Below are 72,089 nucleotides of genomic sequence, written 5' to 3'. Positions count from 1 at the left end.
ACAATAAAAACATTCACTGGATGAAATACTCTGAGGAAGAACAAATATTCAGGGTTATTTTTGTATAAAGAAATGAAAAGATACCAAACCCTTGGTTAGTCAGAAACATTGAATCCCTGTTGTGTTCCAAGGCTCTGGATTTAGGATGGAAGAAAAATAAAAGAAATAAAGAGCATGATGATTTCAGAACAGTTATGAAACAAAATCAAATACTCGGATTTTATATTTATACTTAATACTCCTATATATGTTATATAGTATTATATATGTTACTCCTCTATATAATGCTCATATATGAACATTATAACATATATTAATATACATACTATATTACTATAATACATATAATTATATATGAAGTACTGTAAATAATATATAATTATAAATCATAATCATTGAGTATTAGATAGGGTGTGTTTGCTGGGGCAGAGGGGGTGGGGAATCATATCTGGGGTGGAGACTGGAGATGTAAGCACAGCTTGGATCATGAAGGACCTGTGAGTCATTAGACTTGACCTTAAAAGCAATAGAAACCATTAAGTTCAGCAGTGATGGAATCAGATATGTCTTTTAAAAGGACAGCTCTGATTGCGGTGTAGAGTCTGCACTAAAAAGAGGAAAGATAAAAAAAATTAAAAATAAATAAATAAATATAAAAAAATAAATAAAAAATAAAATAAATTTTTTAAAAAAGAGGAAAGACACGAGGCAGGGAGGCTAGTTGCTGTTGCAGTCATCAGTGAGAGATACCTACACTAGAATCATGACAGTAAAGACAAGGAAGGGAATGGGGTAAAGAGATTTTTTAACCTGCAATAGTTATATCTATTGGATGGTTGGATGGACGAAGAGAGAAAGAGGATTTTGAGCAGATCATGAAAATGCTTTTCAAAAACAATCATAGCAACCATGTGTAAAGCAAGAGAAACATGTTTGCCAAAGAGGCTTCTGGAGAGAGAGAAAACGTAGGCAAGTTTTCAGTAGGCCGTTTGTCTTCCCTGTCACTGCCCGCTCTGTTAGTGCTTTAGCAGCTGTCTGAGGGCCATTTTTTAGCTGTGGCAATCAGCTGGTGATTACTCTTCTAGTTTTTCCATGAAATCTGAAGTCTTCTGATAGATGTCAACCAAGCGTTGAACAGGTCTTATGGCATTAAAAAATAAGAAAAAGCACTTAGAGCTTCCAATCGGGGCTTTTTTTTTTTTGGTCTAGTGCTTCCAGCTTTGAAAAAGCTGTGGCCATTGGAGAAAATATGAGTAGTTAAGAGTGAGGGAAAGAAACGTGTGATTGTGGTCTTTTATCTTTAAAAAAATAGCCGATATTGGTGCCTGTTTAATTATAAAAGTAATATTTATGCAAAGTGGAAAATCACAAAGAAGAAAATATAGTTATTCATACTATCACTATCCAGAAATAAATGTTTTGATACTTAGCTTTTCAGGTTTCTTCTATGCCTACATAAATTTGTTTTAAAAATGTGAAATCATAATGCATATCTTGGTTTGGGGTTCCTTTTGTACCCTGAGTTTTTAGGGTAGATTGAAACTATTATTACAAAGAGATCCCAAAATACAGTGGTTCCATCAAGATACAAGCTTTCTTGTTTTACATGGATAGCCGCAGAGGTGGACAGGGTTCCCAGGGGGGCTTAGGTAGCTCTGCACCTGTGGTTGCCCAGGGACCCAGGTCTGTGCCCACATCCTCGGAGCATTGCTCTGGTCCACATAACTGAAGCAGGTCCAACAGCACCACATAATGTTGCAACTAAAGGGAAAGAGATACAGTGGAGATGGAAGACAAGCAGCTTCCTCTTTTAAGGACGTGCCTAGGTAGTGGCTTAATTCTTTTCTGCCCACTTGCCATTTGCCAAAATTCAACCCCACGGCTATACTTACTTATATGAGGGAAGCTGGGAAAGGTTAGCGCCCCATTGCCCAGCCATGTGTCTTGCAAAACCCCAGCATGGAAGAGCTTGTTACTAAACGTAAGGAGAAAATGGATACTGGGAACAGTTGCCAGCCTCAAACTTAGGTCCCCCAGTCGCTCATCTGTGCCCTGCTAACCACATATAGAACATACTCCCTCCTTCACCAAGGGGACTGCCTCGAAAACCATCCAATTACTACATCCAACTCAGAGTTCAAGATTTCTGGGTGACATCAACTCTTCTCCATCAGGGCTGGAGGTGCCCAGATCTGGGAAATTTTTTAACTAATGGGCCTGATTTCTGCCACCTTCCCCATACTTAGTGTTCAACAGTGGAGTCAAACAGGATAGCTGCAATAAAAAAATTTTTTTTGGGAAAAGGGTGAATGGGAGAAAAAAATCGTTTTGGTTCTTAAGAATGATGAAATCTTACTGGGCAGGAACTATGACACATCTCCAAGGAAGAAAATTTCTTCATCTACAGACACTAGCTCTCTTCTCTGGGAGACAGTCCTTTTGTCCACTGACCTCTCAGAGACTCTGCTTGTCCATTAAATTCCGCGGCCACAACTAAAGTGAGTGTGGAGGAGCATGCCTTACTTGGGGATGCACAACTCTCCTGGGGGTTGCTCTAGGGACCAGAAAATTACAGCTTTTGCAGGCCAGGTTTGTGGTTTCTTTGATCACATAATTCTTTCAAAGTTCTTAGCAGTTTTCTAGACTATTTGCTACTGGTCATTTCCATGAACATGTAAGGTTAGCCAACAATCTCGTCTGCATCAATCTTAAGTTCATGAACACATTTGTTTACTCATCTCTAAACTTGGGCCAGCTTCTCTCCAGCTCAGTAACAACTTTGAGGCCATTTAAAATAACAGGCGTGGGTGAGACAACAATACGCTTAATTCTACATTTGCCATTGGATTGGCTCCTCTGGTCGCATTAACAACAGGCCCTGGAGAAAGGCTGAGACACAGTTTATCTCTTTCTGTTTACGGTGCTGAAACTTCAAATTTCCAGCTCCATGAGGCCTAAATTACAAGACTGCTGGTCAATTCAGACGGCAGCCCCAAGCACAGGGGACATCCCTATCCGGGCTGTATTTCCTTCTATCTCGACTGGCAAACTGATAAAGCTTGCCAAACTTCATCGCTCTCTACTAAAAGCAGCAAGAAGCAGCCAATAGAAACCAACATTCTGGTTTTGTCTCACTGTTTACCGCAGAGCTTCAGGCCTAGTAAGCATGTAACCTGTCTTCAGAGTTATCATAGGAACCAGTTTTACCAATGTTTTGCCACGGTTTGACAAAGGTCATCAGCCTTTCAGCCTGCAATATCTGTTTCCTTGCTGCCCATCCCACAATTGTTGAAGGATCCATTTTAACACAATTGTTAAAAGATCACACAATTGTGAAAGTGATATAGTGTACATTTTTTTTTACCCCTGCAGGATACTATTTCTGGTCCCAATTTATATATTTTTTATGATTCCCACTAAGCTACTGTTACAAAAGACCCCCAAATACAGTATTGCAAAATAGATTGAATTTTCTCTCACAAAATAAGGAGTATGGGACATGAAAGTGTCTCTGTTTATAACATCATCCAGGGACCCAGGTCTCTTCTGTATTTTGTTCCATCACCTGCTAGACCCCTGCCCTAGACACATGGTCTCTATTTGCTCATGAGCACCACACCTGCACCCCAGCTCAGGGTGAGTAGAGAGCAAGCGATTCCTTTCTTTTGATGAGTGTGACTCTCAAGTTGCTCACATCATTTCTATTCACATCTCAATTGTGAGGCTGGCGGTGAGACAGGCCTGGGACCTGGGACCCTTTGCTGCAGTCCTGCAAAGCTTGCACCTGGACACACCTCTTCTTGAGCTACAAAACACAAAGAAACTATATGGGACTAAAATTAACTGTGTGCAGGCAGTTGGGGAAAATTCTGGACCAAAAGATACAAAAGACTAAAGACAAAACAAAACTGCCACTTCTGAAGAGCCAGGAGCAAAAACAGGGTGTTGGGAGCAAAAGCAGGGTACTGAGCATGACCCCTGCACTCAACACCACCTAAAGGGTGGGCAAAACACCCTCCAATTGGATCCCTGGACACACCCCTACCCTTACCGCATATAAGGAGCAAGCTTGCCCCCCTGAACGAGCCAGCAAGCCTCAGAACCTGTTGTTTGTTCTCATTCCCCCCTGCTGCAGCAGGGGCCCCAATAAAGCCTTGCCTGAATTTCTTGTCTGGCCTTTAGTCAATTTCTATTGATTGAGGAAGGCCAAGAACCATGGTTGGTATCAGTTGGAGACCCACTAGCCTGGGTAAAACTTAGTGTGGTAGGGGTCTGTTGCTAAATGCAAGATGGATACAAGGTTGCAAATAGAGCTATTCCACACCCATGAATGATGAATCATTGAACATTGCTTCCCAATTTGGGCTGTAATACATAATGCTTTGCTGATCATCTTTTTTTTTTTTTTAACATCTTTATTGGAGTATAATTGCTTTATGTTGTTGTGTTGATCATCTTTATTTAACAGTTTTTATATACATCTCTGGATGATTTACTTAAGAGAGGTATACTTATAATGGAAATGTTACATATGAACACTGTAAAGAATTGACTAGTTTCCTACTAGAAAAAGTGTGGCCATTTGTAATTCCAGACTAAGTATATAAATCTGCCTCCCTATATAATCTCCAGTACTTAATATATTTTTTTAAATTACTGACATGTTTTGGCAGCACGTATTTTGTAGAATATTTTCCATTTAAAAAAATATGTATTTATTTATTTGGCTGTGCCAGGTCTTTGTTGTGGCACGCAGGATCTTTAGTTGTGGCATGTGGGATCTAGTTCCCCAACCAGGGATAGAACCTGGGCCTCCTGCATTGGGAGCACAAAGTCCTAACCACTGGACCATGAGGGAAGTCCCCTTAACATTTTTATATTTAAAAAATTCCCCCAGAGGAGCATGATCAAGATAGCAGAATAGGGGCTTCCCTGGTGGCGCAGTGGTTGAGAGTCCGCCTGCCGATGCAGGGGACACGGGTTTGTGCCCCGGTCCGGGAAGATCCCACATGCCACAGAGCGGCTGGGCCCGTGAGCCATGGCCGCTGAGCCTGCACGTCCAGAGCCTGTGCTCCGCAACGGGAGAGGCCACAACAGTGAGAGGCCCGCGTACTGAAAAAAAAAAAAAAAAAAAGCAGAGTAGGAAGATCCTTGCATACCCTCTCCCACAGACACACCAAAACCACAATTACATATAGAACAACTCTCTGAGAACATGAGGACTAGCAGAACAGCTCTTCTACAACTAAGGATATAGAGGAAAAACCACATCAAGATGGGTAGGAGGGGCAGAGGTCCAGTCTAGTCTGGATGCTCACTCCAAGCAGTGGAGGATATTACAAACTCAGAGGTCCTCCCTAAGGAGCAAGGGGTTGGAGTCCCACATTAGCAACCCCACTCCAGGGGACCTGCACAGGGAAGATAAGCTCCCATAACATTTTGCTTAGAAAACCAGCAGGACCAATGTCTGGAAGAGCCAAAGGGCTGTGGGAAACCAAGACTCCACTCTTGAAGGGGCTCATGCACAAAATCATTCACTCCAAGTGCCAGCACAGGGGCAGCATCACTCCAGGTTCCAGTGCAGGGGCAGCAGTTTGAAAAATGCCTGGGCTATAGTGATGGAGATCCATTGGCTAACTTTAGAATGAGTGTGGAGGAGCAGGAATCTGTTGGAACTTTCTCCAGGAACTGAAGCACTAGCAGGCACCATTTTTTAAAATTCTCCCTCGACCTAGTTGGTCTGCTGCTGGCAAGTGCAATTTCTGACGTTTGCCATCTACCTTGCCAGCACTGCTCACCCTGCACTGGCTTTCCCCTGCAGAGCTGCCCCTGCTGGTGCCCCTACATGGTGACTACCACTCACTACACCTGGTGGGAGGTCTCAACCAGTTATGGCACCTCCTTCAAAGTGTCTCCTATTCTGGGGGGCCTGCACTGGTTGTAGCTGGGCCCCACAGCCAGCCACACCCAGGCTAGCCAAGCCCAACAGGGCACCTGCAGCAACAGTGGCCAAGCCAGCCTGCCAGCCTGGGAGCCAGCCCCACCTATCGGTGCACCCACTGATGCCCAACAGTGGCATCTCCACAACAGGAGGGTGTATGCAGCCCATGCAGGGAACACCCCTGGAGTCCTTGCCCCTGATGACCAGAGGAGATTGCTCTTCTGGAGCCCACAGGAAACCTTCTACATAAGGCCACTCCTTCAGGATTGGGAGACTGAGCTGATATATCTAATACATAGAAACAAACACACAGAGTTAGGCAAAATAAGAAGACAGAGGAATATGTTCCAAACAAAATAACCATGGGTGGGGGGGGGGAACTAGATGAAGTGGAGATAAGCAATCTACCTGATAAAGAGTTCAAAGTCATGCTCATAAAGATGCTCATCAAACTCAGGAGAAGAATGAATGAACACACGTGAGAATTTCAAAAAGGGAAGGAAAATATAAGAAAATAATAAATCAGAGGTGAAAAATGTAGTAACTGAAATGAAAAATATGGTAGATAAAGTCAATAGCAGATTAGATGATGCAGAAAAACAGGTCAGCAATCTTGAAGTCAGGGTAGTGGAAATCACCCAATCAGAAGAGCAAAAAGAAAAAAAGAATTTTTAAAGAATGAGGATAGTTTAAGGGATCTCTGGGACAATATCAAGTATAGTAATATTTGCATTATAGGGTCCCAGAAGGAGAAGAGAGAGAGAGAAAAGGACAGAAAGTCTACTTGAGGAAATCATGGCTGAAAAGTTCCCTAACTTAGCAAAGGAAACAGATATCCAAGTCCAAGAAGCACAGAGACCTAAACAAGATAAATTCAAAGAGGTTCACACCAACACACATTATAATTAAAATGTCAAAAGTTAAAGAGAAAGAGAAAAATCTTAAAGGCAGCAAGAGAAAAATAACTAGTTATGTACAAAGGAGCCCCGAAAGGCTGTCAGCTGATTTTTCTGCAGAAACTTTCAAGCCAGAAGGGAGTGGCATTATATATTTAAAATGCTGAAAGGAAAAATCTTACAACCAAAACCTTTCTGCCCAGCAAGGTTATCATTCAGAATTGAAGGAGAGATAAAGAGTTTCCCAGAAAAGCAAAAGCTAAAGGAGTTCATCACCACTGAACAGGCTGTACAAGAAATATTAAATGGACTTCTTAAAGTGGAAAGGAAAAGACTGTAACTAGAAATGAGAAAACATATGAAAGGAAAAAATCTCCCTTGTAAAATAAACCATATAGTAAAGGTAACGGATCAACCACTTACAAAGCTACTATAAAGGTTAAATAACAAAAATAGTAAAATCAATTTCAACTACAATAACTAGTCAAGGGATACTAGTTATAAACAGTATAAAATAAAAAGATGTAAAATATGACATCAAATACATAAAATGTGGAGAGGTGAGTAAAAATATAGTGCTTTTGAAGTGCACTCAAACTTAAGTGACCATCAACTTAAAATAAATGGTTATATACATATTGTTACACTTGAACCTCATGATAACCACAAACCAAAACCTATAATAGATACATGAAAAATAAAGAAAAAGGACTCCAAACATAACACTAAAGTCATCAAATCACAGAGGAAGAGAGCAAGAGAAGAAGAAAGGACAGAAAAGAACTACAAAAACAAGTAGAAAACAATGAATAAATTGGCAATAAGTACACACCGATCAATAATACTTTAAATGTAAATGGACTAAATGTTCCAATCAAGAGACATAGGGTGGCTGAATGTATTAAAAGAAAAAAACAAAAACAAAAAAAAACCCAAGACCTATCTATATGCTCACTTCAGAGCTAAAGACAAGAAGAACAAAACTGAAGGTATCATGCTTCCTGAGTTCAAACTATACTACAAAGCTATAGTATTCAAAACAGTATGGTACTGACACAAAAACAGACACAGAGGTCAGTGGAAAAGAATAGAGAGCCCAGAAATGAATCCACACACATATGGTTAAATAATCTATACAAAGGAGGCAAGAATATACAATGGGGAAAAGACAGTCTCTTCAATAAATGCTGTTGGGAAAACTGGACAGCTACATACAAAAGAATGGATCTGGACCATTATCTTATACCATATGCAAAAATAAACTCAAAATGGATTAAAGACTTGAATGTAAAACTGAAACCATAAAACTCCTAGAAGAAAACATAGGCAGTACGCTCTTGGACATCTGTCTTAGTGATACTTTTTCAGATCTGTCTCTTCAGGCAAGGGCAAGAAAAGCAAAAATAAACAAACAGGATTAAATCAAACGTAAAAGTTTTGCACAGCAAAGGAAACCAGCAACAAAATAAAAAGGCAACGTACTGAATGGGAGAAGATATTTACGAATCATATAACCAATAAGGGGTTAATATCCAAAATATATAAAGAACTCATACAACTTAATATCAAAACCACAATGAGATATCACCTTACACCTGTCAGAATGGCTATTATCAAAAAGACAACAAATAACGAGTGTTGGTGAGGATATGGAGAAAAGGGAACCCTCATGAACTGTTGGTGGGAATGTAAATTGGTGTAGCCACTAAGGAAAACAGGAGATTCCTCAAAAAATTAAAAATCGAACTACCATACAGTCCAGCAATTCCATTTCTGACTATCCCCCCCCCATAAAAAACCAAAAACACTAATTCAAAAAGATATATGCACTCCTTTGTTCATTGCAGCATTATTTACAATAGCCAATATATGAAAGTAACAGGCGTGTTCATTAATAGATGAATGGATAAAGAAGATGCGGTATGTGGACTTCCCTGGTAGTCCAGTGGATAATACTTCACCTTCTAATGCAGGCGGTGTGGGTTCAATCCCTGGTCAGGGATCTAGGACCCCATATGCCTCATGGCCAAAAAACCAAAACATAAAACAGAAGAAATATTGTAATAAATTCAATAAAGACTTTAAAAATGGTCCAAGTCAAAAAAATCTTAAAAAAAAAAGATGTGATATATATATGTGCAATGGAATATTATTCAGCCATAAAAATCAATGAGATCTTGCCATTTGCAACAACATGGATGGACCTAAAGGGTATTACGCTAAATGAAATAACCAGAGAAAGAAAGGCAAATACCATATAATTTCATTTATATGTGGAATCTAAAAAACAAAACAAACAAACAAAACAAAACAGAAACAGCTTCATAAATACATAGAACAAATTCATGGTTGCCAGACAGGAGGGGAGTGGGGGATGGGCGATATAGGTGAAGTGGATTAAGAGGCACAAACTTCCATTTATAAAATAAATAAGTCATGGTGATGTAATACAAAGAATAGGGAACATAATAATATTATAATAAATTTAAATGGTGACAGATGGTAACTAGACTTATCGTGATCATCTCAAAATGTATATAAATGTTGAGTCATTTATTTTGTACACTTGAAATTAATATAATATTATACTTCAATTGAAGTCAATTATAATTCAGTTTAAAAAAAATAACCAAGCTGAAAAAAACCTCCCCCAATTTGATATATTCTTGCCTTTAGAAGTGGTTTTTCCTGCAAGAAATGAAATCATCAACCACAAATATTTACCGACCACCTATAACAATACATTTGCCGAAGAAACAAGGTAAATAGAATGATTTTTTAAAGGTCCCTTTGTATTTTAGCAGAATATTTAGGGAGGAGAGAAGAGTCAGGTTGGAGCACCTTAAACAAGTTTTAAACTATGTGTGTTTGCTTATAAAACTCATTTTCTAATTTAAAAAATACGATCTCATTGGGAGATACTGAGGGAAAAAACAGAAAAATGTAAAGAAAATGAGAGTCACCCCTAATTACACCACAATAGAAAAGCACCTTTTAACAGTTTATTGTATATTTACCTATTCTTTTTCTAACTACTTATATTTCCATTTATCTTTATATTATTTACAAATTTGTTCTCTTAATTTATATATAACTTCACATCTTTTTTTGTTCATTTAAAAACATATTTACACATTTTCCCACGATATTAGAACTCCTTCAAAAATCTAATTTTTAGTGGCTACATTTTATAATGACTATGTTATATGGCTATATTTAATTATATATTATATTGCTATTAGATTATGCTAAGGCTACATAATAGAAGCCAGCATTTATTCAACATACTAAAATAGCAGCAATTGAATTTTTTCTCATGAGGAATTCCTTCTACTAGGATGTTGGGCCTGTGGATGGATCATTTGATTCTGTTTTTTATTTCTATTTTAAAAAATTTATTTTATTGAAGTATAGTTGACTTACAATGTTGTGTTAATTTCTGCTGTACAGCAAAGTGATTCAGTTACATACATATATACGTTATTTTTCATGTTCTTTTCCATTATGGTTTATCACAAGATACTGAATATAGTTCCCTGTGCTATACAGTAGGACCTTGTTGTTTACCCATTCTATATATAATAGTTTGCATCTGCTAGTCCCAAATTCCCAATCCAACCCTCCCCTGCTTCCCCCTTCCCCTTGACAGCCACAAGTCTGTTCTATGTGTCTGTGAATCTGTTTCTGTTTCATAGATAAGTTCATTTGTGTCATATTTTAGATTCCACATATAAGTGATATCACATGGTATTTGTCTTTCTCTTTCTGACTTACTTCACTTAGTATGACAATCTCTAGGTCCATCCATGTTGCTGCAAATGGCATTATTTCATTCTTTTTTATGGCCAAGTAGTATTCCATCTACACATCTTCTTTATCCATTCATCTGTCAGTGGACATTTAGGTAGTTTCCATGTCTTGGCCATTGTGAATAGTGAGCAGCAGTTGAATTTAATCCTCTGAAATCAGTATAAGTTCAATAATATTATAATCCTCACAGGAGCAGATCTCATTACTGTACCTAACTCTTCACCTCTCCCTACAGACTAATGGTTCTCAGCCAGGACCAATTTTGGCCTCTAGGGAACATTTGTTGATGTCTGGAGACATTTTGATTGTCACAATTTTGAAGGGGCTTCTAGTGTGTAGAGGCCAGGGATGCTGCTGAACATTAAATGATTCATAGGACAGCCTCCCACAAGGAAGGATCATCTGATCCCAAAGGCCAAGAGTGCCAAGGTTGAGAATTCCTGCCATGGAGTCATAACCTTCACTGTGTGATTTGTTTTACTACTTGACTTGAGGTTTTGTCTGCGTGACTTGCTTTCGCCAGTAGAACAAGGTGACATTGTCTTACGCCTCTTCGCGTTTTCTTCTTGTGGCTCTTCTAGCACCACGTGAAGAGCGTGCTTGTCAATCCCACTAGGATCAGAGAGAAGGATGTAGGACACATGCAGCAGGGCGTCCACAAGACACATTGACCTGCGGGGAGCTGAGGTGCCCAGCCCAGCCTCCATCAGGCCAACGCCAGCCAACCTGCACATGTGGAAGCTACGATAATTAATGATTGTTGTCTTAAGCCACTGAGCTTGGGGGCAGTTTTTAATTTAGCAGTAGCTAATTAATACATTAGGTGAAAAAACTAATTTGCTCTGGCTCACAAAGTTAGTAAGTCAAAGAGCTGTGTTTCAAACTCAGTCCTGGCCGACTGCAAAGTCCATTCGTAATGTTGAGACTATACTGTTTTTCTGATACCATCATTTATGTAATCATTCTTATGTTAGATAACTAAGTAATTTTCTGTATTTTGCAGTTGTAAAGAATATTTCTTTGGTTAACATCTTTTTACATATATGTGTCCCTCCCATTCTGGTTTCTCTAGGATAAAATTTCTCTGTCAAAGGATATGGACTTTTTAAGGAACTTGATGCATTTTGACTGCATATTTTTAAGAAATTTGAATCATCCAAAGAATAATACTAATTTTAAAAATTCTAGTAATAATTTTGCAATATATACATGTGTGAAATCATTATCTTGTACACTTTAAGCTTACATGTTATGTCAACATCTCAATAAACCTGGAAATAATAAAATAAAATGATGCCTCCTCAAATTCTAATAATTAATTAAGAATTTAACATGTCCCAGAGCCAACATTAATTTTAGATAAAATATACAATGCATAAGGAATGCACTCTTAGGCAATGTTTATAAAATGTAAACTGTATGAGGAATGCTTCTATTACAGACAGCCATGGGGTTTTATGCAAGATGCAATATATCTTTGCTCTTATATTATTATATATCATTGGCTGCATCTTATAGTCAGATATAAGTTGATTCTTATATCTGGAAATATTGCAACCCATTTCTATAGCAATTTATTTTGAGGAGTCATTTTTAACAATGAATCAGTTCCCCCCCAAAAAAGTGGCCCTGTCTAAACAAGGCACTCCCTGAAGGTGAAGTTAGCAACTGTGTGGCAGCAGAGGAGTTAAAGCTAGCTGAAGGGTGATGTTTTACAGCGGTCCTACGTCTAATAAAATGCATGTCGAACTGTGACATGTGAATAATGTTACTTCTCCACTGTAAGCCTTGGTTAAAAAAAAAATAGATGGATGTAAATGGCTCCCTAAAGCCAGCATGTGACCCCAGTGCGGAAGGCAGGATTTATTAGTGTTTATTTTCACTTAGTATAACCGCTTCAGCCCTAGAACATCAGTGTCCAAACCCTCCTCCCAATAGATGGTAGTCAGCAAAAACTAAGGCAAACAAAGACCATCCTTGGTCTCCCTAAAAGGAGGACGGAGGAGGCTGAGCCTGTAGATCTGAGGCAGGGAACCTAATAAAACGACCCTTTGTGTTTTCACACTTGTGATTTGACGTTGCCTTTAGAAGACCTCCAGGCAGAACCGACCCCACCTCCTCCGCCAAGCCCACCTGGCTTTGCTGCAGAGTCTAGCACCCAAGTGCGGCTGCGCAGAGCCCAAGACCAGCGTGGTCTTCGCGGCCCTGCAACCTAGGGGTTTAAGACTCTGCCAGCACTGGCTTAAAGTTCTTAGTAATTTTATCTTTTAATTACTTGCTTTACAACTGAAGTCTGATGGAACAATGGAGCATGAGCTGGGATCTTGGAGTGTCAGCTCGCTGTCAGTCCCACCTGCCACTGCCTCTCCCATCCCTGTTCCCATCCCCTCCCCACTCCCAACTGCTCTCCATCCTCCCCAGAGACAACTGTACCCCCATCCTATGGCGACCAGGTCAGGGGGGTATTGGGAGGAGGAGAAGCTCACTCTCAGCCCTTGGCCTCTGCCCCCAGCAAACACAGGGAAGGGAGAGAGGAGATTAACTTCCCCATTGTCATTGTGTCCTGTGCCCTCGTGCACCTTCTTCTCACGCACTCCACCGCATTGTTTACTAATTCAGTATTGTGCTCAGAGGGGTCTATGTCTGAATGCTGTCTCCCTCTGGCTGGTTGCTGCCACTCTCCGGCCTCTCCCAGCAGTGGGGGTGTGCCTGTTCACTCTTTCTTTCTCTCCTCCAATTCCAGAGTCATGAAGATAATAGTCATCATTTACAGCCTTAGTATCTTCATCTTAGTAATGAGGAAACTTTACACTGAGAGGTCACATGGCTTGTTCAGGGTCACAGAACTAGCAAATGGCAGAGCCTAGACTAGAGCTGGATCTTGTGACTAAATCCAAATTCCAGATCCAGCCTCCCCCCACTGTGGTCACTGGGGGCCTTGATTAGAGGACCTAATAAACGATGGTGAAGCCCAATTCCTGCCCGACCTCCGGTCTAAAGGTAATGGCTGCACTGAGCTCTCAGTAACTGCCGTTGCCTGGTGTTTAGACAGGATGTGGATAGAAAATGGAAGACAGTGTGTACCTGGCCCATTGCATTGTGTATAATACCATGTTGCCTAGTGGCCTGTGGAATATAACTGCCTGGATTTGAAGTTGGGCTCTGCCGCTTACTGTGTGCCCTTGGCCAAGTTGCTGACCTTTCTTGCCTCATTTCCAAATCTATACAGTGAGGATAATAATAGCAATTTTTTTAACATCTTTATTGGAGTATAATTGCTTTACAATGGTCTGTTAGTTTCTGCTTTATAACAAAGTGAATCAGTTATACATATATCCCCATATCCCCTCCCTCTTGAGTCTCCCTCCCACCCTCCCTATCCCACCCCTCTAGGTGGTCACAAAGCACCGAGCTGATCTCCCTGTGCTATGCAGCTGCTTCCCACTAGCTATCTGTTTTATATTTGGTAGTGTGTATATGTCCATGCCGCTCTTTCACTTCGTCCCAGCTTACCCTTCCCCCTCCCCGTATCCTCAAGTCCATTCTCTAGTAGGTCTGCGTCTTTATTCCCGTCTTGCCCCTAGGTTCTTCATGACCAAATTTTGTTTGTTTATTTTTAGATTCCATATATATGTGTTAGCATACAGTATTTGTTTTTCTCTTTCTGACTTACTTCACTCTGTAAGACAGACTCTAGGTCCATCCATCTCACTACAAATAACTCAATTTCGTTTCTTTTTATGGCTGAGCAATATTCCATTGTATATATGTGCCACATCTTCTTTATCCATTCATCTGTTGGTGACAATTATTTTGTGGGGATGTTAGGCTTGACGGTACCTGGTAATCTCTCAATAAATGTTAATTATCATAATGTGATAATATATAATTCTTGTTACAATACAATCTTTCGCTTTTTTTTTGGCAGCTTGGCATGGGGGTGGAAAGAGGTGTGTGCCCATGTGTCCTTACCATCTTTGAACATCAGTATTTTGGATGCTGAAATCTGACCCTGCAGCAATAACCTTCTGACTGTTCTTCCCACACTCTTACCCTCCCACCCCTCGTCCCCATAATCTCTATTTAGCTTCTAAAGTGACACCATGTGGGAGGTTCAACCACCCTGAGGCAGCCGTGGGAGAAGCACCTCTAGCCAACAGCGTCAGCTGCCAGCCACGAGGGAAGACGCCTCTAGATGATTCCAGCCAAATGGCTGCTTTATGCAGCCAGTAAGTTTTCGGGTGGTTTGTTATGTAGCAATAATAATTAGAACAATGACACAAATATTGAAGTTATCAAACATATCAAACACAGATTAATCAGTTTAAAAGTAGATGACAGGGACTTCCCTGGTGGCGCAGTGGTTAAAAATCTGCCTCCCAATGCAGGGAACACAGGTTCGAGCCCTGGTCCGGGAAGATCCCACATGCTGCGGAGCAACTAAGCCCGTGCCACAACTACTGAGCCTGTGCTCTAGAGCCCGCATTCTGCAACTACCGAGCCCACACGCTGCAGTTACTGAGGCCCACTCGCCTTGAGCCCGCACTCTGCGACAAGAGAAGCCACCGCCATCAGAAGCCCACGCACCACAATGAAGAGTAGCCCCCGCTCACAGCAACTAGAGGAAGCCCACACGCAGCAATGAAGACCCAACACAGCGAAAAATAAATAAAATAAAATAAAATAAATTTATATAAAAATAGAAATTCTAGAACTAAAGAATACAATAATTCAAATCTATACATTAAAAGGAATTAGCAGCAATAAGACACAGTAAAGGCTAGGATTAGTGAGCCGGAAAACAGATCAGTAGAAAATACCCAGACTGAAGCATGGAGATCAAAAATGATGGAAAGTGTGCTCGCTTCGGCAGCACATATACTAAAATTGGAACGATACAGAGAAGATTAGCATGGCCCCTGCGTAAGGATGACACGCAAATTCGTGAAGCGTTCCATATTTTAAAAAAAAAATGATGGAAAGTGTAGAAGAGAATGTGGGATGCACATGGAAAGAGTGAAAAGTCTAATATACGTGAAATTGGAGTCGTAGAGAGGAGAGAGAGAATACTGTGAAAAGCAGATTTGCAAAGGAAAGCCCAGAGAAACAAAGAAGAGGCTGATCATCTGAATTCTGCATTCAGGTTCAGTGAGATGTGAAAATAGGGGCATTCTCAAGACCTTGTGCAGTGACATCCAAGGTTTAGAAACAACAGAGAACTAAAGAGCAGGGAACGTTTATGAGGTGAGACAAGAGGGTGATGAAATCTGAGGTACCCAGAAGAGAAGACTGAGATAACTAAATTGTAGACCACTGAAGGCCATGTCTAATTCTTTTCTTTTTTTAATGGCACTTGGCACATGACTGGCACAGAAAAGACTCTCAGCATAACATTTGCCGAGTGAGGAGCATCTGTTCCACAGAGAGAAGGCTGTTGCTCGCGCTGTTTAGGCTGGCTATTGAAGAGCTGCCTGGGGCAGCTAGACATCCTCCAGATGCTACCTTCGGATCTTTTCATTACCTTCAGTCTTCATGTGTATTCTTGGCCAGAGATAAGACTTGAGAGGGGGGTGAGGAGTACTAGGATTTAGGACAGCAGGTTGACCAGCTTCCTTCATTCCTGCTCCCTCCCTTCCTCCCTCCCTCCCTCCCTCTGTCCCTCCCTCCCTTCCTCCCTCCCTCCCTCCCTTCCTTCCTTCCTTCCTTCCTCCCTCCCTCCCTCCCTTCCTCCCTCCCTTCCTCCCTCCCTCCCTCCCTTCCTTCCTCCCTCCCTCCCTCCCTCCCTTACTTCCTCCCTCCCTCCCTCCCTTCCTCCCTCCCTCCCTCCCTTCCTCCCTCCCTCCCTCTCCTCCCTCCCTCCCTCCCTTCCTCCCTCCCTCCCTTCCTTCCTCCCTTCCTCCCCTCCCTTCCTCCCTCCCTCCCTCCCTTCCCCCCTCCCTCCCTTCCTTCCTCCCTCCCTCCCTTCCTTCCTCCCTTCCTCCCTCCCTCCCTCCCTCCCTCCCTCCCTCCTCCCTCCCTCCCTACCTCCCTCCCTCCCTTCCTTCCTCCCTCCCTCCCTCCCTTACTTCCTCTCTCCCTTCCTCCCTCTCTCCCTCCCTCCCTTCCTTCCTTCCTTCCTTCCTCCCTTCCTCCCCTCCCTTCCTCCCTCCCTCCCTCCCTTCCTCCCTCCCTCCCTTCCTTCCTCCCTTCCTCCCCTCCCTTCCTCCCTCTCTCCCTTCCTTCCTCCCTTCCTCCCTCTCTCCCTCCCTCCCTTCCTTCCTTCCTTCCTTCCTCCCTTCCTTTTCTCATTAAATATTCCTTGGGCAGCCCCTAGTTTCTGGTCATCGGGCTGAGTACCATGACAAAGATGAATTAAAAAAAAAAAAAGTCCCTGCTCTAGTGAGGGGAACAAACAGTAAGTAAATAATTACAATTTAACCTTTGAGCACTAAACCAAAGCACCACAGGGGCCCAAAGAAAGGATCAACTGGCTGATGGTCATGAGAATAAAGAAAGTTTCATGCAAAAGATGATGTTGGAGCTGTACATTCAAGGATAAGGGACAGATATGAGGCAGAGAGGGGGAAAGCCCACCCAGAGCAGCGGGCACAGTCTCAGAGGTGTGAAGGGCATGTGTGGCCAATGAGGTAATAGGTGATATTTTGTTTTTTTTGTTTTTTGGCCACACCACGCAGCTTGTGGGATCTTAGTTCCCCGACCAGGAATCGAACACGGGCCCTCAGCAGTGAGAGCACAGAGTCCTAACCACTGGACCGCCAGGGAATTCCCAACAGGTGGTATTTTGGTGTGACTGGAGCATAGCCTGTAGAGGCCAGGGGACAGAGATTTCAGGAGAAAAGCTTGCAAAAAGAGGTTGATGCCAGTAGATGTTTTGCACTTAGTCTGTTGGCATTGAGAAATGATGTACGGCTCCAGTGACTGTCATGACTGTGACTGTGTTTTAGAAAATCATCCTGTCAAGAGAGGACTGTGAAGGGGGATTGGGAGCCGGCAGAGGTGGGGGTCGGGTAGGAAGAGCAGACTGGGCTTTGGCCGCATCAGCTGGCTGACACCAATTCGACTGTTGTTCAGCTGAAACATGTTTCTCCATCATCTGAACGACCAATTTTTGCAGTCATTTGGGCCAGTCGTGCAGTTGATCCAAAGCAATTGTTCAGTCATCTCAGAACTCAGAATGACTACTGATCTCATGTTCTGAGCAGCCAAACAAGTTTGGAACAACAAGCCTCTAGCAAGCCAGGAAGGGCTCACGTTAAAAGAACGGCAAGCTTCCATATTACATCCTTCGTGTATTGGCTAGAGCAGGACATTTAAGGGGTATTTCAGATTTCAGAAAAAATGTGTGCGTGCTGGAAATCCAGCCCCAAAGCATTACTTTTAAGCCAAGTGAGCATGGAGGGAAAGGTTCAGGTGAAGGTCACACAGCTGTGAGTGGATTAGTGCTCAATGGGGTTTTGCTGCAGAGAAATCCTCCAGTTTGCCTTCTGTACACAAAAGTGGTATAAAAAATCCTTAACAATATGGCTTTCCAGAAGCTGTGCATACAGCTTCCTCTGCTCTCATCTGGCTTCTAGCTAGAAGCCAGTTTGTGGGAATTGCAAAACTTACTCCCTTCACTGCTGGGAGCCCCTCAAGGGCACTGGCTGAGACTGGGCTAGCCGTGCTTATTATTTTTTCCTCTGAACATTGTTGTATCCGGATTTGATGCCTGGAACTGCTGCGACCATTTTGCTAACACCAAGAGGGTGAAGCCAACACGTGAAGGAGAACAGATCAAAGGGAACAGTAAGAAGCAGACCTGGAGCCTTGACATATTATACCTGTAGCCTGAACGTCCGCTGGATTTCTTGTTACGCAAAAAAAAAAATTTCCTAATTCCCCCATTGTTTGTTTAAGTCACTTTGAGGGTGACTCTCTTACTTACAGATAAAAGCATCCTGAGTTATACTTTCCAAATACACATGGACGCAACACACATATGCACACCCCCCAAAATATCTCTTTTCTAACCAACCCTTGCTGTCTGAAATGCTTCTCCTTATGAGCCATTCTTTTTACTGGGGAATTTTCCTTCTACTGTAATACACATATCTCTCGGAGATCCTCTCTAAGACTTTTTATTTTTCTAAAAATTGGCTCAAATTTTGTTCTGTATTTTATTGAGTCCTTATTAAGTGCTGGACACTCTAGGCTGTGAGGATTTTAGATGGAGGTGGTCTTTAAATGCTCTATTTTTTTTTTTTTTTTTTTTTGGCCATGCCACGCACACCATGCGGGATCTTAGTTCCATGACCAGGGATTGAACCTGCACCCCCTGCAGTGGAAGCACAGAGTCTTAACCACTGGACTGCCAGGGAGGTCCCTAAAGAATCATTTTTTTAAGAAATGAAGAATTATCTCAGATGCCATCTCCATGGACTCCCCTCATTTTTACCACAAGGCTGATCAGCTCTCCCAGGCTGAGAGCGAGAAGTATAGAAGTGCTCGGTGGACAGGGAGAAGAAGATGGATTTGGTCCTGAGACTCTGATTCATTGCTACTTCAAGGACATTTTTACTTTGCCTGCAGGAAAGAGAAAGTGATCCATAGTAACTGTGATGAAAATGCACTCCCTTTCTGCCTTTCCTCCTTTCTCTTCTTTCCTTTAGAAAAAGGAAAGTTGGAAAGAGATGAGCTCAGCCTATGGGATGTGAAACCAGAGCTCAACAGGAGAAAAACCACTTGAAATGTCAAATCAAAATAGGGTTCATTTGAAGATCCGGGTCAACATAGAGACCAGCACATGAATTGATCCCATGGACCCCTAAAATCTTCCCCAGAAATGATTTCTGGTTGGGAGATGGTACCAAAGGGGGTGAGAATGAGCTGGACTTCAGGACAGCTCCTAGATGCCAATCAGGTCCAATTGAGTAACTGGTCAGACTGCCTTCAAGGATTATGACACGATTCAACCCATAGTATAATTTATTCCCTTTGACACGTTTGCACATTTGTTTTACTTGAACTCTCAAAAACGCAAGGCAGGTGAAGTGGCTATTATTATTCGTTGGCCAAAAGGTTGTTTCGGTTTGTTCTGTAAGATGGCTCTAGAAGCACTTAGTTATTTTTAACTTAATTTGAAACAATTTTGTTAGATTGTATGTGACAGCTGTCATATCAGCATGCATTTTAAAAAAGACATCAAAATTGGTGAAATCTGTGTAGCCTTTTTAATATTGAAGATGAAAGAAAAAAACAACATTTTCAGCATATTATGCTTTATTACTTCAAGAAAGGTAAAAACGCAACTGAAACGCACAAAAAGATTTGTGCAGTGTATGGAGAAAGTGCTGTGACTGATTGAATGTGTCAAAGTGGTTTCCTAAATTTTGTGCTGGAGATTTCTCGCTGGACGATGCTCCACGGTCGGGTAGACCAGTTGAAGTTGATAGAGGTCAAATTGAGACATTAATTGAGAACAGTCAATGTTATACCACGCAGGAGATAGCTGACATACTCAAAATATCCAAATCGAGCGTGGAAAATCATTTGCACCAGCTTGGTTATGTCATTCGCTTTGATGTTTGGGTTCTACATAAGTTAAGTGAAGAAAACCTTCTTGACCATATTTCCTCATGCGATTCTCTACTTAAACGTAATGAAAACGTTCCGTTTTTAAAACAAATTGTGACACGCGATGAAAACTGGATACTGTACAATAATGTGGAATGGAAGAGATCATGGGGCAAGCGAAATGAACCACCACCAATCACATCAAAGGCCAGTCTTCATCCAAAGAAGGTGATGTTGTGTATATGGTGGGATTGGAAGGGAGTCCTCAATATGAGCTCCTTCCAGAAAACCAAATAATTAATTCCAACAAGTACTGCTCCCAGTTAGACCTACTGAAAGCAGCACTTGATGAAAAGCATCCAGAATTAGTCAACAGAAAACGCATAACCTTCCACCAGGATAACGCAAGACCGCACGTTTCTTTGATGACCAGGCAAACACTGTTACAGCTTGGCTGGGAAGTCTTCATTCATCCGCTGTATTCACCAGACATTGCACCTTCGGATTTCCATTTGTTTCGGTCTTTACAAAATTCTCTTAGTGGAAAAAATGTCAATTCCCTGGAAGACTGTAAAAGGCATCTGGAACAGTTCTTTGCTCAAAAAGATAAAAAGTTGTGGGAAGATGGAATTATGAAGTTGCCTGAAAAATGGCAGAAGGTAGTGGAACAAAAGGGTGAATACGTTGTTCAATAAAGTTCTTGGTGAAAATGAAAAATGTGTCTTTTATTTTTACTAAAAAACCTAAGGCACTTTTTGGCCAACCCAAATATTTTAATCTTGTTAATGTAGAAGGTAAGCTACAGAAAGATTAAGTGTCTGATCCAAAATTTGAGACAGTTATTGCAGGGGCAAGACCAGCTCTCTGATCTCAAAACATGAAATTTGCTCTGCTTTCCACTCTGTTGTATCTCCTTGCCATGGAATTTGATGTAAGGCGCTACACCTGAAAAAAACGCATAAACGTGGCCCCATTGGTTCTATTCCCCCTCCCACCACTCACCCCATTCTGTGTAGCCTCAGCAGGAAGTTGGGGCCAAAATTCAAGGGGCTCTTAAGAGCTACACACACAAGTTGGGCTGTGGATGCTTACGACTGACAGAGGACACAGGTGAATTCATCAATCATGTACTCAACAAGCCTGTATCAAGTTCTTTTCACCTGCCCCCCTCCCTTATCTGCTTGGCACATTTGGGAGTACAAGAGAAGCACAGAGAACAGCCTCCCTGGTACTGAAGCAGCTCACGCCCCTCTTGGAAGGCATGACCACGACTTAGGAGACAATCAAAAGTGGTAGGATACAAGAGACAACTGAGTCTTAGATTTGGTTAAAACACAAAGAACAGTGCTAAATAACTCTTGGCTAAATGAACGAATTATTAGACTAGATACTCACGTTAGTTGACTTGGAGAGTATGTATATCAGTCAAGGTTAAAGGAGAGGAAGCAGAATCACTAGAATAGACAGACATACCACACACACACACACACACGCACACAACCACAGAGAACAATAGGAATTCACAAGGAAAAATGACTGATGGATTCATGGGGAATGTGGGGCTTACACAAGGTCTTGAAGGATGGTGAGAATCTGGTCAGGGGAGAAGTGGCAGGACATTTCAGGTAGAAGGAATGACAGCAGTCACATTGTCTGTGACTGCAGGAGTGCCCAAAAAAGCCTACTACATTTTCACATTCAAATCCCAGACACACAGACACACACACACACACACACGCACTCCAGATGTCACTTATTATTTACGAGTCTATAAAATGGGATCATAACAGTCATTACATTGAATTGTAGTGAGGATTATAATATATTATGTATGAAAATAGCCTAGCATAGTGTTCAATATATAGGAGGCTCTCAAAACCTGAAAAGAAGCATGTCTTACTACTGCCCGATTCGTAATTTTTAACCGTGGGACTAATGCTGGCATGGATTTGGTAAAAGAGAAGAAACAAATGCAGGTATTTCTTAATCATTGATCAAGGCAAAGAAAAGTGCATGAATAGACTTGATTTTTGACAACTGGATGTACTATAGTTCATAAGCCCTTTTCTGGGATAAGAAGGGTTTTTTTTTTTTTTTTTTGAAAGACTGGTGACTGCAGTGTACATTTTACAGAGCCAAATTGGGTGGGCTGGAGAGGCTCATGGCTGGGGCACTTGAAATGTTAAGAAGATAGAGATGAAAAGAGTATATTTACTACTCTGTGTGTCAGGAAGGAATTCATGTTTGTCCCCTGGGGCATCCGTAGAGATTTGGCTCCTAAGGAGTGTCTTCCTCTAATGAAAGGGAGCTGCTGTGCTATTTACGGGGGTTCTGATGAACTTCAGGAGTCCTTTTACTGAGTGATATGCAAGTTTGGGCCAGATCTGAACTGTTCAGGACAGCCAAAAGGAGGCTTAATATTGCCACCAGCAGCTCCCTTCTCTGCCTTTACATATTCATCACTCTTCTCTCTTAAAAATAATATTTTAAAATATCTGTTCAAGATTTATTTAAGTGGACTAAATTGGTCTACCACTTCTGGGTCAGGACCTGTATTCTGGTAGACCCAGGACATTAAATGACTCATTCCTTCCAGGGGTACCAATAACCACAGAAATCTCCCTAAGCCCCCTATAGAAACAAGATTATGTCATATTATGGCTTTTTAAAAATAATTTAAAGGCTATGATATTAACAGTGCACAACAAATTTCAAAGGATTTTATTGTGAAGCACAGATAAGAAAGGTTTTCTGGGACTTCCCTGGTGGCACAGTGGTTAAGAATCTACCTGACAATGCAGGGGACATGGGTTTGATCCCTGGTCCAGGAAGATCTCACATGTCACGGAGCAACTAAGCCCATGTGCCACAACTATTGAAGTCCATGTGCCTAGAGCCCGTGCTCAGGCACAAGAGGAGCCACCGCAATGAGAAGCCCACGCACTGCAATGAAGAGTAGCCCCCATTCGCTGCAACTAGAGAAACCCTGTGCTCAGCAACGAAGTGCCACCATATATTTTCTTACTAGGTTCCAGGTTTTTTCCATCCCTAGGCCTTGTGTTTTAGCTCATTTTTGAGAGACTGCAAGTTAGTTGCCTCTGAGTTAAACGTGGGAATGGATATTCAGCCCACCTCCTATCCAGTTTTGATTTCATTTCTAGACCTTCTGTGATCCCCATTATTGGGTTCAATGGCCTCCTTTCTGTTCCTACAGCATTCTGTAGATGCCCAAGACTTGGAGATTACCACACTCTTACTAGGCTGGCTCCCCACTGAAATGAGGTTTCCTGCAGGGCAAGAGAAGTGCCATAGTATCCCCAGTGCCTGGTACAGTGCCTAGCACATAGTTGATGCACAATAAATAATGTGCAGCAAACAAGCAAATGAATGAATGAATGTTATTCACCTTTGGAAATGATAGAGTCATATTCTAGAAGCCAGGGTAGCTAATAAGGCTCTCTATGTAACCAGATTTTGTGTCAGTGGAGAGTAGAGAAATTCTCCAGTGGCCCCTCAAAGTTAATTTTTCCTTAAACAAAGAATATTTGGGACCAGCAATTGGGATATGTAACAGACATTTTGTACGAATCTACCTCAGATTTACTGATAGTTTGAAAACAACAGGTGTATTTTGGTCAATGATCAAGTCCCACCCCCAAAAAGAATTGACAATTTTTTTCTTTGTAACCTCTGCCATTTTTCTCCTTTTATCCTGTTCCAACTATCAAGGAACATTTATCCACAAATGGCAAGTGCCTTGAATTATAGCTTCCTGTGTCTTCCCAAGCTGTTCATTTCCTTCTGTCTCACGTGGAGTAATCAACATGGGCTAGATGGCTCCCTCACATAAATTTCCATGAGCACAAGCATCCAGCCACTATTAATGCTTCTTCACTAGTAAGAGATACAACGTTCAGCGTTTCCTCCAGGTCAAATGATTGTTCTGCAGGGCCTTATGAACTTGTGCAAAGCACTATTTTTTCTCATGATATAGGCATAACAAACTTTTCTTTTTTGAGTGGTGAAGCCTCTGTGTTCTATCAGCTACATTCTTGCATACAAATCCCTTGTAAATTATTTTTCAAATTCCAAGGTTCAGCAATTTAATTGAATCGGTTCCTAATTTTTAATTAAATCTGCATTTCTCCCGGTAACCTTTGGAAACATAGAAGCCACATTACCATATTGGAGAGAAAGGATCACAGAGCAAGACAGACATAAAAGAGAAGCACAAAATCACAAGGCGGGTTTTCCTATAAATTTATTTTCATACCAAAAAAAAAATAACATTCTAAGGCAATGTTTTTATTGTATAGTATAAAATAACTTCCACTAAATTAAAAATGGAATTTTTTTTTGCTATAAGCCACTGATAACTTTTCCATGAAAAAAATTTACAATTTGCAGCACCTGTAGAAAAAACCACCTGTTCAATAATTATATAAATACTGTTGACAGATCCCAGTAGCCCATTATGTATCCTTTTTGGCAATGTCAGCTTCCTAAAGTCAATTAGCTTCTAAATTTGAAAGGCACCTGGTGGCCAACATTCAAGGCATCCATGTTAATTTTTTTGGAAACAGACTTGAGAAGTCTGAAAAAATCTATTAAGTTAAAAAGAATGAAGAAGTATCATACAGTTGATATTAGCAAACAACATTTTTCCCCTTAGCTGCAGGTTTTCCCCAGGGGATTTACAAAGTGCACCAGTTAAATACGTCTGTACATTTAAAACATTAAATATGGCAACAGCAAGACATTTTTAAATATTTTGAATCAAATACTATAGCACAAATATAATTTACAATACTTTGCACAGAAAACATTACATCTGAAATATAACTTTAGATATTATATAAAAATACATATATTTTTTTCTCATTAGAAAAAAGTATTTATTTGCAGGTTCCAGCATGATGTAACAATTCAAAAGAATTTCACCCTTCAGACGGTCATCAGTTTGCAATTAGATGACCCCCTTTCCACTTCAGCTGCATCGTGGCACCTAACCATGGATTAGAGACAGAGAATTAACCCCTCCCATAGCCCAAAGGCAGTTTTTCATAAAGGCAACCATAATTGCTCCAATCTGCTTTAATTCTAGGAATTCATTACAAAATTTAAAAACCACTGTGTAAGAAAACCCTTAGATTGTAACACACCTTGAGTCCAACATCTCCCATTGGCTGTAAATACATTCGCTCCCTACAGAGTCAAAGGCACGGGTCTTCTTGTACCCTGTGGGTCATAGCTCTTAGTAGTCTCACACACCTACATATATCTTTCTTGGCTTGTTTTTAAAGTTTTCTATACATCCTAGGAAATACGTGAAAATGCTTCATAAAATGGGGCTCAATCTATATCTCGAACTTTAAAAGCCCCAAAGTACGTTGCATCTTGATCTGGATCCAGTAGTGAAGGGTTGGATACCTCAATGCTTATTTCCTCACCAGACCGTAGCTTAAAAAATCCCCCAACGTTTATGGAGTAAAAATGGAATTCAGAATTCCCCGACCAGTATTTGGTGCTTCCTCCTTTCATGAGGGTATGAGAACTCGGGATTTTGATGCTGGTCTTGGTGACATACACCATTAGCTGAAGGTAATTCGCAGTGAGGTTTCCCGAAGTTTCATGATGTCGAAAGCAAATGTTGGCATACAGGTAATAAAAGCCATCTTGGTTAACTATTAGTTTTCCATTGCTGAAAGTCATGTTGGAGATCTTGGCCCAACCTCGGTCATGGTACCAGCAGGACAGACTCACTTTATGGGAACCTGAGGAAAAGAGAGGCACGTGATTTAAAACCCACCCCCTTCAAGGAGAAGGACATCCTCACAATTCTATGAGGTTGGAGAAAGACCTACTGGAACAGTCATTGTTCCAATGGGAGAATAATTTCTCAGAATTTATCTTCTAAAAGGGGAGTACCAGTACATTAAGAAGTACTTGCGCTCTCTGCTAGGCACCTGAGAGGGGTCAAATACAAAATCTCACTTTTCCTGCCCTCAAGGAGCCTATAGTACACAAGGGATAAGTATGATATACGTTCAGACAGGAAGCAAGGCTCGGGCCCTGATAAGAAAGGTGTGGATATTGCAATGGGAATTCAAAGGAAAGAGATTACTTCCTCCCAGAGGGCTCAAGAACGATTTTGCTGTGCTACTGAGCCTGACAACTTAAAGGAGGAATTCAGCCAACAGAAGCATAAAGGCCATTCAGGGTTGAAGGAAGAGAATCAGCCAGAGGCAGTTGAAACAAGAGAGCAAGAAACAAGTATAGGAAGAGAATATCCACACTCCACGTGACCCCACTTTCTCTTTTAATTCATGGAGAGAGGTATATAGAAGGAGCTGAAAATCTGGGTCACAGCAACTTGGACCAAAAAGTCAAACTCTTAAACTCTATATTCTCATCACCATTGATTTTCCCCTCCTCCAATAGCCCAAATGCCTCCCAAGGTCACACGACTGAAAAGGTGCCCCCAGAGAAGTTCACAAAGAACATATCCTTGGCATTGTACTCCCCAGCTTCACAACTTCATGCGATCCTTTGTGCCCAAAGGATGGTAAAATCTCTTCTAGTTATTAGACCAGAACTCTCCTTTAGCTCCTTCTCACACCTGAAATGTGACAACCGATCTTCATGTCACTGTTTCTGGAGCAGCAGAAGTTTCTAGAAAATCTTCTAAGTCAGCAAAGTGTCCAACGCTTTGAATATTTCAGGTCTTTAGTGTACTTTACTAGGTCTTAAAAAATTGGGACTACCTCCATGATAAACCTCAGTAATCAAATATTTATATTTATACGGATACCTATTAGCCAACTGGAAAAGATGTCAGCTAGTGGGAAAAAAGCTGTTATACTGTGGAAAGTCCAGAGTTTTCCTCCAGAGGATTTTGTAAACACTTATGCTAAGTTAAGCTTGTCATCTGCTAGGATTTCAACAAGGCAAAACAGAGCTGAGGAGTCTCAGAATGGGGTGGGGAGTAGTTTCTGCAGCCAGGGAGTTCTTTGCCGCCTGTCACCCAAGAGAAATCCCCCACAGAATTTAGACTTAAACTGGATTCCACGGATCCATCAGAGCTGACAACACTTTGGCTAGAGTGGGTCCTTGGGAGATCTTTGTAGAACCAGAAACCCACACTGGCTAACTTTCAAGACTGGCCTGAATCCTGGGAAAACTTGAACACCTGCATCTTACTCTGGAGAGCCACAAAAAGGATAATGTTCTATTGTCCCTGGAGGGCTACTGGGCAGCTGGGATATGGTCTGGGGACCTCAATACCAGGCTGTTCAAGAACCAACTAGATGGTAGGGTAAGTGGAAGAAAAAAAATGCAGCGGGGTCCAAGCTATGGTGGAGCAACCCCCCATCCTTAGACATGCCTGCAAAGGCAAAGAAGCCAATGGTTTCAATCCCTGTGCTCAGGGACAGGACAGATTTCCTGAACTGCACATCGTTTCCACAAGAGGGCGCCCCAGCGAGCCTGAGAAGCCATCACAGGCACTGCTGCCTCCAGAACCCAGCACAGCGCCCTGCCCTTTTTCATCTGAGGTCCTACCTCAGCTCATCCTAAATTAAAGCATCCCAAATGTAAATATCATTCCATGGTCCCAAGTGAGTCAAAATGAGACTGTAAGACTCTATGCATCACACCCTCATGAACACTAGCAAAGTAACTTCTCCAGGCTGGTAAACAGCCACCTAGTCCATTGACAGAGCTAAAAAAACTCAAGGTGTTTCCTATCTCAAACCATCCCATGGTTACCCCCTTCTTCCCCTACTCTTGTATTCAATCCTTTATGCAATCAATTATCGGTCTTATAGTTTATCTCCTATGACGGCCCTTAACAGATAGCAGCAGAATGACTAAGGTGACGTCTACCCTCTCGACAGGTTGGATCAGCTAGCGTTAGACCAAGGGCTCAGAGATACAGTCCAGGAAAGGCAGGGAAGGATATGAAAGAGAGAGGAGAACACAGAAACCCTGACCGCATACCACTCCTGTTGTTAGCTCAAGTCAAGTGGAAGGAGTGTCCTTATATCCTTCTAAACATGCCTATATTTATCCATTCGCTGATCAATTTCATCATTTAGTAAATATCTGAATGGTGCTTTCTACGGGCATTCACTCTATCCACAGTTAAGAAATGCATCAAGCAGTATACCCTCAAGGCACTCTGTAGTGGAGAAAAGAAGAAGTGGGCACACCAAATGAAAAATATAACATTTTCATTTCTGCAGGTCACACAGCCCATGGCTGAAGTTTAGTTAAAGCACCTGCCAAGTGGAAGCTGCAGAAATTAGTGGTGACCACGTGAACTCTGCCCAGTGACAGAGGGCAGGGAGGGCTTGGGTCAAATGTGGACGGGCTGAGAAAAGGGAGAGGATTGTGATCGAGGGAAACTGTTCTAGCAAAGAACGAAATGCACACAGCACGCAGAGGAAAAGGGAGAAGAACTGTCAGTGTGAACTGGAGAGCTCATGAATAGCGATAGTGGGAGAAAAGATGAGAACAACCCCCCTATCAGGTTGGAGGACCTCGCATAGCAAGCCTGGGCTTCCATCACTAGACGACCTTCAGCCTCCCCAGCCGCCCCAGCCCCTAGGGTCACTGCTATTAGACATTAGAGAAGAAGTCTCTCCAGGTATTTAGCCTGAGCTGCCCTTAAGAGAGCCATGAATCCTGACCTCACAAAATACTCCCCAATGCATTTTATTCGAGAAGCTTTGAAATACAGTCAGTATAAGGCAGATTCTGATTTCTTTCTTATGTGTAAATAAGTACAAATAAGTATGGAACAGAGGCCCCGAATGAACGTGCAAAATTAAAGCCATCTTCCTCTGAAGTATCCAAACTGGGAGATAAATGGACTCAAGGAGGCATTGGCCAAGCCAGAGGAGCAAATTCTATTTTCTTAAACAGAAGCATACGCTAACTCATTTCACTCTGTCTCAAGCTCAATAACCATCCTAAAATAACCAGGAGTTTTGCCTTCTTTTTGGCAATGATTTGATGCAAGGTGCCTGGAGGGAGAGCTATGTAACTAAAACATGCTTGCTATTGCCAAATAGACTTTGGCACACAGTCTAATGCAGTATGTATCATATGCCATTTAAAATGAACTGAAAAGATAAATGCAGACTACAGCACACACAGCTGACAGATCAGTATTAATTTGATTGGCTTTGCTAACATGCAAAATAGTTTTCCACTCAGAAAATTAGTGTAGTTCCACCATAAGGCACACACATACACACACACACACACAGAAAGAGAGAGAGAGAGAGAGGAGAATTTGTTTATGAAGCAAATATCTGGGACAGTATAGATAGTTTAGGAAAATCTAAAAATCAAAGAGTTGGTTTCTCCTTTCTATGTCTGTAGTCAGGAAAAATTCCTTTGTGGCCCATACTATATTAGTAGCTTCACAACTGCTTATTAAAACTTGGATTTTTTTTAACTCTAAGAAGAACTTGCCTTGAATCATTTTTGTAAAACAAGAAATAGAATATATAAAATTATTTAATTAAACTTTAAATAATGACAAACTACATTCACTAAGTTCTTACTATATGCCCACTTCCATATACGCATTTTAGTATATAACCTCATTAAATCTTTATAGCTGCCCCATGACGTACAAACTGTTACCATCCCCATGAAGAAGCTGACACACAAAGGATTCCAATAATTTGCACAAGGACACCCAGCCAGGTAGTACGGTGGGACCTCAAACCCAGGCCGTCAGACTTGAGACGCCCTGCTATTAAAACCACATTAATCTACTTCTTTCATGAAAAGAGGAACACAAGCGCTCTGAATTTATTCCCCTCTGACAAAGGCAACAGGCCACAAGATACTTATGTAATAACCTATATTATAAAAAGCATGGACTTGGGAATCAGCTAGAGTGGAATTCAACTTCTAATCCTGCCATGTTGTAACCTCGATCAGATAACTTAACACTAGGTGGACCTTGGTTTCCCTGTTTGCAAAATCTGAATGATAATCACTACCTTGCAGGGTTGTAGTAAGGTTTAGAGATAATGGATACAGAGCAAAATGCCTGATACAAAGTGTGTGTATAAATGGTATAATAACAGTAATATTCCATTGTCACTCCATCCTAATGTTCTTTGTGACCTTTCTGATGCTCACCTAACCCGATGTGAAGTAACCAGTGGGGATTATATGATGGAAATCACTGGTACATTAGGTAGATGTAGACATAGAGCTCTGGGTTTCCTCATTTCCAAAAGATAATGAGGTCTCCAGTCTACTGAGCTAAATTCTTAGCCAGAAAAAAAACGATAAGTCCCTGGAGAACGAGTATGTCTCATTTTCTAGAGGGCTATTGCCTCTTAAATATCACTCTGGAACTCTGCAGGAGATGGCTGAGTACATGACTACCTGGAGGAATTCATGCACCTCACAGGCCAGCAATGGGGATGTGTCAACTTTTGCTTGGAAAAATAGAGATGAGTATAACATGGGATTATCCTTCCCAGTTATGCAACCTCAACTAGCAGTCTTTTAAAATAAACTCACTCTGATGATCTGAAAATGAATTATAGTGATGATGTCCATTCTGGCACGATCGAGAATCACTGTTTCCATGATGTGGAAATAGATGATCTTTCTTCTGGTCTAGAAGTTAAGGGCTCTCAAAATTTTGCTAACAGGCTAAGAATAGGTCTGAGTATTCAGATGGGCTGATAAATGACTTGTTTTTTAACATCTTTATTAGAGTATAATTGCTTTACAATGGTGTGTTAGTTTCTGCTGTATAACAAAGTGAATCAGCTATATGTACACATATATCCCCATATCCCCTCCCTCTTGCGTCTCCCTCCCATCCTCCCTATCCCACCCCTCTAGGTGGTCACAAAGCACCGAGCTGATCTCCCTGTGCTATGTGGCTGCTTCCCGCTAGCTATCTATTTTACGTTTGGTAGTGTATATATGTCCATGCCACTCTCTCACTTCGTCCCAGCTTACCCTTCCCCCTCCCTGTGTCCTCAAGTCCATTCTCTATGTCTGCATGTTTATTCCTGTCCTGCTCCTAGGTTCATCAGAACTATTTTTTTTTAATTCCATATATATAGTGTTAGCATAGGGTATTTGTTTTTCTCTTTCTGACTTACTCTTGAAATATTTTTCAGGCTGGATATAAATGGAACTTACCTGATGGGATGTCAATGGCATTAATCGTGAGATGGGCAAAGGGCTGAGTCTCAGGCTTGTTCCTTCTGGCCAGATCTAACCATGAACCTTCCACCATGGCTGGAGATGAGAGAAGCCATGTTAGCTCAAAGAGGAGTCACCCTAGGGGTTTTCAAATATTTATACAGATCCATGCTTACCTTTTTCTGCTCTGATGTGTTGTGATTTAACAATATGTTGCATTTCCTGCAATAAAAAGAAAAAAGAATCTTATTTATACACTCTTTTGATAAAGCAGTTAAGAATTCAGGACTGTCGGACATACAATAAATTAATCCTCTTTCCTTCAAAATATGCCGGAAGTACATAGGCAGTAAAACTTCTTGATGTTCTAAGTAGCTATCAAGGGAAGCTCACCCCAAAGAATTATGTCGATGTGCTTAAAAAGTAGACTACACACATACCATCCAATAAAATACTTCGGACAATAAGAGGAAATAAAAGACAATGTAAATTATAAAACACGGAATCACTGAACATAGTTAAACATTTGTAGCAGGTACACAAATGGAGATGAAGTTAACTAGGAAAATAACAATTACCACAGAATATATGACCCTCTTAAATTTTTAGAGAGTCTCTTTTCATGTCTGTTTCATTAGTGAATTCCTGTTATAATGTTGAAGCTCAGCCCATAAGAAAGAGAAAGATGCTTGGCTTCCAGTGGTTAATCTTTTATTTTAAAAGGTCACAGTGTATTTAAAGTACTACATGGAAGTCTAAGAGCTTCTTAGATTACCAATCATTAGCTTAAAATATTGCCACAAATAGAGGTTTAGAAGTGCAAGCCAGTAAAAGAAAGAACTCAAGTACATAAAGAACGTAGGTAATTGCATATCTCAATTTGAGCCCTGACAATGAAGGGTCCAATAAGTAACTGCAGGCCCACCTGAATCAAGACCTTAGCTACCATTAAATAGTAAAGTGATGTGGATGGAACTTCAGGCTTTGACTTCAGTTCAAACCCCTCCTCAGTCACCTACAAATACTGAGGATATTAACAGCACCTTTATCATCGGTGGTTGTGAAGACTCAATGAGATGATGCATGTAGGCACTCAGCAGATGTATGGTAACTCCATACATCTAAATACTACTAGAAACACTCTGGAGAGATTCCTAATTTCTCTGTTATTGGGGTGACCATCCACGCTAATTACCCCATCCCCTCATGATGTTTGAAAGACAGGCCAGATAGCTTAAGTTCTTGGAATGTCTGGAGAGAAGGGCTTTGAGATAGCTGATAGGTAGATAGATAGAGGCTATAACAAAACGTAACTGTTAACAGTTGGAAGGGTTCCAGTGGTAAAATTACATTGATTCTTCTCTCTGCCTTCAAGACCCCCAAGAGAGAAAAGAATCAATTCTATTTTTTTTTCTTTTTTCCCTTTTGCGGTACGCGGGCCTCTCACTGTTGTGGCCTCTCCTGTTGCGGAGCACAGGCTCCGGATGCACAGGCTCAGCGGCCATGGCTCACGGGCCCAGCCGCTCCGCAGCACGTGGGACCCTCCCGGACCAGGGCACGAACCCGTGTCCCCTGCATCGGCAGGCGGACTTTCAACCACTGCGGCACCAGGGAAGCCCCGTTAACCACTGTGCCACCAGGGAAGCCCCTCAATTCTATTTTTAAAGACCCTTGAAGGATAGCACAGCTGTCTTCAGTTACCTATTCTAACATCCTAAAGAAGTCACAGCATGACTGACTTTTAGAAGGAAACTTTACAGCCTCATCCAAGGCTACTTCCTGCCCTTGCCTTTGACCCAGGGCACTGCCCTGCACAGCCCTGGGAGCATCTCTGCAGGAAATTCCAGGCAAATGATGGCTGGCTCTTTTGGGTTGTGCAATGCAGTGGCCCTTACCAGGCTTTGTTCCTCTCCCCACTCCATCAAAGATTTATTTCTCTCCCCTGCTGACTGCCAATCTCCCAAGTCTTTTCTCATGATCTTTGGATTCCCAATGGTACCCTGGTTTCTGGAATTTCCTAGTTTAGTCTTCCCTGCATTCACAACAGGGATTTATATATGCACAAGGTACCTATTATACATTGTGTATACCTTTATACATTTATATATACACAGTGTATCTTTTACCTTTATAAGTACATAATACATTACATATATAATATATATATAGTGTATCTTTATTCATTGTATATATCTTTTTACATTTATAATGGAGATATAGACACACACAATGTTTACTAAACATTGTATATAGCTTTATACATTTATGATACAATATATCTTTAGACATTGTATATCTCTTTATATACTTATATATGTGTATATAATGTAACTTTATCTGATTACTATCTCTTAAAAGATTGGAACAAATAGGAACCTGGGGCTTCCCTGGTGGTGCAGTGGTTGAGAGTCTGCCTGCCAATGCAGGGGACACGGGTTCGTACCCCAGTCCGGGAAGATCCCACATGCCGCAGAGTGGCTGGGCCCATGGGCCATGGCCGCTGAGCCTGCGCGTCCGGAGCCTGTGCTCCGCAACAGGAGAGGCCACAACAGTGAGAGGCCCGCGTACCGCAAAAAAAACAAAAATAGGTACCTGGATGACAGTATTTCAGAGATTTAAAGCTACCCCTCATTTTCCCTCTAGCCCCGATCTGCCTCATCCTCAGAAGGAAGAGGGGAGAGGGAAGAAGGAAGCAAAGCAAAGTATGACATATGCCTACAAATGCCTGCTTGGTGCTTTTCTAGTGAGAAAAGCACACTTATTATCGAGAAAAACAAGGTAAGATCCATTTTGCTAGCTCAGTGGTTCTCAACCTTGAACATGCAGCACCATCTCCCAGAGGGCTTGTTGAAACACAGTTTCTGATCTGCTTGGTCTGGGGCGGGACCTGAGAATTTGCATTTCTAACAGACGAGCTGCTGTTGCTGACCTGGGGCCTCCATTTGAGAAGAGCAATCCCTCTCACATCCCAAAAGATTTCCGAGACGAGCAAACCTGAGATTTTCTTGAAGCTTGAGACCAGGCCAAAGGAGCAGCAGACAAAAGTCACTGATTAAGTGGGCAGGGAAAGTTTGTTCTCTCCTACCTGGGAATGAACTTCTCTTGCCCATTTAATCAGCAGGTGCTAGGTCAGAGCCGACACGGAAACTTTTCAAGAAAATTCAACAACCAGAGCCATTCAGAAACACTTTCAATGTCTGCTTAAAAAAAAAAAAGTGTGTCATGACCCAAGATGAATTAAAACTCGAGCTAAAGGCCCATGAGGTAATGCTGCTTTCATGTTGTATATTGTTGGGTATCCAAGAATTGCAATTCCTCCCATGAAACCCTATAGGGAAGTTTCCACATGAAAAACAAAGTAGTTATGTGTCTATAGCCTCAGGCTACAAAAGAATGTAGTCTCGGTATCTGTTCTTATATCCCTACCCCACCCCAATCTTTTGAACTCAAGATCATTGTTATTTATGTGCACAGATATCAACCAGGAACATAACATTCTTCTAAGACTACAGTTTTAGGGTACCCTGCCCAACTCCAGCCAGTCTAACTCAATTAGTCTGATGTTGACTTGGTAGCTTTTTACAAGAACCTCCCCAGGTGATTCTAATAATGCAGCAGGCGTTGAGAAACATTATTACTAATTGAGCATTTCCGTGAATGGTTGCTTGGCGACAGCTCTATTTAGTCCTAGATTTATTATATCCTCAGGATTTATATATAGTCCAAGTGTTGAAAATTAAATCATGCCTTACATGTGCAGCCAGCAAAAAGCCAACTATCTCCCCTTGTGTTACCCCGTTTGATTCACGTTAGAATCAGAGGCTGGGTAACTACTACCAAGCTCACTTTTCAGACTGGAAAATGGAGGCCAAGGGAGAATAAGGATGCCCCTAATAACTCTGGGGCTTGAGCCTACACCTTCCCAGTCCTCTTCTAGAGCTATCAGCCCACCCCCCTTCACAAGATGTGGTCAACGAGTCTACTCCTGGAAGCTGGCAGGAAAGTATCAGTGGCCTGTGATGGGGTTCAGGACATGCTACCCCCAAATATGGTGCTTTGGCAAGTGGAATATTTTAAGCTAAAGGATCTTGGGAAATGGCAGAGGCAGGAAGGACTACCTGGCTTTGTCCTTCTCCCCTGAAGCAGGTCACAGACCCTCACGGGAGAAGTGCCTTACCACTGGGAAGAAAGGAGCATCTTCATCTCTTAAGACGGGAGGACGCCTAGAGGAATCTGAAGGAACAGGCCTTGCTCTGTTTGCCCCAGTTTACCATCCTTAGCTCAGACCCTGTCCTGTCCTGTCCTGTCTCATTTTTCTACACCTTTCCACCCTTCACCAAACTGGGTATAAAAACCACTCACCTTAACTATTCTTGTGGGTATTCATTTCCTAATGACGCATTTCCTGCGTCACATAAAACTTACATTAAATAAATTGGTATGCTTTTCTTTTATAATTTATCTCTTGTCAGTCTAATTTACAGGGCCCCGACTGGTGAACCTAAGTGGGGAGAGGGAAGAAATTTTTTTTCCTTCTCTATACCTGTCAGGAAATTCTTAGAGGGTGGTCCCCTCCCTGAAGTAGAAACTCTGAAAGGAGACCCACCTTGACCAGGGATCTGACAAAAAGGAACCTCAACATCAGGAAATATGGTCTCAGAATTCTTGGGGAGGGGGCTTCAGAAAACAGCAGGCTCAGAACCTGCCAAGACTTGTTCAGAGCTTGGCTGGTGAAGCCTCCGAAGTAAGCCATGAGGGCCCTGGACATGGGGGCCTCACGTCTCCAAATGTGACTCCATCAAGGCCACTCCACAGAGCAGGGCCACTCTGTTTGGTCATTTTTGTCAAAGATCAGGTACTTTGCTACGTACATACCAAGCACAGTTTTCTCTTGAATGGCCCCCTAATATTTTTAATTTTCAAAATTATAAGAAAGTCTTCTAAAGGAGTACCCAAACTTCACCCCAACAGACAATTCCATTTATTTCCTAAGCTTTGCATTTACGTTTATTTTCATCCACAGTAGTCCTCTTCTTTTGTCCCATTAATTAGAGTGTTTTAAAATTTGCAGAGTTCTTTAGTCCCAAATTGAATCATTCAGACGTTGCTTCTGGTTTCTTTGAATGCAGAAAGTTCTGATTCATCTATTAATAATTTGGGGAAGACACTACAAAGAACATCCTAACTCCTTTCCTCTGAACAAATTATTCAGATGAAAGAGATCTTTTAAAAAATGTTATATGTGTTTTATCTTATTTTATATCCAGCTGTAAATTAGAAAAAAAAAAGTTAACTCTCTGGATGCACGTTCAGTGCACTCATATGTTGTCTACACTCTCAGAATGCCCACAGCTTTGCATAAAGAAGTATAGGCAGTTCTGATACACCTCCCAGCAAAGAGCCTCCAACAGAAGCCAGAAACAGTTTCCAGGATGAGAAAGCTGGGCAGACAGCCCTCTGTGCGATCTTCTCTTGGCTGAAAGCTACTAAAGAGAACCCAATGCCCTGCTCCCCAGGAAGATCAGCGATCTACCTTCTCAGAATAAAGCATGTTTAGCATCTGTCACATGCAAGGACAAAGAGAACTACCCCCTGGTTCCCAAAACCTACTCATGACCATTAGGATCACCTGTAAGTTACTAAGAAAAATCCCATGAATGAAGGAACTTATTTATGGTCACACTGTAACAAGTAGGCTTTTCAGCGAATTTATGCATTTCTTAAATAAGCATAATTTGCGCCTAAATTATGAGAGCTTCACTTAACCCTTCAAAACAGGACAAAAAGGAAAACCGACCTACTGGTAGACAGCCAAAGAAATCGCTGCCAGTTCAAGGATAGAAGAAATCCTCTGACATACTGCCACCTAGTGGACGCTGTCTAACATTGCCAAGCCCGGGCTCCCACAGCCAGACCTCGCAGATTTGAAACTGCCGTTTTGCCCCCAACTCCAAAGTCTAAAAACAAGAGAGATGCGGAAGTTTCACAACATTTGAAAATCTGCTCCTTGTGGTATCTTCCTATTTAGACTGCACTGACTTTTCGTCTTTGCTGTCCGAGTACATCTGAACAGACAAGAAAACAACGGGTATGATTTTTCTTTCCTTTTTTTTTTTAAATTTCGACTTTTTATTTCACTCATAGAAAAAATGTTGGGATTTCACAATTTCTCCTCCAAGAAAGAAAGTACACAAAAGATCAATATGATTGTGTAACTGTGGTCTCTAGGACTGCTTCTCTTTAACTTCTCCTGAATTCAACATCCCAGAAGTACAATTCCCAGGAGTGTGACAGGGAGACTGCTGGGACAGGCTCCCTTGGACATCTTTAAAAAATATTTTTGGGTTTTCCCTGGTGGCGCAGTGGTTGAGAATCTGCCTGCCGATGCAGGGGACGCGGGTTCGTGCCCCGCTCCGGGAAGATCCCACATGCCGCGGAGCGGCTGGGCCCGTGAGCCATGGCCGCTGAGCCTGCGCGTCCGGAGCCTGTGCTCCGCAATGGGAGAGGCCACAACAGTGAGAGGCCCGCGTACCGCCAAAAAAATAAAAAATAAACATTTTCAGCAAACGCTTAAGCCAGCCTTTGCAAACTCAGCTGGATAACTGCCCCAAACAAGACTTTGACAGCATAGCAATTCAAGAGCGAATGTTATTAAATTGGCCTCAGTTTGTTTGACTGTTTTTTTTTTTTTTTGGTCTTACAAAATCATATGTATAAATAGATTTAAATTTGCACTGAGGACACTCCCAGCTGTAAAGATTCCCTGCAAAAAGGTCAAGCTCCTGGAGTCTGGCCTTATCAGACTGAAAATCCCACCTGTTCATTGTGATGTGAATTGTGGGACCTGTCAATCAGCACAGGAGAAACAATTTGTCTGGCCAGATGCTTCCAGAAACCACTGGCACCAGCTCCTACCTGGGGTCTCAGGTGGCTGGCTCCCCCTGCAATCCCAGTAGCAGCTGCAGGGACATCTGGCTGGTTGAACAAGGATTTAACACCCCGTTTGCCAGATATAATACAGGGTTCATACACTGTTAACATATGTAATGCATTCATTTTAACATCTGAAAGATACCCTTCCTGTAATTCTTCTCCAACCTAGTTACAAGAATAGTGTTTTCGTCAGCTGAGTTAGCACCTAAGTGCCACTTATGGTTGCTTCTGAAAATGAATAGGCAGCTTCCTAATCTTGCAGAGAAATCCTGCAGACTTCCACCTTGTAAATAGCTCAGAAATCCATCCTCTCCTCTTCAGCCAGAGGACCACTGCCTTCCTTCAAGCTTTCATCATTTCTCATTAGGATTCCAATAATAACCTCCTACCTCCTCTCCTGATCTCCCGATCTCCTCCAACTGGTCCATTGCTGCTAGAGTGAGCATCAGAAAGTCCGCATGCGAGCGAGCCCCTTCTCTTCTTTTTTGAAAGGTTTTTAAAAATTCTTATTGAAATATAGTTGATTTACAATGTTGTTAGTTTCAGGCACACAGAGAAGTGATTCAATTATATAGATAGATGATAGATAGATTCTTTTTAAGATTCTTTTCCATTATAGGTTATTACAAGATATTGAATATAGTTCCCTCTGCTATACGGTAAGGCCTTGTGCTGGTTATCCGTTTTATATATAGTAGTATGTATATTTTAATCCCAAACTCCTAATTTATCCCTCCCCCTACTTCCCCTTTGGTAACCATAAGTTTGTTTTCCATGTCTGTGAGTCTATTTCTGTTTCGTAAATAAGTTCATTGGTAGTATGACAATACTACAAATACTACTTAGTATGACAATCTCTAGGTCCATCCATGTTCTGCAAATGGCATTATTTCATTCTTTTTTATGGCTGAGTAATATTCCACTGTGTATACATACCAAATCTCCTTTATCCATTCCTCTGTCAGTGAAGTCCCTTCTCTCCTGAAAACCCTCCAGGGGCTGCCTGCAGACTTCAGGAACAAGTCTACGTTCCTTACCTGGGCTTATAAGGCCCTGCACGACCAGGCTGGTTACCATTCCAGACTCTCCAGCTATTCCTCCCCTGCACCCCCAAACTCCATCACCCCTGAGGACACTCTGGACACTCAAGCCACACAGAACTACTTAGAGTTATTTCTGTCTGCAGGTCTCCTGCCCTCCCATCCATGCAGACTTGGCATACAACTGCTCCCCTGGAGAAATGTCTTACTGTCTTATCGATAGCTCATCTTTAATTGTAAAGATTTTTTTTTCCCTTGGCATTCTTGGCTCACAAGGCACCGAAACAATAGCCACCAGGTGTTGTGGAGCAACTAAAGAGACAGCATTAGAATTGATGCCTTAGCTTCGCTTGCCTGCTCTCCGAAAGCTCACGTGGAACTTCCAATCCACGGGACCTGCGGGAACACTTTGTATGCACCTGGATGGAGCTGGAGGCCCCCCCAGCTTGTCATGAAGAGTCAATGGTGACAGTTCGAAAACACCTCAAAGCAAAGAACTTTAAGAGCAGGAGACATTAAAGGTTCTGTCACCTAAATACATGTCATTCAACTAGAGTGGAGCCTGTGCTTCTCAGCCTAGATCCCCTGGAGCAGAGCCCTACAGGGCACCGGGCACCAGCAGGGAGAGGGCAGGAGCATTGGGAAGGGGGAAGGGCAGCTCCCGGCCAATCCCCACAGGGGAGGGGGAGGGGAGGGGAGGGGGAGATAGGAGGGGCCCAGGGTCCAGCAAGTGTCGGGGCAGGGGAGACAGTAGATAAGGCATAAGCCCCCCTAATCCTGAAGGTGAGAGACTTGAATTTGTAACTTTACCCTCTCGTCCCTAAAATTCTTTATTTCTTACTATGAACTACTGATTTAAAAAATTCTCTCAAAGCCAAAGTCTTCTCCACAGGATTCTATCTCCCCCGCCCTCATGCACCCCACTCTGAACCCCCTCATCTCTTTGTCTCCTCACTGAATCAGCCACCAACCCACGACCATCTCTGGAAATTCTCAAGAAAGAGCTTTACCAAGAAAAATGTGGACTGGCCTCCTCCTTCCACCCCACGTACAGCCAGCGAGGGCTCATTTCTTCCAGAAGAAGTCTGCTGATTGGAAAAGACATGTCTTTGCACACACGTAATGTGCTCTACCCACCGAAGGGCTAAAGAATACGGTGCCCTTGTTTTCCTAAAGCAGAGTAATGCTTTCCCGGCAGGGCAATGGCGATGCTGGGAATAGAAAATTAGTTTTTATTGTTTAACCTTCACGGTTTAAATGAGGAAGTTTCTGCTCTAGGTAAAGGTCCCTTCGGGTTTTCATAAAGTAGCCCTATGACAGCAATATTAGTCTTCATAAAGAGCCCGATTTTACAGTGTCTTCAGCTAGGGTACTCATTTATAAAGTTTCATCTAAGGGCTTGGCAGGGTAACTGCAGTGGGGAATCTTGGGCTAACTGTGCTATTTACCACGTCTCTGCTCTCTTTTGCCACTTGAAACATAACTATGCCACCTCACATTGGCAGAGCTTCTGACATTCACGAAGCCCTATCTCCTCTGTAGAAGGCTTACTCTCACATCGACTCTTCCCCAGTATTTCTGACTCCTACAAATGGAACTAAAGGGGAACAGAGGTACCAGGCCAGCCACTGTGGACCAGTGAGGCCAGGGAGGGAAGGGGCAGGATGGCCGTGAAGGTCCTCCAGACTCAAAGTCCCTATATGGTGTTCATGCCCCAAAGAGGGAAGACGCTCCCTCTTGAAGAAGCAGGAAAAACACCACACTTGGGAGCGACCTCCACCCCTTGATGAGGATCTTCCAGGCACTGGTAATGTGGCTATAGCTTCTGACAATATTAAACAACCAGCCAACTGATGACATCAAGAGCAGGGATGAGCACAGGTCACTCACGTATTCATTAAACGTGTTCTTTAAACATTAACTGAGCGCCTACTCACTGTACCTGTCATTGGCTAGAGAAACCAAACATCACATAGTCTCTGTCCTTGGAAAGCTCACATCTGGGTGAGTCAGACCCACACCCAGCTCCTGGGGTCAATGCTATGATGGGGTGAATACAAGAAGCCCTAGGTGTGCACAAAAGGGGCCCCTAACCCCAAAGGTGGGCAGGTGGGCATCATTGGGGGACTCTTTGGGAAGTAATGCCTGAGCTAAATTTTGAAAGACAATTAGAAAACTGTACACAAAGAAGAGCCTGGAATGGCACATAAAGAACATGCACAAAGACCCATAATTCATCCATCCATTTCATCCATCCATCCATCCATCCATCCCACAAAGCTCACTGATGGCTGCTAGGGCCAGATGCTCTGCAGGATGTTAAGATGCTGCGTGTCCTGGACGGATATCCTCTCTGCCTTCACTGTGTTTATGGCTGTAGCAGGGGGGCGGGGGTGGGGTGGGGAAGGGCACAGCCAGGTTAGGGAACTTCTAGCACCTTCCTGAGGTGGGTCCACTGAGCACAAGCTGAGGTGGGGTGAGGAGATGGAACCACAAGGTAATGAGCCTGGAGGGGCTGGCGTTGGAAGGAGAGTTCCAGAACACTAAAGGCTTTGTGTTATGTGTTCGGCAGCTCAGACTTTGTCCTGATGACTATAGGGGGTCCACCAAAGGATTTCCTTAAGTAGGAAAGTAAGATTTGAATTTGAGAAGTCACTCAGCTGTGGAGAGGATGGACTGGAGGTAATGTGAGTAGGATGGGGTAGGACCTACTCAGTAGGACCACTTGCAGTGGTCCAGATGCAAAATGACAATGGTGATGGTGACACCTGTGTTCAGGTGACAACAGCAGTGACACAGAGTAAAGTATGTGAAGGTTTAGTAAGGAGGTAGAATTCCCAGGACGGGGGTGAGGTGAAAAGCCAATGAGTAAGTGTCTTAAGACCATCTTCTGGCTTCTGATTCGGGGTGATGGAGATAATATCATAGTAATTCACCACAAAAGGGTAGATCAGATGAGAAGCAGGTACAGGCACCGAGGAGAAGAGATTCTGAGTTCACCTCAACTTTCTGATGAAGATAAGCCTTACAGTTTATAATTATCCAGATTATTTTTACTGCTGCTACTGCTGCTATTCCCACCTAGTGTTCTCAAAGGGGCAATGACTAAGGACTGGGGTAGCACCCTCGTGATGAGGAAGCTACGAGAGAATGGACCTCTCCAGACCCTGAATCTCAGAAAGTTCAAGCAAACATTTATTGTCAGGTCATCTCAGATACAGATTGTTCTCTGCAACTTCCAAGGCCCGTCTTCTCCACGCACCACAGGCTGAATCCTACCTCTTAAATACCGCCATGCACTCGTCAATGGCTCCCCGGTCCTCCAGCGGCCCTCAGCTCTTCTAAAAAAGGATTTCCCACGTCACAAAGTCTACTCCTAAACGACCAAATCAGAATCTTCGTAACAGATCTGGGAACCTTTTTCTTTCTTTTGTAAATAAGGTCCCCAAGTGATTCTTAAGATCAAGCAGGTTTGGAAAACGCTGCTCTAGGGCACGCCATTCTCTCCAGTTCCACAGGCTGTACTTCTCCTAGGACGAGCCACTCCTGGTGGAGCAATCCAACCATCCTTTACCAAGTCCCCTCCAACTGAGGACCCTCAGTCTTACTGACTTCTGAGCTCAGATCTTAGCTCAAATCTTAGCTCAAGATCCCCATGCCACATAACGAGATGCTCCTCTTTCAGGAACGTCCTTCTTCTTCTCTGTTTCTTTAAAAATGTCAAGCCAGAATATCTTTCCTTCCACCCTGGAGTACTTCTAGCACGAAGATAAGCCCACCTCTGACAACATCACTCCCTGGTTATTTCCCTCGTGCAGACCCTCCTACCTTTTGCCCTGGGTCTCCCCTGAGATTGAGCGCATCATGGCCAATGGCCCGTTGTTGGGCAAAAGGCAGTAGATGGCCTTGGTTTTGCAGGAAAATTCTGTGGGTCATACTTTGGCTTTCCCATAAAGGCAGCTTTTATAAATGCTAGATATGATTGGGGTTGATTGAATTGCAGTTCCCAAAACTGTTATGGCAGAGATGAAATCCCATTGGAAAACCACTACATGACTAACATCTTGATTTGGGAACATCAGTGCCCCCAAACCCCAAGTTGCCTTGTGGGTTTACAAGAAACTTTCTTGGGACACATACTTTTATATACAAAGGCAAAGAGATAATGAACGGGGTTTAATTTTTCCCCTTGTTTCTGCTGTGTGTGTATTAACTAAAAAGCAAATGAGAAATAATGGCTATGTTACAACTCCAGTGATTACAATTTCAAAAACAGTTAAGATCTACTCAACTTTTAATTGATTTCTTATGTACTTTAGTTTTAAAAATGGGAATAGGCTTCCTGTAATAATTGACATTGGAATTCTAAGGAATCAGCTTTACAGATGAAAAAAAAAACACTCAATCTGATGAACTTTCTGGTTTTAAATTAGTGTTCTTGAATCCACAAAACCTACTAAAAACTGGACAAGTGGGAATCAAGGTCTATTCACAGATCACAGATGCATATGACTAAATGAACCTTTGAAAGTTCATCAGAAAGATGCATGCTATTAAATCTACCTTCAAATTTCTCTCTCTTCTGGAATCTAAATAATCTTAAAGTACTTTAACTTTTAGAAAATCCACTTTCCTGCCTTAATAGGGTTTAATGAGTACTGGAGACCACTTATTGTCCCCCTAGAATCCATCCTCTCCTCTCTCCAGTTAGTCATAGGCAACCCCTTTCCTCAAGCTTTGGTGCAAATGGTTGCCCCGCTAGAGACTACAATGTGTAGCCTACTTTGACATGACATCCATGTGTCATTTTATGAATAAGTTCCAGCCAATAAGATACTACTAGAAATGACTGACGCCTCAACTTCCAGGTACCGCCTTGACTTTTTCTTTCTCCCTTTCCTCTGTCTGGAGATGACAATATATGGAGAAACCAATTTGGATCCAGAGATGGAAGGTACCTGTTGAGGATGGAGGTGCCTTCCTGCCAGCCCTGAACTGCCACCTCCGGATTATTGCACACGAGAGACAAAACTTCTATCTTATTTTGTCCAATGAGTGATGAGTCTCTTTGTTAGGGCAGCATAGACTATATGAAATAACAGTGAATATATGACTGAGGATCAAAGGGCTGTGAATCTTTGGGTACATCATTCTCAGTACCAGGAGATAGTTTCATTTATATTGGGAATCCTGCAGGAGATAAGGCCAACTATGCACTGATTCCCAGGGAATAAAATAAGAATTCCAGGTAAGAATTAATGGTTCAGTGATTATGGCTCTGCTCTTACTCCCCATTTTCCAGTAAATCTTTGGAGGCTCAGAGACTTACTGACTCCAGGAAATGGTTAGTCAAGAATATGCTAACAACATAGCTTACTGGTAGTCATCATCACCATTGGCTTTTCATATTCTGGGATGAAATAAGAGAGTTTTACAAAAACATATAAGAAGCCAGAGCTGTGTTTTTGGTTCACATTGTAAACCTGCCTCTATATAGTTTATAAGCTATGAAGAGGCAAATAGACCTGGGGAAAACATGATTAAAGCAAGAAGTCCAGATGAACAGAAATTTCAACAAAAATTAACCTGTAGTATGATTATATGGAGGCATTATTGCTTCAGGCTATAATATTAATAATTATCAATTATAACATTGGTGAGACATCCAGTAGATGTGAACCAGGCTTATAACATTCTGAGTGGCTTTGTGAGTTGGTCAATGACTCATGTTTATTTAAAAATATGAGTTTACAGAGTTCAAGAAGTCATCAGTCATTTACTTGTTCTTTTCCTTCAATCTTGGGTCTAAACTAGCTGTGATGTATTCAAATGTGAGCAAAGTGGCTGCAGTTCTCGTCCTGATGGAACTGCAGGTTCGTTCCAAGATCTCTAGGCATTTCTGATTGTGAAGCTTCTTCAGGGAAAAATTTTTAATGCTCCCAAACGCGCATATTTATTTATCTAAGTATTAAATAAAAACGTTCCTGTATATTAGCTACCTTATAAAATATTCACAAAAATATTTTGAAGCCAATATTAAAATATACAGATACATGTAAATCACCTTGCTTCCTTCCAGCATCCTAGGGAGGTCACCTTGAAGGCACTGAACACCCCACTTGGAGAGCAAGGTGATTGGTGTGATTTGATTTGTATATTGATCTCTCTCCTCCCTATCACCCTTTCAGATACATTTCAAAGTAAGTTTCAGGAAGTCTTTCACAAACAGGTACCCAATGTGAAATCAACAAGCAGGCATCCTAACATCCCAGGGCTCAGGATGTATAAATATGTATAAACAGATGGCTTTCCACTGAGACTGGTCGGGAGGTCTGAAGACCAAGTGCTACTCAGGCCTGAGCCCCCCGCACTGCTCCTCAGGCTGGCAGAGGCCAGAGAGGCGGCCAAAGCTGGAGCAAGAATTGCTTTATAAATCGGACACCGTATTTGTACTAGTGTTTTCTTTATTGTCATAGACTGTTATGAGAGACTTTGTAAATTGTGGTTGGTAGGGTTGGATCACTAAGAGGCTTTCAGAGTTCTGTGCTGAAGGGAAAAAAAGCCAAGAAAACCCAGCCACAAACAAAAAAGGCGGAAAGAACAGCATTACTTGTCTGACCAAAGACGGGCTGGGTAAACACCACTTTTTGCACACATAGAATGTGATACTGTGCTTATGTCTAGCATTTGTTACCATGGGATGCGGAGATCTCTCAGTAATGACTGCAGCCACAAAAGTGATTGTGTTTTATGGGTTCACCCAATATCTATATTAGAACTGAAGCTAAGATACAAACCTACTTATGAATGCCTGATACATCCATCCTATTTTTAGCATCAGCAAGAGAAATGAGAAATTTGATTATTTTGCCAAGATGTGTAGACTGTCACCTTAACCAATAATCCTCATCAAAGGATAGCACATTTGGCAAATCATTGTTTGGCCAAAGGTAAGAGAAGGGTAAGTCCTTGGTTAAAGGACAAGTTATAGCAAAGTGCCTAGCACAGCGTGTGCACTGAATAAAACTGCTTGAGTCTAATGATGAGATGAATAACGTGTGTCTCCTTCCTAAAGAGTCTCTTGTCTGGGGGAAGAAACGGCATCTTGTACCTCCAAACACACAATGGTATATTATGACAACTTCTTATTCCTTAAAAAGAATTACCTGTGTGTAATATTGTTACCCATGAGGAACAATCGTATAGCACAACAAAAGCAAATATTAAATTAATGGAATAAAGTTCTACTCATCCTGTGAGTCACACTAGTCTGTTAGTATAATTAAAGCCGTGTGTCTTGGGAATTCCCTGGTGGTCCAGTGATTAAGACTTTGCCTTCCAGTGCAGACGGTGCGGGTTCGATCCCTGGTCGGGGAGCTAAGATCCCACATGCCTCACGGCCAAAAAACCAAAACGTAAAACAGAACAACATTGTAACAAACTCAGTAAAGACTTGAAAAATGGTCCACATCAAAAAATCTTAAAAAAAAAAACCCAACTGTGTGTCTTTAATAAGAGGAGTTGACTATTCTTGTCTGCCCACAAATCTTTCTCCTTCTGGCTTCCCAGGCACTGAATCTCTCATAATTAGTGTTACTCATGTGGAATGAGGCACCCTGTCCCCAACAAGCTCCTAAAATAGTGAAAATTCTTACATTATTGTTCATCAACATCTTTAAGTACAAATTGGCTTATCGTACTCTCTAGACAGTCAGTTAGAAAGCTCAAAGGAAATGGGACAATGAACAAATAAGTTCTGATGGGGGAGTTAGCGGTGGAAAGTTCACCGAGGGAGCAGAAGTGTAGGACTGCCAGGGAGCAGCTATGGGCCACGTCTCTCCATCTGGCATTTGTTTTCACTTAGGACGTGAGATAAGGCTATCACTTAAAAAAAAACAGCAAACAAACTGTCCTAGTCCCATTTTTGAATAACCCAAATTACACTCACTTATTCAAAATAATTTTCTATTATATTAAATTATACACACACATACATTCACACACATAAAATGAGGTCTACTCCAAGGTGTATGTTCTCGTTCATGGAGTACGGCTTTGCATAGTTCCGTCTTTACGTTACCCAGTCCTATTTTAAATGCCTCTATAGAGTTTTCTAGCTTTGTACGTTCCTTGTTAAGCTAAGTTTTCAGGCTTCTTAAAAATTATGAATGAAATCTTTCATTCATGTTTTCTAATTATTGTTTGAAATGGGGGCAGCTAGTGATTATTACCTATTAACTATTTTTTTAAATAAATAAATTTATTTATTTATTCATTTTTGGCTGCATTGTGTCTTTGTTGCTGCGCGCGGGCTTCCTCTAGTTGCGGCGAGCTGGGGCTACTCTTCGTTGCTGTGCATGGGCGTCTCATTGCGGTGGCTTCTCTTGTTGCGGAGCACGGGCTCTAGGCACGTGGGCTTCAGTAGTTGTGGCTTGTGGGCTCAGTAGTTGTGGAGCACAGGCTTAGTTGCTCTGCGGCATGAGGGATCTCCCCGGACCCGTGTCCCCTACACTGGCAGGCGGATTCTTAACCACTGTGCCACTAGGGAAGTCCCTACCTATTAAATTTTTACAAGGTGATTTACTTTGCTTGTAGCTTTTCAGTTCTTTTGAATTTTCCCAAGTATACAATCATATCACATGCAGATTCTACCTTCTATATATTTTATTTCATTCTCATATGTAATTACATTTGCTGGCATATTCTGAACAATGTGAAATAACATGGGGACAGTGGTCATCTTTGGTGTATTCCCGATATTAAGAGAAATGCTCCTGTTTTTCATCATTAGCTTTTAGTTTGAGCTATTTAGGATAACATCAAGAATCCATCTCGTTCTGTCTTCTAATGGATTTTAAACATCAGAAATAAGTGCAAAATTTTGTCAATCACTTCTCAGTGTCTATGAGATGATAACATTTTTCTCCTTTGACCTGTGAAGATGAACCATCTTTGCATTCTCATAGGTAAATGTTAATGGTATCTGTTCTTCTTAATATTACTTATTTTCCAAATTATCTTGGCTAATCTTGCATACTTATTCTTCCGGAGGAAACCCGAAGTATAATTTTTAAGAACCAGAACACCATTGAAATTAAAAGTTTATCTCTTTTTCATTGTAAGGATATACAATATGGGTTGATTTAAACAGAAAATTAGGAGACAATCATTTACCTAACCAGAATTACCTTAGTTAGAGGTTCAGCTTTGAACCAACAGATTACCTCTGGTACATGTCAATGTTTATAGATAGACCACTCAGTATTTAGGAGGTGGGATAAAAAACTGACTACTGAAAATGAAACATAAAACAAAAACAATAAAAAATGAATTAGAATTTGTCTTTCTCTGTCTGACTTAACTTCACTAAGTATAATATTCTTTAGGTCCATCCATGTTGCTGCAAATGGCAATATTTCATTTTTTTTAATATATCATTTACATGTGAAATCTAAAAAACAATACAGAAGAATGTATATGCAAAAACAGAAACAGACTCACAGACAGAAAACAAACTTGTGGTTACCAGAGGGAGAGAGGGAGGGAAGGAGGGACAAATTAGGAGTATGGGATTAACAGATACAAACTACTATACATAAAATAGAATAAGCAACAAGGATTTACTGCACAGCCCAGGGAATTATATCCAACATTTTGTAATAACCTATAATGGAATATAATCTGAAGAAAAACTGAATCACTTTGCTGTTTACCTGAAACTAACACAATATTGTAAATCAACTATACTTCAATAAGAAAAGAATAGCAAATTGAGTATTAGATTTCACAATATATAGCTCAGTAGATCCTCTTTTTCTCAATGTAGATCAGGATTTTTGACGATAATTTTAAATTGAGAGTCTTGCAAATGTTATGTCTTTCCTCCATTAATACACTGTCCTTCAACATATAGCTTAAAATGCCTTAAGAATAGGCTGTTTAATTACTTACTGTATTAATTAAATTAATTAGTTATACATCTTAAATAGACCTAGAAGTTTCCTAAGGATAGTATATAATCAACATGTTTACTGCTGTGGTGATAAAAATGTCACAGTGGTTTTCTGCAACTTGCTTCAGTGTCCTATTGTTTTGTCCTATTGCATGTTCAGAAAAATGATCAAACCTGCTCTATCTAAACTTTTAAAGTATGTCTTTGATTAAATCATCAACAATGACAATGAATTAGTAATAATGGTGATAAAAGTAATATATAAACATTTAATGAGTGCATACTATATTTCCAGTACTGTGCTTAGGTCCTCTACATCTTTTATTTCAAATCAGCCACAGTCCTGCTACGGAGGGATTGTGAGCTCCACTTTTTAAAGATAAGGAAGCCAAAGCGAAGAAATGTTAAGTATTTTCCAAGATCACATTTATTTAATCATACGTCTATCTGACTTCACATGCCACAATTTTTCCCACAAAATATATATGAATTAAGATGATGTGAGCAGAGGTAAATACAGTAGCCACTCAAATTTCCAATTTCTTTCCATAGTAAAAAATCAGAAGTTACTCATTTTTCTCTTATTTTTAGTAGTTTAATTTTTTGCAAAAGCAGAAAAAGAAAATGTTATAGAACTTTAAAAAATGAATTAGACTAGTGGAATTGCTGTTGCTATAGCTCAAAAGTTACAAAGTAAGATAAAAAGATCAAATTTAAATGCACATTTTAAAATATGCATCTACTGCCTAAAGCTAAGCACCTACACACTATAACGAAAATGTAATATTTTTAAGCAATAGCTCTTATAGATATTAGAACGATATGTACTTCCTTGATTCTATGATGTATTTTTTTTATATTTCAGAATCTCTGAAACTGATGCAACGAGAATCTATAATGATCATGTTTAATTCTCCAGTTAAAATTTTTTTCTTTCTTTGTGATGCATGAAATAAAGTAAGCTGAAAATTCGTGGTATCTTAGATTTGTTGAAATATAGCAAATATCAGTTTTAAGGGTTATACAAAACAGCTTTATCGCCCTACTTCTATGTCCAATACATATCCTGTTTTTAAAAAATGCTATTACTATTTGTGAAACTTTAAAAAAGAAACTAATTCAATTTTAGTTTAGATTTAAGGCATTTGCGAACTTTAGTATTTACTCTAAGATGATCAGAGATAGCCCAGGGAGTTGCAAACTAGACGTTGGGATGTATGAGCGGATGCAAGAATCCATGCAGATGTGCACGCAAGTATGCAATGTATACAGATGTGCATGCACTGGAGTCACGGGATTCTACCCGGTTCTTGGGGAGAAGTAAAATAATTGCGAGGCTGCAGAATTCTCAAGTGACTTTATCCAGGAAAGTAAAACAGACAGTTATTACAGGGTTTCTCAATTGAGGCTGTCGGTGTAGAGAAGTCCTCCGTCTTCTCTGTCCCCATCTCCTCCCTTCTCACCCAGCTCTCCCGGAGAATGAAAAAAGGACAGAGAATTTCCCTCTCACCCACCACACCAATTCTTGCTCTACGCGCTTTACCCCCTCACTTCGGATGACAACAGTGGACCAGCTATAGTTATTCTCAACAGAGACCTGGATCCATAGATGTGGAATAGAGGTTCCTACCATTGCAAAACCAGATATAAAGGAAGTAGCCAGCAGAGAATCCTGTGAGCTAAAGGAATGTCTTCTAAGGCTGGGAATTCAAACTAGCAAACTGACCCAATGACTACCACAAACCATGTTTGTCCTCTTTCCAAGTGTGAATGTAAATCCCTCCTCCAAAATAAGAGAAGAAAAGAAAGAAAGAAAGAAAGGAAGGAAGAAAGAAAGAAACAAAGAAAGAAAGGGAGAGAGAGGGAGGGAGGGAGGAAGGAAGGAAGGAAGAAAGAAGAAGAAAGAAGGAAAGAAAGGAAGAAAAGGAAGGAAGGAAGGAAGGAAGAAAGAAAGAGAGAGAAAGGAAGGAAAGAAAAGAATATTTGCATGAATGTTGCTGGTCACCAAAACTAACCACTACCAACTTCAAAAGAATGCTGCTAATCCCGCAAAAAATTCTCTTTAGCTCTTTTACAAATTATTAAAATAAAAAAGAACAAAGTCAACAGCACTTAGCCAGTTTTAATTTTCAATATTAGGAGAGTCAGTGAGGGCCCTTGACTTATCTCAATGTGGACTCACCTTTTGCACAGCTGCTTGAAAGGCCTGTTTAATTCTCTTACACGAATCAGGTACTAATTTTGAGTCTTGACTCTCCAGAGTTGTGTCCTGCAAATCCGTGTTTTCATGGAGTTTGAAAATTCTATTAATGCAGTGAGTGTCATCTTCTGATATTCTATTAGGATCCATCTGAGGGGGGAAAAATGTGAGGACGTCAGAGTGGTTATCACTGATCATTCTGTTATTTAATGAAGTGTGACTTAAGGACAAAAGAATTCATTCTTGCAAGAGTCATTATGTCCCCAACAACTAATAGTTAATACAATTACCATCGAGTTGGTGAAAAAATTGACTTCTAATTCATTTTTATGAGTAGCTGACTACCATCCACAACACACCTGTATACATGTGATTCATGGGGAAATTATCAAAATCGTCTGACATTGTAAAAGTGCCCACTGAGGGGAGGGGAATCAAAGAAATTACATGTGTTCAGTACAGGGAGAGACAGCCTTTTATCTTTAAGTCCCCCCCCACCCCATGCAGCACTCTATGTGGGATTATGAAGCCCACTTGGATGTTCAAAGCATGAAACTTGTATAAATCAGGTGAAATTAACATCATGTTCAGTTGCCATGTTTGCCTGGCCTTTTCCCTTAATCAATGTGTGGTTTTTTGGGGGTGTTTTTTGTGGTACGCGGGCCTCTCACTGCTGTGGCCTCTCCCGTTGCGGAGCACAGGCTCCGGACGCGCAGGCTCAGCGGCCATGGCTCACGGGCCCAGCTGCTCCGCGGCATGTGGGATCTTCCCGGACTGGGGCACGAACCCGTGTCCCCTGCATCGGCAGGCGGACTCTCAACCACTGCGCCACCAGGGAAGCCCCAATGTGTGTTTTAATCGGCTGAAGAAGGGAGGGAGAAATCCATTTCCTAGCCCCAAAGAAAATCTAAAGCCAGAAGCATAATTTCCCTTTTCGTTGAACCTCTCATCAGTTTTCTTAACCTGGAGTGGTACGTCTGTCAGAGGGGGCCTGAGAATGTGTGTGGTGGTATTTGGTGTGAGCTGGGATGAGGAGGGCTCAGGGTGTGAGCAAGCTCTATGGATACATGCTGAGGGGATGCTAAAATTCTTGTAGTGTACTAGATAGTCCCACCCAAAATATCCCCATTACGTTATTAGCTGGTCCCCTGGTTAAAACAGGTGCCAACATAAGCATTTCTTCAAGTATTACTCTTTTCTTAAAATTGTCTGCCAGCTCCTCCTGGGGCTCCTACAAGCCTTTGTAGTGGTTTCAACTGCCAAGTACATAGTAGAGGTAATTAGCTACCTGATTGTTTTAATTGGTTTAATTTTTAAGTGGTTTAATTTATTGTCCTCTTCTTTCAAAAAATTCAAGGTACTTCATGTGCATTTGCTTATGACTAGGTACAGGCTAGATGAAAAAAAGGGAAAATTATGTAAGTTTCCAATAACCAAAGCCCAGTCAATTAATATCAAGTCTCTCGTTCCCTGGTTTAATCATCTTTTTGAAAGTCATCAGAAGATGTGCAGGTTTATTAACCAGCTGTCAGAAGTAAGCTAAGAAAGTACCCTATCCATACCTGAGATTCTCAAAATGAAATAACAGCCTTTCAACAAACGTGCACCCACTAATACAAATTTTATCATTCCACTTTTGCACGGTGTGACTCGGGAAGCAAAGCTATTTGCAATCCAAGTTTACTTTTTATTTCTTTAAAATAATTAGTATGAATCAGAATATCTGAGATTTTATATAAGGCAAGTGTTCAATTCCATACTTTTTTTAAAAAGCTCACTTATACCAATAAGTTTCACAAAAAACCAGAGAAGCCTGGACGACTGATATGAAGAGTCGTTGGGTTCAGACCCCAAGAAAGAAGAATCCTGCAGAGGCCTCAGCTGGCTCACCACCAGAAAGCCGCTGAGCTAGAGGAACAGTGTGATATTAGAGGGGAAATGCCTGGGTACCCTAACATTGGTTAAGCTCCAGTCCCGCTGACAAGCTAAGTGCCATCAACAGAAGCAGCAGTACAGGCGACCCTTGCTATGGAAACTATAGTCCAATCACTTGCAGCGTTACAGGCTCACTCAGAATTTGTTAGAAATGCAGACGCTCAGGCGCCACCCCAGCCAGTGCCTGTGAATCTGCATTCTAACTAGATCCCAGGTGATTCTGATGCACGTTAAAGTTTGAGAAGTAATGCTTTCAAATACCAAGGATACAAATATCGATTGTCTGCTATTAAAATGTCTCCAAATTTCTTTGGACACCAATTTTAAAATTTTTTCACAAGTAATACCAATTAGTATTAATACAAAATTACTGAAATGGTCAATAATGGCTAAGGGTTTAATGCAAAGAAATATAATGCAAAGATTTTTGTCTCTTCTCTCTTAAAAATATGTCCATGCCCAGGTCCCTCCCTTGGCCAATTTAATCAATATCCCTAAGGGGAGGGGTCAACTGAGTCCCTCTCCCCAAGTGTTTCTAATGTGCAGGTGAGAACCACTGTTTCAGAAAGTCACATTAGAGCTAAAACATATATAAAATGTCACCAATTGTTTTCCCAAATTAAATTATGGCATAATTAATTTTGATGTACTCACTTATTTTGTTTATTTAAGGGTCATAGACAGAGGAACGAAGAAACTCATCCAAAATTCACAGTAAAAAAAAAAAAAAAAATCACAGTAAACAGTAAATGAATTCATTGTACCTAGAAATGACTGAAAATATTAAGTGAATCTTGAACATCTGATTTAAACTGGACTTCAAAAATACAGTGATCAGATGATGTAGTTCATGTGAAAGGAACTCAATCTTAAAAAAAAAAAAAACTTCCTTGAAAATCATCTGTAGGGTTAAATGAGGCAGGATGCTAGACATTTATGCTACTTTGTTTTCTGTTGTTTTCAAGCAGGCAGCCTACACACCTCCACATCAGATTTCCGGTTCTCCTGTTTGGGTAACAGCCCAGGGAGGTTGGTGTACATATTGGGGGTTTGGCGGAAGGGGTTAAAAGGGGACAGAGATTGAGTTTCCTGAAAAGCTTATCTTGTAGCTAAGCTCTAAACTTTGAATATGGTTATATGGATGCTTAAAAAAAAAGGGCACATAAATTTTAAAAGCAACTTTTTGTAAGGGTTTTTTTTTTCTTTGTAAACCAAAGTATGAATACTATGTGGTAAATATATAGCACAAGCCACATGCTATTTTTTCTTTGGCAAGGTTGGTAGGGGAAAAGCTAATCTACACTGGATCTAGTACTTTTTTTTTCTTAATCTAGGCACAAGACATCTACAAACATTCAGGAGGCTGATTCACATTTAGCTATTCAAACATGAGTGGAGCAGGGGAACATTTTTTGTCACTATAATTTTTACATTATTTGGGGGCATTTTTCTAAATGCATTTAAAACTAAATTGAATTGTTTTTTCTTGAGGATTTGCATGGCTCCCCCCTCCCATCTTTAAACAAAAACAATAAAACTGGCTCCTTTTCTTTTTTTTTTTTTAACTGTTAACTGCAAACATATTACCTGATATTGGATGATTTCATTCTAGTTCAAACACATTCAGAAGCCCCAAGTAGTTGACCCACAAATTTAGTGGAAATCAAAAAACTATCTCTTATTTGGTAGCAAGTTCTAAACCAAGGAAGCTGATATAAGTGAAAATGTTAAATCAGTGTCAGGTCAAACTGAATCTACTCTCTTAACTAGAACTTTGAAAGAAGGCTTCCAGCGTACGTAAAAGTGGAAAGAATTGTAGACTTGTAGAACCTCCAGGTACCCATCACCGAGTTTCAGCAATTACCAGTGCATGGCCAATCTTGTTTCATCTATAAGCAACCACTTCCCTGTTCCCCAGGCCCCCCACCTATTATTTTGCAACGAATTCCAAATATCTTATTTCATTTGTAACTACTTCCGAATGTATCTCTAAATGATTAGGACCCCTTTCAGTATTAACTGTAGATACCGTACTCAGCAAAACGTAACCACATCTAGTGGAGTATCCTCCTATGAAAACATTGCTCCTAATATTACTTCTTAACTGAAGGAGATGACCTTTTAAAAATGTAATACACAGTTGGGTTCAGAGTAATGGTTAATATATATTTGCATAAGTCTTGGAGAAGCCCAATCTTCATGGCATTTAGGAAAACTGTACCCAGAAATTCGATGACATTAAATTCTCCATCTGAAAATTTTCTATCCATGTGACATCAAGATTGCTAGATGATCATCAGAAAGCTAGAATCCTCAGCCCACCAGGCCATTAATATTGAGAATCCCTACAAAGAAGCTGAACACTTTCTTCAACAGCCCAACAGGTCATTCTTTCCGAAACGGTCACGCCGATTTCCATGGTTCCTGCCCATCTAAGCTGTTCCTGGTCCCTAGAACTCATTCATTCCCTCTTTCAGTGCTGAATACTCACTTCACTACCACTGCTATGAAAATGCCATAACCCCAGATTGTTAGAAAAGATAAAAGAGAACTACTGAATCTTCTGTCCCTTTTCTGAATGCTTCTCTCTTATTGGACTAAGAATTTAAAGTCTTTTGTTATAGGCCCCTTCATTACCTGGCATCATGCAATGCACACAGTATGTGCACATTGTATGTTGAATAAACGATTCTTAATTCATATTCCATACCATTTAAGAGTGTCATGTGCAGTGCAGGCACTCAATATACAGACATTAAATGGTGGGGCGGGGCAGGGGGAGGAGGGGGACAGGACCACATGCTGGATGAGAAAATGGATAAATCACTCATTCTTGGCTGCAGCATACTCCAATGAAAGAAGAATGTTTCATCACTTTCATATAGATTTGTGTAATCTATATTGCAAGTAAACCACTTGAAAGTTGTATTTTTAGAAAAACTTCCTCTCAATAGGAAAAGGTTATTTTTATTAACATACAAATACAAATTTTCTAAAGCACTGCACATAGTATGTCTACCTTTTAGTAGATAAACTAGTTCTATAAAATGCAAATTAGTGGATACTGAATATTTAACAAAAATATGATTACAAGTAATGGAGTTCAAGACCCTGGCACACGTCCAAATCCCATACAGCCCAGGCAATGCCTTGTTCTGATGCGTTCAATTTGGTTTAGTAATCACCTTTGAATCTGAAAACCAATGAAGTCCAAGCCCAAGTCTCTTTTCCCATAAAAAAAAAAAAAATGCACAGTCAGCCCCCCACTTCCTTTGAGAAAGAGTTCACAGCACCAGACAAGAATACTTGAATGAATCCAACCAACTGCACTGCAATTTCCAAGAAAACACAGGAGCGTAAACCACCAGAAAGCATAAGGTTACAAATTTACCCCTTCCTTTCTACTATCTCTCTGCCGTTCCTAACCGGCTTCCTCACCTTTGAAAAGCTGGTTACTTGCTAGATTGTCGCTAGGCTGCGCCGGGGGAGAGAACACCTCCACACACACTTTGCTTCCTTCCTCCGCCCACTTAGTGGGAAGGCACGAGGGCCCTTATTTCTTCTCTCACTCCGCGCGAGCGGAGCCCGGGTCCTAAGACCAGGCTTCTCTGGCCGCGCTATGTCTTTCGGTCCGTCTGGCGACTTGGGAATCGCCCCCCGGGGCTCCAGCGGCTGCCGGCAGCGCACGCACTGCGCGGTGCAATACAACCAACCCCAGGACCCCAAATCCTCCCGGGGGTGGGTGGGAAGGGAAAGGGTCGATTCCCAACGGTAGGCGCTCAATTGTTTTTCCTGAGTGGACCTAAGTTCATTCTTTGCTTCAAGTGGGAGGTGGAAGCAGAGAAAAGTGTGCAGTCGTTTCCCGAAGAGGTGAGCGGCCAATGCGGTCTCGCCGGGGGAAATTCAAACGCACCAGGCCTGGCGAGCTCAGCTTCGGCGCGCAGGGGGCCGGGTGCGTGCGCGAGGACCAGAGGCCAGCGCTCCGGGCCCCGCGCCTGGCTGTCCCCCAGCCGGACGCTCCCTTTTTAGGGTCACTTTCCCCTCCCCAGATATGCAAGCTCTGGGGAGTCAAGCCGGGGAACTAGACTCCGTCGCCTGCAAAGTGCTGGAGGGTGAAGGCGGGTGCGCCCCGCCCGCGCGCCCCTGGGAGGCGAGCACTCACCTGCGCTCGGAAGTAAAGGAACAGGGCGACGCTGCACGCGACCTGGCCCAGCCCCAGCCCCAGCAGGGCCACGAACGTGGAGCGGGAGGCGGCGGCGGAATGGTGCGGGGCGGGCTGCGCGGGTGGCGGCGGCGGGGCGTGCAGGGCGCCCTCGTGCGGGGCGCCGGAGCCGCCGCTGCCCATCTCCTCGGAGGCGCGCAGGTACTTCGTGTAGTCTCGGCTGGCGCGGCGCATGGCGCTCGGCCCGTCTCGCTCCGGCGCTCGCCTCCCTCCGGGACTGTTCTGCCGGCGGCCAAGTGCAAAGGCAGCGCAGAGCCGGCGCGCGGCCAGGCGGGCCTCGACGTAGGGGCGCTCAGAGCCGGGCGCTGCTCCTGGGGCGCGCGGGCGAGCGAGGAGGGTGCCGGCCGCCCCAACTCTTATAAACCGCTTCGGAAGGGCTGGCCCCGGGAGCCAATCAGCCCCGGCCGAGCCTGCCTCTTCCACTCCCACCCCTGGCTCCCCTTCCTTCCTTTCGCCCTCCCTCCCTTGCTCTCTCCCTGAAAGGCCTCCTCCCTCCCCATCGGGGCCCTCGGAGGAGGAGGCTGTGGGTTGTTCTAGCGGTTCCAGAGGCCACTTGCCCATCCTCAGCGGCCTTTCTGGAGGTCCAAGAGATGGGCTGGGGGAGATGCAAATGAATGCCTTGGTCAAGGACAAAGGTGACATCGCAGACATTCCTGGGGCAGTTGGCATCCCCGAGCCTCAGTTTCCCCTATAGGATTTAGAAAATTGGACTTGGTGATGTCTGAAGGCCCTTCCTATTTGCCTCTCCTCCTCCCACCACCCCCCTCACATTTTTTTTTTTTTTTTTAGCAAGGAACACCCTCAGAGATCCTGAGGGTGCAGCCTCTAGCATGTTTCCAAATATAGGTTCCGAAATATGTATTTTGGCAGGCTTAGGAAACCAGAACCCACTTCCCAAACCCCTGTTTCTGCACCCTCAGAGTGGCTTTAAATGAGGCAGATTTTGAATGCGGCAGCAGAGAGCCGATAGGCACCAACTGTGACTTAAAAAAAGAAATTTGGTACAGAGAGAGGGGTAGGACCCAGTAACTTTACGTATAGGACCATATATGTGAAGAGAGTTGAGTCACATGCCATTCCTACTGCTTGGTAGTTACTCTCCTTCAGTGTCCTAAAAATAAGAGAGGTACACACCCAGAGGCAGGCCACCCAGGAGCACTCATCCAGCTGTCAGTCAGGAAAGAAAGATGTTACTCAAAGCTGAGGTGTAATTAAATCTTGGTTTCCTTGCTAAGGACAACTTTTTTAAAAGTCTGTCTTCAGAATTGTGCCCCTTGGTAAGAAAATGAGAATACGAACATTGCTCACAGATTCTGATACAACTTCAGCAGGAAAGAACAGAGGTACTGGCCAATTGAAACACCTATAAAAACTTAGGATGTTTTCACTTTTTGCTACTACGTTTGAATTTTGTGTCCTCTTTCTGCATAGTTCTCGAAAGGGCATTTCCTAGGGAAGATTTTTTCACAAATGGCACATCTCTGAGTTACGAAAACTCATGTTCGCAATTAAACACTTAGAACTCAGCACGTGTTGAGGAAGGGCAACTAGGATGGGTAAAAACTAAACACCCAAATGAAATGATTTGTTCAAATTCAAAGATGCTTTTAGCATTCATTTGTGTATGCATCTCAAGTCTGATGAGGAAAGAGGGAAAAAAACAATTTTCAAACTCCAATCGAGAAACAACAAATGTTGATCTTCTATTCCATGCAGTCTGGGCCTCTTCTTACTTTTTGTTGGTTAACTTAGGGAAGTAACGGTTGTTTTCCCTCTCTCTTCCTTCTCCTTTTTCTTCTTTTGGGAAACAATTCTATATTTCATCCTTTTTATAAATCTCTACTAGAATCAAAGATTTTAAAAAATGTGTTATAACAACTAAACCCACAGTGACTTTACTGTATAGCCCTTTCCATTCTTTTTCAATGTTTTATACATGTCTTTTATTCCTTGGCATCTTGATCCTCAGATTAGAAGAAGTTCCCTCAAATCAATGAATCTGTTCAGTTGTGTTTGACCTAGTCGCTCCATGGATAGGACCGTATATTACATTCCTACAGAGTTCTTCATGCGACATTCCTCCTGCAAGGCAGTTATTTTCCTTTCCTATCCTAAAGGTGTCATCGCTCTGTGTTCCCGCATCCACAGGCTGGATTGGAAACTCCGCTGTCAGTCCACTTGTTGCTTCTTCAAAGGTAATGAAACTTCCTGGCCTATTAATTAATTAATTAATTTGTCAACATTTCACTCCCTAATTAACTCGACATTCGCTTAATAAAAGGGGTGGTCCCGTGGTCGGCTTCGCTTGGAAAATCCTGCGTTAAACAAAATTAGTTGTTTTTTGTTGAATGCGGATCATATCAGTGACATGAATGTACAAATGTATTTTGTAAATCTCCAGAAAAGGGGTTTGGTATTCTCTGTTTTTCAAAAAGTTTTCATCTTTTTTTTTTTTTTTTTTGAGGGGATGGGAGGTTCACATATCAAGGGTTTAAGAAACAAAATTTGGTAAAAACCAGATGAGAAACATCTGTAGAACACGAATGGACAGTGCAGTACAAATGGCCTGAATGTCAGTAAAATAATCAGTAGCCCGGGGAACCTACAAGGACTGAACGAACAGGAAGAGAAGAGACCAGAACAGGACCATAGAGGATACTGAAGACTGTCAGATTGGAAAAAAGCACTCAGATCCATTTTATTTAATTTTTATTTTTTAAATTTTTATCTTATATTGGAGTATCGTTGATCAACCATGTTGTGTTAGTTTCAGGTGCACAGCAAAGTGATTCTGTTATACATATCCGTGTATCTATTCGTTTTCAAATTCTTTACCCATTTAGGTTATCACAGAGTACTGAGCAGAGTTCCCTGTGCTCTACAGTACAGATCCATTCTAAAGCATCATGCTGGCCATCCAAAGCATTTCCACAGACCTGCAGTTTTCTGTCCTCGCCAGGGCTTCATGGAGCCCCTCTTAAACACCACTGGCCCAGCAGGTGACTCTCAAGCTCCTTACCATGTTTCGGATCAACTTCTGGTTCCTATTGCTTCATTGCCTCACTTTTTCCCCTTGCAGCCTTACACTTTATGCCCCAGCAACACAGGACTGCTTGCACCCTCCCATTTCTTGCCTTTATACCTTTGGTCATTCAGTGTCTTCTACCAGGATTGATCACCCTGACTTTTCACCTGATTATTGCCTTATCTTCAAACATTCAGTTAAGGTCCCTTGTCCTTAGGAAGCTTTTCCTGATAGCCCACCACTGCCAGGCTGTCTGTCACGCCCCACTATTTCTATCTGATTCTTTATTACATGATGTGCGTATGTTCACCATAGTTCTGAAACTTCTTTTTATGATTTTTACTTTGCTTCTCTGTCTCACCTACTAGACTGTAAGCTCCGTGAGGGAAGTCATGACCTTTGTATTCCTACTGCCTTAACACAGTGCTTCATGAAGCTCTGTGAAATGAATGAGTGAGTAAAAAGAAAAAGAAAATAAACGTTTCTGACATTCCGATAACAGAGGGCTGAAATGGGGAGAACACTAAGTGTTAAATAGAAAACTACCCCAAATAACATCACTCTCTAATTATACTGATAACCTAATCTGACTAGGAAAACATACAGCAAACTTAAGGGCATAACATGCCCAGACAATAAGGAGAAATAGATATGTATTTTTTAAGACTAATATTGTAGAATTTTATTATCAAGCTTACAGAACTTAAGAAAATTTGAACCTGAGTGACTTTCAGATTTTATGTAATTATCTATACACTAGCAGCTCTGAAACTTTTTAGTCTCAGAATCTGTTTACTCTCTTACAATGGAAACTTCCAAAAGCTTTCTTTTAATGTGAGTTGTAGCTGTCAATATTTACCATATTAAAAATTCAAACAGAGAAACGTTTGCCCGTTTGCGGTAACAACATTAACATTATTTATGAAACATAGATGATTTTAAAAATAAAAATATAAGTGAATAGGATTGCATTGTTTATGTCTGCAAATCTCTTTAATAGAAGGCAGCTGCACTCTTCTGTCTGCTTCTGTACCCACTCTGATGTGATACATTACTTTTCTCAAAGTGTATGAAGAAAATACAGCCTCACACCAACATATAGTTGGAAAAAGGAAGAATATTTTAATTGCCTTTTCTGATAATTGTGGTGTTTTCCTTTTCTACTACACCAGAACTCAACAAGTGGTCACTTCTTAGCCATTATTTGCACTATGGAATCTAAAACCATCCGTGGAGTTTCCCTCCTCTGTTACAATAATATCCATTGATCTATATTTTTATTTGAATGGTTCTCTTACCCAGGGATGATTTGTAACACGGGTCATTTGGAAAATATTCATTCACTGAGTTCCACAGATTTTCTAAGTGTTAACCTATTTCATTATACGATATCAAACACCTACATTCACTAATATCACCACTGATTTTATCAGGAAAGTCTTTAGTATTGGGAAGCTGTTAAGTTCACAGAGGCAAATAGGAGTTTTTCAAAGTTCTAATTTGTCCTTGAAAACTTGAATTGTATTGGCAACAAATACTGCCGATTGCTTTTCTTGAACTGACAGACTCACTTTGTTCATTTTTCAAATGAACAAATACCCAAGTCTGAAAAGCATAAATGTTTGTCATTAATTCATCTTGCAACTTGAACAATGACTTGAATGCCTTTTCTCATGACAACCCTTCTTAGTTATGTAGCAGAAGTGCTTCAATGCATACATCCCATTTTGTCCCATGTAATATAAAAAAATGTATATTCAAGTATTAAGACTTAATAAAAATAATAGTTTTTACTCCATCAAAGATATTTTTTTTAAAAAAAACTCTGAAGTGTGTAGCAGTGAAGAATACATGACTACTAACACAGTTTTCATGTCAACTGTACTGATTTATGCTATGGCTCCAGCATTTTATACATTAGTGCAAATGCCTACAAAGTAGAAAAGCAAGTATTACTATAAAGGTAGCTCAGATCTTGAGGATCCCCTGAATGGGTCTCAGGGACCTCAGAGGTCTGAGGACCACACTTTGAGAACCACTGATCTGTTGGATGGAGGCATATGTTGGCACACTCTACATAGTCCAGCCTAGTTCTGTTAGATGTGGCAAACACTTGGTCAAAAGGTCTTGGAGACATTTTTAAATAGGTTAAGAGATAAAACAGATAGAACTTGATGACTGGACATGAGAGGTGGCTCGCAGGAGTATTGGCTTGGATGACAGGGTAGATGATGGTGCTGTGAATCTAGATAAAGAATACACAAAGTTTTAGTGATGCTACAGAGGATAAAGTCATTGTGAATCTTATAGAGAGAGAACACAAGAGAGAAACCAGGTGTAGGTAGATTGGGGGCAAAGAACAATGAGTTTTATTTTGGACATGCTCTTCCTACCCTGGGTGTCCCTGCCTCTTCTGATCTCAGGTCCAAGCTGTTTTTGTTCACTGAGGGCCCATTGAAATCTCCCATCTGGGTCTGAGCTCCCTAAAAGTCTAACCCACCATTTCCATTACCTTTTATAAGCAACCTGTTCTCATCACGTTCCCTTGTGCTAACAAATTAACTAATCAACTATGACAACTTAACATTGACCTGTGTCAATAGACAGTTGAATTAAGGCTTTATGTCTGCAGTCATCATGAAATATACTGCTCTATCCCTAAAGGAGTCTCTATTCCCTGAGACTCCAGAGAATCCTGAATGGGAGGTGGAGGTGAAAAAAATCTTGATCATGTTTGAAGGAAGTCCACAGCTGTATGTCTCTTCTGTGCACAATGCTGGAACTATCTAAAGTAATTTTAACCTCCAGCTTTCTAGGAAGCGACTGTGTTTGATAGGTTTCTTTTTTAATTGAAGTATAGTTGATTTATAATGTGTTAATTTCTTCTGTACATCAAAGTGACTGAGTTTTATATATATATATATATATATATATTCTTTTTCATATTCTTTTCCGTTATGGTTTGTCACAAAATATTGAATATAGTTCCCTGTGCTATACAGTAGGGCCTTGTTGTTTGTGTTTGATAGGTTTTTAATTAATTAACATTATCTGAGACTTAGTCTTAAAATGAAATCATCTGAAGTATTAGACCTTTTAAATAAACTTTTGGGAAATACAGAAATTAATCAGAGAGATTGTAGTTGTTTCTAAAAACATAATCAAATGGGATTCATGATATTAAAGAGCCTTACTGTATTTATCTCCTAAATGTTTTCTGAATCTTTTTCCTCTTCAATTTTGCTCAGGAAATAATTATTATTTCTTCTTCTTTCCCCTGCTTTGAAATTCCTGTTTTCATTATATCGGGTCTCTCCGATGTGTCTCTCATGATCCCTATAGTTTAACTTGTAATTTCCATCTATTTTATTTTTGCTTTTCATCACGAATATATTCTTTTATTTGATATTCTAGATCTTTATTTCCTTTTTCAGCAGTTTCAATTCCATTCTTCAGGTCATCTGTTGGATTTTTTTTTTTTTTTTTTTGCGGTACGCGGGCCTCTCACTGTTGTGGCCTCTCCCGCTGCGGAGCACAGGCTCCGGATGCGCAGGCTCAGCGGCCGTGGCTCACGGGCCCAGCCGCTCTGCGGCATGTGGGATCTTCCCGGACCGGGGCACGAACCCATGTCCCCTGCATCGGAAGGCAGACTCTCAACCACTGAGCCACCAGGGAAGCCCCATCTGTTGGATTTTTAAATGCAGAATTAAATTTTATTTTAAGAAATCTTTTTTTTTCCTCCCCGATTGATCTTTTGCAATACTTTCTTGTGTCTCCTTAAGAATTCTCCTTACCATCATTTTTAAATTCACCTCTACTCCTTTACTAAACCTCCTCTGACAGGCAGCTGTTTTGTTTACTTGGGCTAGGCTCCTCTTTCAAGCTTCTGAGATCCTTTCAGTGACATTTGACCTTTTGACCTGTGTATATCAGGTTACTGGAGGTGTCTTCGGCAATGGTGGACACACAGGAAGTGACCGGTAAGGAAGGTGTTTCCTCACCTTACCAGGCGGCTGGCTTAAGGAGGGCCAGTGGGATTCTCCCAGGGCTGGGAATTTCAAGTAATTCCCAATGTCTCTCAGGATGCATGCAGATCACCTGTCCAGAGCCTCTCAGGAAGCTATGGGATTGTTTTTTCAGATTTTCCAGAGTGTGTTAATGCTTAGGTCTACTCGTTGCTATCAGTAATTTTGTCCAGAAATTAGCCTGTGCTTTTCTCTTTCTCTACTGAATCCTCAGGACGTGAAGCCTCAGGTAAACCTCCCATCCCCACATACTACATACTTTATTCTTTGAGATGGGAGTGAGAGGGTGACAAAGGTATTTGATGCCAGCTTCCCAAAATGCTTGTTCCCTCCTCTTTGCCTCTAAATCAGCCTTGCGTCATTTCTTGCCTATAGTACTAAAACAGCTTCCCTCTTGTCCTTTTTGCCACCAACCTCCTCCTACTTAAACCTGTTTCTAGAAGAATCTATTTATCATGTGCAGCTGGCCGTATCATTTTCCCATTTGAAACTGGTCAGTGACCTGTGATTACTTAAGATAAAATCCGAGCTACAAACCCCTTCTTAATTTTTTCCCATCTGTATCTTTAGCCTCATCTTCCATCGCTCTCTCCTTGTACTTAAAGTTCTAGTTTTAGAACATAAAGAATAATTTATAATTTCCCTATACTCTGTGCTATTTATTTCAAACCCCTATGTCTTTGTTCATGTTGACAGTTATTCATGCAACAAACATTTACTGAACACCAGCCACGAGTCTGGCACCGTGGTGAGCATAGGAGGTATGATGCTGAGTAAGATACATAGTTGTCACCACAGAGCTTACACTCTAAGACGAATGTTGCACTTACACTGAAAGAACAAAAACCTAATAAATGCAAAAAGAAGACAATGTGCACTATTTCCTGCCCCTGCAATGGGACTTTAAAACCATTCAGTAAACTCTGCTTTTATTTATTTATTAGGTAGAAGATCTCAGGCCATTGCTGGCACCATAACCATAACCAACTAGACAAAGCCAGATAAACTTTATAAAAAGTATCTTTAAAAAAGATATCAACAAGCTGCAGAGATGAAAATGATGCAGGGAAACTTAAAGGGACTGAATTCTACATGAAAAATCTTTCCTAGGGGAGAAAATATCACTAGCCACTTTCCTCCCCCAGAACATTTTCCAAGCAAACACATGCAAGTGTAGGGTCAAGTTTGCTACAGGCAGAGAGATTCTACCAGAAAAGACATGACACATTAAAATCTGGAGGAACTCCAAATGCCTAGGTAGTTTTCTCCAGCTACTTGTTTTCTCCTTCACAGGACTTTTTCTGAGTACTGGGCAGCTTACAAACCTGGGGGACTAGATTGAGACGGTAGAGAGGGACCTCCCAAAAGTCTCACAGTGTGTGTGAGAGAATATTACTGGAGAGAAAGGTTTACAATAAGCACCAAGCAAATATAGCCTTCAAGATATTTGAAACAAGAGTTGTGCTGAAACTAATTAAAGCTACAGCCTAGCTCAATTTCTGATTGGATTGAAGTCTTCCTCACCTTAGCTGCAAAATAATATCTACGTCAGTTCTTTAGTACACGGTGTCTGGTGTGCAGATTTTAAAATTACATGACATGATAGGAAGTTAAATGTGTGGTTCATAATCATGAGGAAAAAATACATCCAACAGAGGCAGATCAGCAGATGACCCAAATATTGGAAATAGTAGGAAAGGATTTAAAAATAACTATTATAGGGCTTCCCTGGTGGCGCAGTGGTTGAGAGTCCGCCTGCCGATGCAGGGGACACGGGTGCGTGCCCCGGTCCGGGAAGATCCCACATGCCGCGGAGCGGCTGGGCCCGTGGGCCATGGCTGCTGAGCCTGCGCGTCCGGAGCCTGTGCTCCGCAACGGGAGAGGCCACAGCAGTGAGAGGCCCGCCTACGGAAAAAAAAAAAAAAAATTTTATAAGTATAATAAGGAACTTAGAGGAAAAGATAAGGAAAATAAATGAAAAGATAGACTATTTCAGCAGAGAAATGGAATGGTTTAAAAATAATCAAATGGATATTCTAGAAAATAAAATAAAAATAAGACACCTGAAATAAAGAATTCATTAGATTTTTGTAATAGCAGACTGAATACAAAATGGGATCAATGAATTCAAAGGCAGTTCAACAGAAAGGTTCCAAACTGAGGCACACAGAGGAAAATAATTAGAAAATAACAGAATATATCATTAGAAATATGTGGAACATTATCAAATGATCTAACATATGTGTAATTAGAGTTCCAGAAAGAAAGGAAAGAATAGGGAAGGAGCAACGTATAATGAGATTATTGTGAGAATTTTCCAAACTGATTAAAAACATCAACCCATGGATTCAAAAAACCAGAAACCCCCAAACAGGCATATACAAAGAAATTCACACCTAGACACACCATAATCACACTGCTAACATCTATATTCTTAGAAACAGTAACTCATATTTTTTCTTTTCCTTTTAGTTGGAAATCTCAGGCAAGTCTCATAATTTTTTTGTTCACACTTAAATAATAAAATGTCTTCTGGACACTTTTAGTCATGAGAATACCCTTGGTTTAGTCATTAAAAGGAGGAATTCAGTTTAATAATAACAACGTTGATTCATTTAAAGTTAAATTCTCTTTCCTCCCACAGTTTAGAAAAATGAGTCTGGAAAGTTTACGGCAGGGGTGCAGCTGTGGGTTGGGTGGAGTAAAGAGCGGCCAAGGAAGGGGCACAGTTATAGCCTGGATTGGTGCTCTTTGCGCTTGGTGGGTGAATGGTCAGAGCTAATCTTTTCCTGGGGCATTTTCATGTTCCCATGAAGACTTTCCCACCAAAAACATCTGACTGAAGTGCCCTGTCCTCTGGCTAATTGTTTATAATTCCCACCTCGGTTTCTGTAACCTGTCTCTGGCTAGAAGCCCTTTTGGTTGGAGTCCCATTAAATATTATCCTCAGATCGTCTCCCCCTTGGTTGCCCACATCATGTCCCTGGGTACACAGTTCTGCCCTGTTGTCCGTGAAAGCATATTTTGCTCCCAGTGCAGCTTCATCTTAGCCCTGCCACCAGACCAGCTTTAGACATACCACTTCCCTTTGGTCTTCTTAGACATAGGCCAAATCCCGGTCTCTTTGTCATCTCAAACTTCAGAACAAATATCAAGCATCCTAACTGGTTCTTTCAAAGCCCTTCTTGTAGTTTCTTTAAACAAACTGTCTCCTTAATTTATTTATTTTAATTTTTAATTGAAGTATAATTGACATATAACCTGATATTAGTTTCAGGTGTACAACACGGTGATTCAATATTTGTAGATATTGCAAAATGATCACCACGATAAGTCTAGTTGAAATCTATCGCCAAACGTAGTTACAAAAAAGTTTTTCTTGTGATGAGAACTTTTAAGATCTACTGTCTTAGCAAGTTTTAAATGTGTAATACAGTATTGTCAACTATAGTCACCATACTGTATATTTCACTTCCATGACTTATTTTCTTTTATAAATTTATTTATTTATTTATTTATTTTTGGCTGCGTTCGGTCTTCGTTGCTGCCCACGGGCTTTCCCTAGTTGTGGAGAGCAGGGGCTACTCTTCATTGTGGTGCACGGGCTTCTCATTGTGGTGGCTTCTCTTGTTGCAGAGCACGGGCTCTAGGCGCACGGGCTTCAGTAGTTGTGGCCTGCGGGCTCAGTAGTTGTGGCTCATGGGCTCTAGAGCTCAGGCTCAGTAGTTGTGGCACATGGGCTTAGTTGCTCCATTGCATGTGGGATCTTCCTGGATCAGGGATCGAACCCATGTCCCCTGCATTGGCAGGTGGATTCTTAACCACTGCGCCACCAGGGAAGTCCCCCCATGACTTATTAATTTTGTAACTGGAAGATTGTACCTCTTGATTACTTCAACTTCAGTCATTTACATCCTTAACCTGGTTTCCAGATTCCTTTTCTGCAGGTAACTTTTTTTAAAATATGGGAATTTTTGCCACCTAGCATCTTATTCCCACCTTATCATTCTGTTACACAAGGAAATAACCACTTATCATATAGTGTAATTAGTAAAATGTGTTCTGGGAGAACATAAGTAGTTCCTCACCTAGATCTGGGAGTTCAGAAAACACTTTTTGGAGGAAGCCATATTTAAAATGAGACTTTTGGGATGAGTCATTGTTATCCCAAACTATTGGGAAAACACACATGTAGAGGCCTAGAAGCAAAATAAGATGTATTCAAAGAACTTAAGAAGTTCAGTATAGCTTGATCAGAGTGTGAGAAAGAGTTAGGCAAAGGTGATACAACGACTGAGCCCGCGTGCCGCAGCTACTGAGCCCGCGTGCCACAACTACTAAAGCCTGCACGCCTAGAGCCCCTGCTCCGCAACAAGAGAAGCCACCACAATGAGAAACCCACGCACCTCAATGAAGAGTAGCCCCCGCTCACCACAACTAGAGAATGCCCGCGCGCAGCAATGAAGACCCAACGCAGCCAAAAATAAATTTAAAATATTTTTAAAAAGGTAATGTTAAAGAAAAACGTAAGTTGCATATGTATATGATATAATACCATAAAACAAAGAGACTAGAAAAATAAGCAACATTGAATCATCAAGTCTTTGTCAGTCATGATAAAAATTTGAATTTCATTCCAAGAGCAATGGAGAATAATTGAAAGATTTTTATTTTCCCTTCAAGGAAATATTTAGAATAATATTTAGAATGTGCTTTGACTACAGTGTGGAGAATGAGTTTGAGGGAGGGTAGTAGAAAAAGATGGGTAGGGCAAGCCTGGCGGCTGGGAGCTGGTTACCAGACCATTGCCAACTACAGGCAAGAAATGAGCACGGTGGTGGCAAAAGTGGTAGAGAGAAGTGATGGGTTCCAGAGCCGTTTGGGAAGTGGAATGCCTTGGGTTTGGTGACTGACTGGCTGTGGATGGAGAGGAAGAAGATCAAGTCAAAGATACCCACAGGTTTCTGTCTTCTGCAAGTGAGTCTTGCCATCCACTGAAGGAACCCTGGCAGAAGGTCGGGTTGGATGCACTCCACCTTACACTTAAAGGGCTGAGGTGCACCTGTGACATTTCCTGCCAATTCTGTTTATTTGGTTGACTCTTCAACCTTTAAGTCTCAGAGCAGGTGATAACTCCTCCTAGGCTTTTCCCCCAAATTTAGACACTAGATTTTTCTAAGAGCCCTTCCTCTCTTGTCCCTTACTCACCCTTATCCTATCACTTTCTTCATTACAATGACTTTCTCCATATGAGTGACTTCCCCCATAGACTATAGGAACCTTGAGGACACGGAATCTGTATTATTCATTATTTAGCCTCATCACCCAGCAAAATGCATGGCACACAGCAGGCACTTAATTAAGGTTGTTGAATAAAGTGAGTCCTCCTGAATCTTAAAATACTGAAACAGCAATGCATATGCAAAACTATGTATGATAAGATGTTTCTGAGCAAATGCACTTCAGAAATATCCAGTATGGCAGATATCATAACCACCACAACAAACATGTATTACACACTCATATGCAAAGAAGGCACTGTTAGTCTTCTAGGAAAGGTAGAAGAAAGAGACTAAAAACTGAAGAGACTTTGTTCAAACTACTGTGTACTGAATGCCTGAACAAATGTCCTCTCACTTCTGTTGGACTATACATCTTATGTTCTTTCTGTTATACCAAGCTGCCTCTCGTAAAACAGTACACGGGTTTTACCAAAGGTCCTCATGCACAGTAGAGGATGAATTAGTTACGACAAAGGAAGCAAGGATATACAATGGAGAAAAGACAGTCTCTTCAATAAGTGGTGCTAGGAAAACTGGACAGCTACATGTAAAAGAATGATTTTAGAACACTCCCTAACACCATATACAAAAATAAACTCAAAATGGTTTAGAGACCTAAATGTAAGACTGGACACTATAAAACTCTTAGAGGAAAACATAGGAAGAACACTCTTTGACATAAATCACAGCAAGATCTTTTTTGATCCACCTCCTAGAGTAATGGAAATAAAAGCAAAAATAAACAAATGGGACCTAATGAAACTTAAAAGCTTTTGCAAAGCAAAGGAAACTACAAACAAGACGAAAAGACAACCCTCAGAATGGGAGAAAATATTTGCAAACGAATCAATGGACAAAGGATTTATCTCCAAAATATATAAACAGTTCACGCAGCTCAATATTAAAAAACAAACAGCCCAATCCAAAAATGGGCAGAAGACCTAAATAGACATTTCTCCAAAGAAGACATACAGATGGCCAAGAAGCACATGAAAAGCTGATCAACATCACTAATTATTAGAGAAGTGCAAATCAAAACTACAATGAGTTACCACCTCACACCAGTTAGAATGGGCATCATCAGAAAATCTACAAACAACAAATGCTGGAGAGGGTGTGGAGAAAAGGGAACCCTCTTGCACTGTTGGTGGGAAAGTAAATTGATACAGCCACTCTGGAGAACAGTATGGAGGTTCCTTAAAAAACTAAAAAGAGAACTACCATATGACCCAGCAATCCCACGACTGGGCATATACCCTGAGAAAACCATAATTCAAAAAGAGACATGTACCACAATGTTCACTGTAGCACTCTTTACAATAGCCAGGTCATAAAAGCAACCTAAATGCCCATTGACAGATGAATGGATGAAGAAGATGGAATATCACTCAGCCATAAAAAGGAATGAAATTGGGTCATTTGTAGAGACATGGCTGGATCTAGAGACTGTCATACAGAGTGAAGTAACTCAGAAAGAGAAAAACATATATCGTATATTAACGCGTATATATGAAACCTAGAAAAATGGTACAGATGAACCGATTTGCAGAGCAGAAACAGAGACACAGATGTAGAGAACAAACATATGGACGCCAAGGGGGGAAAGTGGTGGGGTGGTGGTGTGATGAATTGGGAGATTGGGATTGACATATATACACTAATGTATAAAATAGATAACTCATAAGAACCTGCTGTATAAAAATAAAATAAAATTCAAAAACAATAGAGGATGAAAGTAACTGATTGCTTAATATACATACATTCATACTTTATTACAGAGTGAAAACTTTAAAAATCTATCTTAAAACTAAATGGTTGAAAACAGGAACACCGGGGCCATCTGTCCAGTGATGAAATCCAGGCTCTGACTCTTACTGGAGGGTAGCCTATGTTTCTATGCCTTGGTCAACTTATTTGAAAAATATAGAAAGTGAAATTTACATTATGGAGTTGTTATGAATACAATATGAGTCAACTTATGCAAAGTCCTTAGAAGAGAGCTTAATACATGCAGGTTACTGTTTTTCTTTTTTTTTTAATTTTTTAATTGGAGTATAGTTGCTTTACAATGTTGTGTTAGTTTCTG

The 72,089-nt window shown here is 41.3% G+C and overlaps 1 protein-coding gene and 1 non-coding gene across 2 annotated transcripts; one reads left to right on the top strand and one right to left on the bottom strand.

Moving 5' to 3' along the window:
• The first annotated feature begins 15,504 nt into the window (after positions 1 to 15,504).
• On the top strand, positions 15,505 to 15,611 carry LOC115803187 (U6 spliceosomal RNA). Its single transcript, XR_004023853.1, has one exon. It is a non-coding gene; the product is annotated as a U6 spliceosomal RNA (small nuclear RNA).
• A 9,940-nt stretch (positions 15,612 to 25,551) lies between these two features.
• On the bottom strand, positions 25,552 to 57,919 carry TNFSF11 (TNF superfamily member 11). Its single transcript, XM_022574427.2, has 5 exons — positions 57,612 to 57,919; positions 51,497 to 51,664; positions 31,566 to 31,611; positions 31,387 to 31,485; positions 25,552 to 25,973 (listed from the first exon to the last, which is right to left on the bottom strand). Exons 1-5 carry the CDS (start codon positions 57,843 to 57,845, stop codon positions 25,552 to 25,554), a joined length of 969 nt encoding a protein of 322 aa, XP_022430135.1. The 5' UTR covers positions 57,846 to 57,919.
• Between the last annotated feature and the right edge of the window lie 14,170 nt (positions 57,920 to 72,089).

This window comes from Delphinapterus leucas, chromosome 18 (assembly GCF_059928025.1).
Source record: "Delphinapterus leucas isolate spDelLeu-1000000601 "Yukka" chromosome 18, BTC_Dleu_Yukka2, whole genome shotgun sequence".
NCBI lineage: Eukaryota > Metazoa > Chordata > Mammalia > Artiodactyla > Monodontidae > Delphinapterus > Delphinapterus leucas.
This window is presented reverse-complemented; position numbering and strand designations above follow the sequence as displayed.

Bases quoted from the DNA above. Each gene is read 5' to 3' on its own strand.
- TNFSF11 (XM_022574427.2), bottom strand. From the start codon at position 57,845: ATGCGCCGCGCCAGCCGAGACTACACGAAGTACCTGCGCGCCTCCGAG. The intron at 51,665-57,611 runs GTGAGTGCTCGC...TTCCCCCCTCAG, and splicing joins TCCTTTACTTCCGAGCGCAG to ATGGATCCTAATAGAATATC. The intron at 25,974-31,386 runs GTAAGTTCCATT...TCTTTTCCTCAG, and splicing joins TGCCATTGACATCCCATCAG to GTTCCCATAAAGTGAGTCTG.